At 37.5% G+C, this 72,089-nt stretch overlaps 1 protein-coding gene across 3 annotated transcripts; it reads left to right on the forward strand.

Annotated features, from left to right (window-relative positions):
• The first annotated feature begins 12,270 nt into the window (after positions 1-12,270).
• ppp2r5ca (protein phosphatase 2, regulatory subunit B', gamma a) lies at positions 12,271-40,632 on the forward strand. 3 transcript variants are annotated; one of them, XM_084743317.1, is made up of 14 exons: positions 12,271-12,459; positions 24,313-24,512; positions 27,620-27,730; positions 28,988-29,080; positions 29,188-29,318; positions 29,446-29,505; positions 29,626-29,734; positions 30,022-30,075; positions 30,393-30,563; positions 30,672-30,799; positions 32,663-32,764; positions 32,954-33,026; positions 35,421-35,537; positions 37,437-40,632. In XM_084743317.1, exons 1-14 carry the CDS (start codon positions 12,366-12,368, stop codon positions 37,569-37,571), a joined length of 1,578 nt encoding a protein of 525 aa, XP_084599443.1. In that variant the 5' UTR covers positions 12,271-12,365; the 3' UTR covers positions 37,572-40,632. The 3 variants fall into 3 exon arrangements, with proteins under 3 accessions (XP_084599443.1, XP_084599445.1, XP_084599444.1); XM_084743319.1 differs by having other exon boundaries at positions 12,272-12,459; positions 35,456-35,537; positions 37,437-37,573; XM_084743318.1 differs by lacking the exon at positions 35,421-35,537 and having other exon boundaries at positions 12,274-12,459.
• The last annotated feature ends 31,457 nt before the right edge of the window (positions 40,633-72,089 follow it).

Consider the following 72,089-nt stretch of genomic DNA (forward strand, 5'->3'; position numbering starts at 1 on the left):
GTGTTAACCAGGCATCGGCTGTCTGTTTGTCAGTGTGTGACCACAGTGAACCCACCGACCTGTGCTGACACTGGGGATTCCCATCTCAACATGCCTCACAAGAGCAAAAAGGAAAAGGTAAAGTGCACTTTTAACATTGTTATTTAGTGTTAGCATAATGTAACTTGTGTTGTGTTTATATTTTGTCTTATTAATTCCTCACATTTTAGGATTCCTCTAAATCTGGAAGATCTAAAAAATCTGGAGGTAAAAATGGGCCTGCAGACGACCAGGATGTGAGTATTTTTGAACTTTGCACTATGCAGACAGGATTGGCATGGGCTACTTATGAACTTAAAAACATATACAATGCATACAACAGATACTTTACTAGCATGTGGAAAAATATAAACTAAAGCTGCACAAAGTGAGACCAGCATGAGCACAGCTGGAGCTAGTATTAAGGACACTGAGGTCATGTCCTTTGCAATTCTTTCTGGGAAACTGGGTGTTTTAGGAACCTGGAGGGAGTTTGAATTCTACATTGATGGCTATTTTACATGTTAATTCCAGTAAGTCTTAGACACAGTACTCTAAATTTGATTAGTTTAAGCCTAATAAAAAGGATTGATCATTGCATATCATGTGCAGAGATGGTGTCAACTGTATTTATTTATGGGTTGAAAAAAATATCCTGTGTCTTTGTCTGAATAATCAGTTCAAAAAACCCACTGGATTATCTCACAATACATTGTCACAATGCAGAAAATAGTCTTCTCGGCTCATGAAAAGTTCATGTTTTGAAAAATACGTGTTTTTTTTTTCCCAGACGGAGATGTGTTGGGAAATAAAATGAACAGAAAATAAAACTGGACAGTTAAAGGAATAAGTAAAATATTTTTTACACTCAAATAATCAGAACATTTGGACTTAATGGTTTATCCCATTAATGAGATGAACCATTAACTAATTAATTAAACCAGATGAATTCAAATGATAATTGTTGTAATATTAAAAAAAAGAAAAGAAAAATTACTACGGTACTTAAAAAATTTAAGAACAAATCTGATGTGATGTGTAGCAGTGCTTTTATAAAATAAAATAAAATAATAACATAAGTAAGCATATAATATGGTGGTAGATATGGTCACAGTTTGGTCTAGTGTTGAAACATTTTTTATATCGTGAGATTTGATATATTGTTACAGCCCTACTGGAGACCTCCTGTGGCCTTTTGGTAGCCTTTTGTTTACATACTTCTCAAATGATTCCCTTTTTCTTTCACATACACACAGGATATTATGTAGACAACTTCACGTTTACTGTTTTTGATTGTGCTTCTCATGACTAGTGCTTCACAAGTTCACTTCAAGCTTGTTTCAAAGTTTAAATACCCTTTGTCCTCATGAAATGAAGGCAGAGTTGTTCATGTGATACCCCAGCATGATCTCATGACTTTATTTTCTCTGAAAATACTTGCATTCAACCCCTACTTCTCCCCATCATGACTTGTTTTGGCCTCGGAGTATAATACGAGGCATTGTGGTGGCTATTTCTGTCCCCATCATTCCTGACGTGCGTCAGTGTAGCACATCGAGATTGGAAGAGACCTGATTGATTGACTGTTGGACCTGCTGTTTGTTCCTATTGACAGCTTTATCAGTTCCATCTGTGTTCAATTATTCTGTCCGCTGAGGTCCTTCCCAAAACTCTGTCAACAGATGCAGTACAGTACATGGGCTGACTGTGATCAGGTTGCTTCACTGAGAATCACCTGATCTGATTCGGAAAGGAACTTGACCCTTAACCACAAACACCCTCATCCCCTTCTCCCTCTCCTCTCCTCTCCTCTCCTCTCCTCTCCTCTCCTTCTCCTCTCCTTTCCTCCCTTCTCCTGTCCTTTCCTGCCCTCTCCTCTCCTCCCTTCTCCTCTCCTCTCCTGTCCTCTTCTCTCCTCTCATGAACTCTCACACTGACACACGAGTAAAGTGATTCCTGTGCCATTTCCTTGGGGCAGGAACTACCTTGCCCTACCCTGCTCCAGTAACGGGAGCCCTTCCTCTGCGACTCTTGTTTCCGCAGGGCTCCAATAAGAAAGTGCCTCCTGCAACTCAGCTGATGAGGGTGAAGCAGCCAGGGTCACACTCGGCTGTGAAGAGAGAGAAGAGGTTCAGCACTTCCTCTTTCCCCCTCAGTGCGAACAGAGAGCTGCAGAAACTGCATGCACTGGCAGGTATGCCTCTCCCGATGTACAGTATCTTCATTAGAAGCAATCACTTTTCTTCAAGTCCTCCACGTTTTCTTCCGCTGTAATAACTCATATACATAATCTTTTACGCTTCTCCTGGAAAATGCTCAATGACCTTTCTCTCAGGCTGCATGTTGGCCTATATGGATGAAGGGAATCATATTAACAATTCATAGCCTCAGTGGATCCTCATAACCGCCTTTTTAACCTTGAGGTCTTTGCTCGCTACATAATTTATAGCTAAGCGGACTGCCCATCAGCTTTATCTCTAATGCAAATGATGTGCAATCAGCTGCATCTCCAACCGTACCTGGAAGAAACAGATATTACCCCCGGAGGGCCGACTCATGTAAGGTAACTCTGACTCAGCCTGAATGGACAGGAGACCAGAACACAATGATGGAACGTGGGCCGTCCAAGAACGTCTCATAGCAAACATGCACTGCACTGTAAACTTTGACATATGTTGGAACATCAGGCATCTCAGACTGGGTTGCAACAACAAAGTTTAGCAAAATTAGGTTTAAAATGAGTAAATCCAGATTGAAAATTAAGCAGAGCTCTGTTGCACAACTAACCTCTATTTAGTAAATCCAAGTCTATCGATGTAAGCCGAAATTAAATCGTTTAATCGGTACAGAGATGCTTGCTTACACAAAGTAAATTAATAAAAACTAGATCTGAGTCTTACCTAATGAGTATAAAAGAGGGGGAACTGTTTCAGCTCCTCTGTGCTCTGTAACCAAATGCTACATTTTTGCCAGCAAGCTAAATAGTTAAGAAAATGTTACATTAGCTGTTTACATGGACAGTATTTCTTCAATGGGATTGAAATCGTTCTAATTAGAAATCCCAACATGGACACTAAATAGAGTGATCTGTTGAAACGTGTGTTTACATGGCTGAAAGCATTAATCAGAATCCAACCCTTTTTGACATGTGTAAGCTGGTTCTGCCTACTGTGAAGCATCTAATCTGCCAGAATTATAACAGAAAAAGAGGTGGAAGAAGTGATTCCTCCCAGCAATCTTAAAGACGGACCCACGTGGTATCCTGGAATCAAAATTAGCGTCTTTTTATCTGTAGACACTGACACTGAACCTACCCCTACTTTTGACACATATGCACAGAAAGAATTCCAACCAAGGAAAAACAAAAAGTTGTTAAAAAAGTTAGTTAGCCTAGTTTGCCTACTCATGATGACTCGGCAGAGAAGCTCTAATTTCTACTGTTGGGAGAAAAACTTGTTGGTCAAATCAATGGAGCTATATGACCAAATAATATAAGATTAAAAAACAGACAACAGCATAATAATAAAAAGGGAGTGGCAGACTGTTTAAATGGGTCAACTAGAGTGACAGAAAGATGCATCATGAAACTCAGCTGAGATGAGTTCGCCCCTTCACTTCCTTCGGGGAACATTATCTCGCTTAATCCATCTCAAAAAAGACAGCCATTTTAAAAGTTAAACGTCCTCAAGTGTAAATTAAAAGCAATTGTGGATCAGGTTTTCATTTAGTTTTGGTGCAACAGAAATAAATTGAATCTAGGTTTAGAATAAAAACTAAACTGATGGTTTTAAATGATGGTTTAAGGTTTAAGTTTGACCTTCCTTAACTTTAAGCTATTTTAAAAGTTAAACCATAATTCAATCATGTTTAAAATTGAATCCCTGTTGGTGCGACCCAGCCTCAGAGTCCTATAAACAACTCAATCAATACTGCAATTTAGTGTAAGCCTGACTAAGCAGTATTAACAAATGTGATGGGAGATTTGGACTTGTTTCAAAGTTATTCCAGTACTCAACAATCAGCAAACTAACCATAATAACTATAGCAGGCTTGCTGTGCTCTGTTGATTTTCTTCATTTGTCAGAATCCCACTGATGCAGATTGTGAGACGAGACAGGGAGGTTGAGGTTTGAACATTTACATCAATCTTTCATGGCTTCTTTGTTTACACACAGCATTACAGGCAGGATCTGGACTAAGTGGTTTCCTGTAAACTATACCCAGCTATGCTTTGTTCTCATACCTGGATGAGCTGACTGACACTACGGACAGACAATAGAGGTGTACAGTCCACAGGCTTTGCAAATTTGAGGGTGACATGGCCACAGTAAAAAAAAAAATAGTAATTTGCTTGGAGTTTCATTTGGAGGAATGCTTTATTTCTGTGAGTTTTGAGCAGAAGAATTTGAGGGGAAGAGAGAGTAGAAAGAATAAGAAAATAATCTCCCTGACCCTTCAGATCTGCAGAAACATGCATGAACAGGCAGGACCTTGAATATGATCACAAATTACACTCCTGACAGCTGAAGGACTGCTCTGTGATTTTAGTCTCTACACTTCAGATGCTGTCAAGATAACAACTTGCAGTGACTGTTGTGCTGTATTTGTAATATGCATGCAGTATATCTTAGTATCTGTCCAGTCTATCTTTTTAATGACAAGAGTAGACACTGATTTTTCAGACATGTGAACATATCTGATCTAGAACTGTTATGATTCATTTAAGTCGCATTGTAAAGCAAAAATGCCGAACATAACCCAGTTCCAGCTTATCTGAAGTGATGATGTTCTGCTTGTCTCTTTGAAATCTAATCTAATATCTCTGGGTTCATTTGAGGACATCACCTCAGACCAAAGTGCTTTCCAGGGACATAGACATATATAAAGATAAGACATTAAGGAAACATTTCTTTGCATTTAAAAGACAAAAATAAAAAGCAGGTAAACAGTCAAAGATTACAAAATTGTATATGCAAGACAATGAAAACAAAAAGCAAAGGCAATCAAATGAATTACAGATTACTGTAAAAAGTAAGTTATGTATCTGTTTTATTGAAAAGCCTCGGTAACAACAATGTTTTCAGCCTGAAGTTCACACATTTTGCATGGGCCTCCTTGTACGAATGAAAACTTTATTTTGAAGAAAAAAAGATTAATTTCTCCTTATATGTTTCTATAATTACTTTTCCTGATATGATTGTACAGTACACACTTTTTATTTTAAAAAACATGGCTGGATTATTAAAAAAAAACAAAAAAAACTTGACTTGTATTTTTGGGAGCCTGTGAGGTAGATGTGATTTGTAGAGAAAATTCTTTAATTGCAATCTAATGTTATGTTTTATGTTTGTTTTCTAAGAGATGTTGTCTCATCCCCTTCTGTATGGTATATTTGGTGTTTTATAAGTCCATGTGGGCTTGACACTGGTGTATGTGTGACACGAATAAACAACTGCTGCTACTGATGTTCATAAAAATATAACTGCACTGAAAACTACTATAAAATATCATAAAATATCATGTTACTGACAAGTACATGGAGAACAGAATCAGGGCACAGACAGAATACAAGTGAGGTCGGGACAATATTTGTAAATGGATTTTTCTTTTTTCTAACTACAAGAGCAATCCATTTACACAGACATCTCCAAATGGCCAGTCAGTGCCACAGGCTCAGTTTTCCTCTCTCTCTCTCTCTCTCTCTCTCTCTCTCTCTCTCTCTGTGTGTGTGTGTGTGTGTGTGTGTGTGTGTGTGTGTGTGTGTGTGTGTGTGTGTGTGTGTGTGTGTGTGCGTGTGCGCGCGTGCGCGCAGGAGAGAGGAAACTTAAGTCAGTAAATATCTTTGTGATAGTATCAAATGAAATGGCACAGATATTTTGATTATGGATCAAATATGAGACACTTTGTTTCACTTTTTTTGTTTTTATATCAAGTGCCTACAGTTGATGGAGTCTTACTTGTTGGTGTGGACATAATTTTGTCAGTAGGGTAACAATGCATGTTTGATGAAGAAGGGTAAACAGTGTGTTGTTCCAAGTGTTGGTAAAACATTTAGTGATGGGCTCCTGTTACAGAATAGCTCCAGCACAAATGGTCCAGCCTGTGCTGCCACCTTCTGGCTGAAAATGAGAGAAAATGGTGTATTGTGTGTGTGGAATACTCTCAGACAGACAGGACAAGACAAACAGAACAAACAAAACAATGCTAGGAGTGTAGCTACAGATGTAAATATAATAGAAATATTTCAAATGTAATACAATCAAATTAAAGCCAGCAATGCAGCTTAGCTCCCAGGATACACCATATTTTGCATTCTGCAGTCTTTTCCCCCTTTTACAATTATTCATTATCATTATCTATTCTCTCCCCCTTTACCTGGGGCAAGTAAAATGCCATGTGACGCAAGTAAATCTGGCAACTCATGTACCTGACTGGGCAAGTGGTAAAAAAGAAGTAAACAGTTTTTATAACAGATTAATCATTAAAGTTATTTCTCATGCAAAATTACAGAATGCTGTTCTCAGCCTCTCTTATATGGAGATTTCCTGCTTCCTGAATTATCACACCGATCTGAATATCTTTGTGTTTTAGACTGACAACATCACTCTGGACTTTGAAAAACTGGAACGGACATCTGTCACTATTTTCTGACATTTTATAGATGTTGCAGCCCCAGATTACATATGACAAATAACTTAAATAAATTATACAGGTGCAAATGAATACTGACTTTGGGCAAGTAGATTTCTGACTCACTTGCCCGACTGAGTGGGAAAAAAAAAAAAACATTCATGTTGAAACTTGATTCAAACTTTCAGCTAGAAACTCCATTTCAGTCTTAAGGAGTCCCATGGGTTTTATTTAACTTTTAAATCATATTCATACTTTTTCAAAAAATTCATCTTTGAAGTTTTGTTATGATGGTGGTGAATGAGGAAAAAACTTCAAAACCACTCGTCTTCAACATCATTTAACTACTTCGGAGGTGATTGAGATGAGCTAATTAGATCCTTTCCAACTTTCCATGTCTTCATACACCTTTGTCCTCTTCTTCATGGATTCTTCAAATACTCGTTAGCTAGGCTCCATTCAAACCTTAAAATGTTCCGTATTGTTCATACATTGTAAGTTTATGTTTATTATTATTGTACATACCCACATGTAAACCCTTCAGAGAGAAGACAGCATTACAGTAGAACTGACATGTGACTGTATGTCACAAAGCAAGACATATTTCAATGTCAGACACTTTTTTCTCTCTCTTTTCTTTTTAAATTTCATTGCATTGATTTACTATTTATATTCTCTTGTGTATATAAGAGACTTTTTGCTTTGGCAACATGTTTGATCTAAATTGTCATGCCAATAAAGCTAATTAAATTGAAATGTAAATTGAAAAACAAACAGAAGTATGAATAGGTTTTGGAGTGGAGATGGCATGGGGTCACTCTCAACACAATTCTACCCCCAGTCACCAAGAATTCACTGTATGAAACACTTAATTAATAGCAGATGATCTCATCAACATTTAATTACAGGTTATCAGTAAAAATTCTGTCATAGAAGTCCAACTTTTCTTTCATTTTGTAACATTACTATTCAAGTGGGTGCATAGCATTCAGTTTTGATGGAGTATAAAATGTCATATGCAGAATCGTGAAGTTTGTGCCTCCAACTATATAAGCCAGAGTGTACATGAAATAAATCTATGGTGACTCCTCCACATTAATGTTTTCCTCAAGATCAACCTCCCAGTCTCTCTTGGTAGAAAGAGTATCATCTGAATACTACACGCTACACAGATAGTACTTGTTAGTGGGATTGGTCGATGTTGGTTTTGGTCTTTTTCTTGGGATCTGTTGACAAAATGAAAATGAAGAATATCAGAAACCAATCAGAATAATTTTTGTCTAATAAAAATCCAGAAGGAGTCCAGTCTGGACCCTTACACACACACTACTACGCAGGCCATCCAACCAGTAGGAAGTAAGTGGCAGCTTTCAGAAAATACCGCCACCCGCCCGTTGTCATGGCTGTGGAATGTAATGGCACCTCTTGGAGAGGCTTTGGCCCCTCAGTGAGAGAATGCCAAGAGAGAGAAGTGCTTAGTGATACACTTGGCCTTCCTCTCCTCTCCTCTCCTCTCCTCTCCTCTCCTCTCCTCTCCTCTCCTCTCCTCTCCTCTCCTCTCCTCCTTTCCCTTTCTCCTTGTTGCACCATCATATTCTGGTGTTGTGTAAAAAAACATGAACTGGTAATTGAAGTATAAAATGACCAAAAGGAAGACAAGGGTCCTACATATGTAGTATATGTAGGTAGCACCAGTTAGTTTGCGTGCACTTTGGGCATAGATGTTTGACAGAGGAACGTTGTCCAGCTCTCTAGGAGTGTAGACTGAACAGCCACAGTAAATAAATTTAAGTTTTATGAGGGCTGGCTTGACAATCATACATGACATACTATAAATCATGTTCATCCTCATGATTTTGGCTTATTAATTAGCTGTTAGATAATAGTCTGGCATTGATCATTGCTGGGAAACAGCGCCGTCCCGTTGTTATTAAATGACTGTGAAATGGTATTGAACCCTGCTGTTATGAAAACCCTGGTGCCTGGTGGTGTGAATGTGGTTTCACTTCATGTGTCTTCTGATAAATCACATGAACCCAAGGAAAACCACTTCATTATGCAAAGATGAAATGCAGTTTATGCATTTATCGCCTTGAAGTCTGACTTATTTTGGTGCACAGATTCTTGAAATAATTATTCACTAAAGGGTCAGTGTGAACATACATAACCTATATGATTGAAACTGTGATATGTGATGTTCAACTTGTATGATATTGATGATTAAGTTGCACTATAAACTTTCAGCAAAAAGCTGCTTGGAGCTGCAGCAGTTTCCTGCACTGTGTGCCTGTGCGTTTAGTTTTCTGTCCTCTCACTTTCATTTCCTGTTTACTGCTAATTTTGTTAAGCATGTGTACGCCACTCCGAGTAACATAATGCAGCAAATTCTGCCGCTGCCCCAGATAGTGTGTGACTTATAAAACCCTCTCAGACAACACAGTATATATATTTAGTAAAGCCGCTGAAGATGGTAGCTTCATCTCATTCTTACTGGAAAGTTAAAAGTGTGTAACCATTTATTTTGTCTTTTCAGACTTAAACTGTATATTATATTCAGGATAACACTGCAGCACGGGTTCCTAAACTTTTTTCATGTCAAGGATCCAAACAATAGATGCACATTCGACCATAGACACCCACTTTGAGAGGATTTTGTCTTAAACTTTTCCACTCCACCCCCTCACTACCCTACATGTATTTTTGTCATTTGTCATAAATCTGTGTTAAACAACAGGTGTTTCCATGGGTGCTTTCCACTATTCACATTTTAAAAGTTTCGAGTGGATAAAGTCTTAGAGCATTATGATTGTTATTTATCAGGTCCAATAATTTGTTTCAGCAGTTTTGCTTTGATTCCATTTATTAGAAAGATTTGGTGCACAATTTACACAATTTTTAAACACTCGAGAACTGATCAAAATGGTCAGAATCCCTCCGGAATACCACATAAAGACCCCAAGAACTTGAGGAACAACGTGTAAATGTTATTAATGTTATTTGGTATCAAAATCTTTTGAGATTGTTTTATTTATGTTTAGGTTTGAGGATAATAGTCTTCTTTCCACCGCAGGGACCAGGGTCTAAGAGGACTTTCACATGAGGGACCTGGGCCTGATTCCAAGTACACTTGTCCCCAAAGTCCAGTGTGTTTGATTAGTGTGAACACTGTGTACCGTACCAAGGCATGGATCGCTGATTGGTCCACTTGAAAAATGTGATCTCAAGTGTAGTTCATGTCTACATGAGAACAGGAGGATCCTTTGCGATTGGCCGGCTTTTCAGAAAGACAGGAACTTTGGGGGTGGGGCTTGCAGTGCTGAACATTTATGATCAGTCAAGTACACACAGCATTTTATTTCAGCTACTGTATTGTTGGAATCCCCAGTGAAAGACACCAAAAGGATTGACCAGTTGGTTGAAAGTAAGTTTGTTAAATGCGATAATACTAACGATGTAATGCTATTGTTACCTAAGCCAAAAGATAATGTTAGCTATATAAACACAAGTTACTAAAGAAAAAAAAAATACAGAATGACGTGTAAAAACAGCCGTCACTTTTTCACATGTCAGAAGAATAATTTGCCTAATACACAGACAACAATGGGTGGAAGGAACCTTTTTTTTTCCTTGAAAAGCAGTTCCTGGGCTAAAAGATTTGGGCACTAAAGATGGAAACGGAGCTATATTCAATTCATGATCAAAATAGGATCACTTTAAATGACAATCAATCAAAACGACCAACCCTTGTTGTTCCAACTTTCAAAAAATGTTACAATAGTAAAAAAATATTCTTTCTTTTGCTGCAGTCCCTCTACAACCCACTCAAGGACACCATACATTTACATGTTTTTTTTTTATCTTGTATAGTGAATAATCTCAGTGCAGCTTTCTGCTGAATTTTTTTTGTTTTTTTCTTGCTGGGGAGCAGTGGAGTTTGAGTCCCCAGTAGTCCTGTCCTTAGCCCCTCATGTGGTTTCTTCTTGTCTCCTTCTGTTCCTCATTGAATCCAAAGATTTGAGGGCCCCTGTGACCCCCTCTGCCACCTCCCTTTGATAAAGAACCAAGCAGAGATGACAGGAGGAAACAATGAAACACTTTGAAGATTCAGACAGGGCCTCTCGCTCACTCAGAGTAAGTTATTTCCAGCTGCTTATCCTAAGTCAGATTATGCAGAAAACCCTGCTAATGGTTAAACTGTGCAAAAGACTTAAGTCAATCTGATCTGTAGCAGGGCCTGAGTGAGGAGGAGGAGCTGGACGAAAAAAAAAATTCCAAAGCATGTCCCGCCCTCTGTGCGTCCTCTCAGCCAAGGTTGTGTCTAGAAAGGAACCCAAGATTTGCAACAGTCTCGCGATATTTCTGTGTGCGGTTTCTTCATTCTGCATGTTGTAAGAACAAATTATGCTTTATAATGTGACACACTATGGTCAAGATCTGCTTAGGTTTAGGTACAGAAAACACTTGGTTAGATTAGGGAAAGATCATGGTTTGTGTTTAGATCATCACTCTCTTGAAAGCCTTTGCAGGGCTGGGGTTCCCTTCAAGAAATTTCTTTCCCAGGATGGTAAAGTCATGAGCTGCCCTATTTTGCCTCTGATTTGCCGACCATGATATTCTTACCCTAACCCTAACCAATCACATTCCTCATCCCTAGACAGGTTAAAAAAAAGTAGTCAGTGTACTAAAAATAATTAAATAGTTCTACAATATTTAAAGTGGTATTTTACTGTACTTATAAGAAGTGCACTTATTCCAAGTGTATTGTGAATTGTATATTAGTGTACTTTTAAAAAGTGCTAAATTGCAAAAACTATAGTGGTAAAAGTTAGCAATACATTTTTGCTAGATAGCTTAAGGTTTTTATAAATGTTACATTGTTTGCTACCTAGTTAAAATGTAACAAGATGTTGCAGTTTTCTATCTGGCTTAAAACGTAACAAAGTGTAGTTAAACCTCAAGTTGCAAATTAACACTGGTTCACAGTTTAAATTGGAGTTTAAAGTTTTGGTCCAACAGCATTAAATTTTCTAGGTTTAGAGTAAAAACTAAACTCTTTTGCAATTTTAAGATCTCTTTGGTGCAACTTTTTGGTGCAAGATAATTTTAAGTTAAACCATTACTTAACCAGGTTTAAAGATGAAGCTTTGTTAGCACCACTTAGCCTAAGCGTAGTAAGTATTTGAAGTTGGTCCACTTTAGCACATAAAAGTATACTATACACTTGTGCTTTTCTAGTTGTTCTAAAATAGCAAACCTTAAGTTGACTAATCATTAGGACACTTTGAAGTGCCCTTTGAAGTGATTAGTCTGATTGCAAGTACACTCAGATATGCTAAAATGTAATATTCTTAGCATTATTTTTCACCTACCTATGACATACCCAACCCATACGACCTAAACCAACGCCAACGAGTATCAGCCAATCAGAGTCGGAATAGGGCGGCTGATGACTTCGCCATCCTTGAAAGAAAAAAAAAAAAAGCTCCTTTCTAGACCCCGACCCTCAGCCAATCACCCTCCTCCTCGCGCGGCAGCCGTTGCCCTGATTGCTCCAGAGCAGCCCGAGCTCAGCCAATCAGCGCGCTCCTCCGCTGCTTACATCACTAACTAGCCAGTTCCCTCCAGCAGCGGAGAGCTTCATTTTCTGATCTGCTTTTGTGCTAAAATGGAGGCTGGCCTCTCGCCCTGAGTGGATCGCCTTCCTGGTTGAGGTTTAGATGTTGACATGCAATAAATCTGGAGACAGGATGGTTGTGGATGCACCTAATTCCAATGGGCCTTTTCAGCCGGTGGCTCTTATGCACTTCAGAGGTACGTAAGGACAAATTATCCTTCCTGTATTGTCGTTGGGAATTCAGGAACGATTGAGGGAGAGCTGTCTTGTGTGTTGCTGTTCCCCTCCACTGGTTACTGCCTGGTTAGTCAGCATTCACACGACTCAGACAGCGTTATTGTGTGTGTGTGGTTTAGAAAACAGCTCGTTTGAAAGGCAGCTGAGGGATTGTTATTTGTGCGGCTTGTGTGCATTACTGTGAGACACGGCAGCTACATAAAAATCTGGTTTTACTAGCTAGCTGCTCTCTAGCTGCCCATCCCCCCGCCAAAGCTAGTGATGTCAAAGGAAGTGAGGTCATAGCCTAGGGAAGGGTCTTCTCCTTAGTTTTTCATGTGTTTCATTGTAAATGTGTGTTTCCCTGCTTGTATGTGCAGTCATTAATCCCAGTGTTTGAGGGGAAGCTGTAGAGAAGTCATATTGTCCTCCCTCTTCACCTCCTCCCTAGCTGCTCTCCTCAGCACAGCGTTTTTGTCACACTCCAGTTCATCTGGGCACAAATTGGTCATAGTGTGTAGGCTGTAGACAACCACAGCTCTGCAGCAGCCAGCGGCCCCCTTCTCCATCTCCATCTCCCCACCCTTCTCCCTTGTTAACCCTCCTGTCAGCGACTTGCTTAAGCAAGGAAACTGAATCTGAATGTGGGTCTTTTTTTTTTTTTTTTTGACTTTGTATTGGTAGCCAGAGGTTTTACAAAAAGCAGTTACAAATATTTTAATTTACGCCCTTTCTGACAATATCACAACAATATCGAATGCTTAAGAGAGGGTAAGAAACAAGCGAGAAAAAAGAGCAAGAAAAGTAAGTAAGAAGAAAAACAGAAAATCTAGATTCAAACAGGGCTGGGCAGTAAATCAAAATTGTATATATTGTGAAATAAGGCTAGAAATCAGATTATATTTTGTGTATTGTGTAATGTGTCAATCTTTACTGGTTTCATTATAGTACATTGAGCATTTTTTCCATTGAAAGGACATTATTTAAAAAAAAATGTAGTCATGGTGAAAAGATGTTCACAGTTGGTTGTAATAATACACTCACTGCCTATTTGAAGACATGGGCCACATTTTACTGGGGTTTGCAACTGTGACATTTTTCATCCTCTACAATGTGCAAATAATAGTTCATCATCACTTCCTCACAAAGAAACACATTTTGCAAAAAAAGAAAAAGAACGCCAGGAAAAAACATGGGCACACATAAAACTCAAACCCCAGTTGACTGGATGAAAGTCCTGTGTTTAACCCACTCACTCACCACATCTTCCTGTTTGTTTACATTTCTTTGTTGCACTTTATGCTACATCCTGATGCATGTACCCTAAAGTAGTTGAAGCTGTAACCATATGTGTGCATGCTTGTTGGGCAAGAAGCACAAATAATTTATTTTACTTTAATAACATCTCCTATTATAATGTCCTGGAAGCTTCTTGTTTCCAGCACACAGCCTATTGTTCATATTTATGACATTTTATATGAAACATTTAATTTCTAGAAATCACATCTTCATTTAGACCAGATTTAGCTAACCAGAGAAATATAACTTTGGGGAAATACCCTCACACTAATCAGTGTTGTCTTTGTCAGCCTGTAAGTAAATGAATTATCAAGATGATGAAGCAAATGTTTGTTTAGTGATATGCATTTTAGTCAGTTGAAAAGAGAGCAGAAAGAGACCAAATATCAACCAGTTTTCTACTAGAAATCTACATTGAAATCCCAGTTGGTTCTCAGTGGGTACGGTGTTGTAATTTTCTGAACTTACCACCAGACTTTTGTATGTGTTCTATGTGATGAAGGAAGAGATTAAACGTACCTCAACCAACTCACAAGGAATCGCAGGCATGTCTGGTACTCTAAAGGGTAAGGCAATCTTGCAAACTGCCTGTCACATTCTTTTGAAAAGTCCAAGTATACTGATGGACAAGACTAAAGGAGGACTAAAGGCGACAAGCTTTATTCAATGACTGACACCAATCTGTCTTTGCACCAATGTTGAAATGTTAGTCACTGAACAAACTTTGTTGCCTTTAGTCTGTGTACTCCAGTATACTTTGGAGCTGCAACAAACAGTTATTTTAGTTGTGTATTAATCGATTAGTGGTTTTGTCTATAAACTGTTAGAAAATGGTGTAAAGTTAGAATCAGTGTTTCCCAAAAGCCCAAGGTGATGTTCTCAAATGTTTTGTTTTGTTTCACAACCAAAAGATATTCAGTTCAGTGTCATAAAGGGGGAAAATGGAAAGTATTTTACATTTGAGAAGCTCAAATCAGAGAATTTGGACTTTTTTTTCTCTTAAAAATGGCTCAAAAAGATAAGAAAAAGATAAATTAATCAGCGGTTAATTTACTATTCAATTAATAATCGATTAATCGTTGCAGCCCTACTCTCGACTAATTTTCCAGTTCTCTCCTGTGACTAGTTGTAATATTACTTGCCTTTACCCTCTTAGTCATCATATCCACATTACTTTTAATTGTAATCTCATTGTATTAACATTTTCTGAAAGCACCAGTATTCATCCCTACAATTTTATTGCAATATCAATATCGAGATATCCGGTCAAAAATATTGTTATAGTTTATTTTGTCCATATCACCCAGCCTTAGGTTCAAATCAATTTCCATTAAACTCAAGATGGCCATCGTCATGATTCAAATGAATTTTTAACTTGTCTGTTACTCTATTAAAGTCTCACTTGGACCAACTGAATCTCAAATAAAGAGGAAAAATAGATAATAAATGAATCAGTAAACATATGAAAATTGCATTTCTACTTGTTACATGTTATAGTGTTAGGGGGATTAAGGGCAAAACAAATATAAGAAAACTATAACATTTCCAAATTTAACAGGTGTCAAACAAAACCATATACAGAAGTGAGAGGAATGGTAGTATTCAAATTATACAGATATGTCTCAGTGTCTTGTCTTAAAACTAGATGATGAGAAAGTCAATATACTTTGACCATATACTGGTAAATTTATGTTGTTTTATTTTATTTAGGGAATGTGTCCATTTTTCCATTGTGTACATTTGATTAACTACATGCATCCAGTCCTCAGTGAACGGAGCTTTGGTTTGTAGCCTGAAAGTGATTCCTAATTGTGTATCTTTGTCAACACAGCACCACTGTCAATATGACCCAGCCATGTCTGTCAGTTCACAGCAGTCATGTTTTAGGATTACAGCATCGGGCTCGGCCTCTTAATGTGTGTACAATGTACTCAGTCATGTTTGAAAGGCCCAGCCTGTTACCACTGTACTCGGGTGCAGTCCAGCGTTAGATGAAGCCTTGGGCAATTATTGATTACACTCTATTGAGCCACAGAGGCGACTGCCTTGAATGACAACTCAGTGTTGGGGAACAATCAGACTCTCTCTGCCTCTTTCTCTTTCCTCTCTGTTTGGCTCTATCATTATGACACTGTTCACACCAAATGAGCCTCATATCCATTCGACATTGTGTCCAAATTCAGTTTAAATAGATCGCAGTTTATACTGAGCGTCTGAATGTGTTTATGTTTAATGTTTGAGTGAGCACTGGAGCGATTTTCACTTCCCTTTTCATATTACATTTTACACATGGGAAACTGAAACTACTACGAACCAAAAAATGTGGATGTTCATCTGTACATGTAAATGGATTGTGGTGACTTATTTGAAACTAGAGCTGCAACAATTAATCGTTTAGTTGTCAACAACTAAATTCATTGCTATATATTTTGATAGTGGATTAATTCTTGTGACTCGTCAAGAAAAAATATCTAAATTCTCTGATTTCAGCTTGTCAAATGTGACATTTTTTTTTTTTGGTTTACTCTATAACAGTAAACTGAATAACTTTGGATTCTGGACAAAACAAGATATTTGAGAATGGCACGTTGGGATCTGGGGAAACACTGATCCAACATTCATCATTTGATGGACTGAACAACTCATCGATTTATCAAGAAAATGATTAGCTGAATTGATAATGAAAATAATGGATAGTTGCAGCCCTACTTGAAATCAGCACTCATGTTTGTTTATTTTGAAATCTTTTTATTAAACTTTTTATTACATATCCACTGAATCTTAATGACATGAATCACAACAGTCCATATCACAGCTTGACAAGATAGACTAAGCCTGAAGACATAAATGGCCATACAAACAAAGTACATTAAAAAAAGGTAAGAAGTTTAGGAAACTCATACTGTGTTTGCATACAAAGTCTTGTTCAAAGTAGAAGAGGAAAGGCTTCCACACTTAATAATATCTTTACTGATCACCTTGGGGAGTATTTGTAAATTTCTCAAGCTTGAGATATGCTGTAACACTTTCCAACCACCCATGATGGTGGTATCCATGTTTGTTTAGTTTAGACAGGTTCAACAAATTATTTTCATCATCAGTTAATCTGAGGATTATTTTCATAATAAATCAATTGTTTAGTTTGTAAAAAGTCAAAAAATTGTGAAGAATGCTCATCAGAATTTCCCAGAACCCATTTTGACATCTTCAGATAGCTTCCTTTGTCCAACCAGCAGTCCAAAATCCAACAATTCTTCTTTTACTGTCATTTGTGACAAAGAAAAGCAGCAAATCCTAACATTTAATCAGTAAATGGATTGCAAATTTTTGCCAACCATTTTATCAAAATGGTTGGCAACTTATTTTCTTTCGATCATATGATTGACTAATCATTGCAGCCCCAGACAAATTAACTATGTCTTTGGAATATTTTTCTGAGCTTCAGACACAAAAATAATTAGGCGGCCCTTCAGCGTTGTTTAGAATGTATTCGCCTTCACACTACACAGAATCAGGCCCTTCATCCCGACATGTCCTCAGTATATTTTGAATGCATTCATGCCTGTCTGTATTCAGAACCATGTTCATGTTATCAGAAATTTGGGACACTAAATGAGTCACCATAGATGCATTTTAGTGAGTGTGAACAGGCTCGCTGAATCTCTTATTTGGGATGCAGGACATCATCTTAATAACTGCATTATTAGTCACAAGGGAGCCTCCAAATTGCAGTGTAATTTGCAAGTGTGGCAGTGATGCATATCTTTAACTATTCCCCAACAACACCTGGGAAATAATCCACAAACTTTGCTCTGTTGTATAATATCTTGGGTCCATTCTCAGGTATTTCTTACCAGAACTACTTAAATGAATGAATGTGCCCAGCCTAGTTTCTCAAATGCCTTCAGAACTGCAACACTGTCCCTCTGCATAGCTATAAATAGTAATCGGTCAATGTTTACATTGATCATAACATACTGTCGATAAAGCAGCTTGCCAAACCAGTCCTAACTCCAGACTAGCAGCTGTTCATTTGACCCATTTACAGAGAAAAGTAGAGACCGTGGTTCCAATGTGACTCCAGTTATTTATTATCTTTGTTTTGAACGGGGGGGTGGGGTGGGGGGGGCATTAAGATAAATCTTTCTCTGTTCTCCACAAGGCACGACACTCGCGTGTGTGCACGCGCATGCTTGTTCCACTCCTAAGGCTTCTGTTAGTTACATTAATAGAGGTCACATTGTGGTTAACATCAATTTTAGGATCACAACACTAGGCCTTTATTTGTTACACAACAACCCACTGGGGTATTTTAGGAGTGTACAGAAACTTTATAACGCAGGCAGACAGACTTATGTAATGGGAGCAACACAAGTCTGACACCGTCAGGGGTGCGAGGCATGGCAACACATTCCTGTCCGGCTTCATGTCCCAGTACAACATGCTTCAGAACACAAACCTTACGCCAAGGAGAGAGCTGTTTCGCAAGCAGAATTTAGTGTTGAAAATAGAAGTAAATACTAAAAAATAAATAAATAAATGGTATCTAACAGCTCACTGTGGCTGCTCCTCTAATCCTCCTCCTCACTGTTGCTGCTCCAGTTGTCTCCACCAGTTGTCTGGTGCACCTCGGTTGACCTAACTGGCCTCATTCTCTAACCACGCTTTGGAAATGTTTTTTATTTGATCTTCACTACACAATATTAAAAATACATAAGAGAAAGACTCAGGTTCTTCCAAGAAATTTATCAGTATTATTAAAGAGTACTGGCCCTCCTTCGCAGTGTTTGCCTGTTTGTGACAGTGACCGTGCTTTTGGCCATCAAATCTTTATGGAAATGGCTGATAATGGCAGCTCACACACTTACCCTCTCTCCTCTGGAATTCCCAACCTCTCGCTGTCATCAAGATAAATTGGCCGACTTGAAACTGACACTGCAGAAGTGTGTGAGGGTGTGTGTGTGTGTGTGTTTGTGTGTGTCCAAGCCAAGTCTCCATTATGTCTGAATAGGATATCTCTCTTCTTACCTAGATTCTGCCTATTTGCAAGAATGTGACACACTTGTATGTGTGTGTGCCCTTCTCTATTCTGCACTATGGCCTTTGTCATTCTTTGTGTACATTCATTGGAATTAGGGCATGAGCGAGTAGGTTTAGCTGCCTATTATTTCCTTCTAAGTTTACTGTATCAAGATTTTCCTGCTAGTTTTGCATTGTATACCAAAATTTAGGCACTTTTTTGACTCTTTTTTTGTTCAAAATCAGTCCCTCCAGTAAGTTGCAATTGCAGCAGTTAACACAGATTCAACCAATCCCTGTGAATTCTGCACAACCTTGCAATTTTGTCCAATCATCGCAACTTTTTCGCAAATTTGACCCATCAGTCTAATCACAACAGTCCCCCATTCAAACATCATACATATATGTCAATGACCCAACTCAGTGTTTTTCATTTTTGTAATTTGTCACAGGTCTTGAAAAGAACACAAGATTTGACAGTGTTATTGACATTTATCATCGCTCTGTGTGCTTTTATATAATTTTGTGCCTGCTGTTTTGATTCCCAAAAGATTTTGCTTCTTTGTGGAATACCCATCAAGTGGACTTACATTATCTTACAAATAAAGCATACTTTGTAATCCTAAGCATTTTTGGTAACATTACTTGGAACAACTGAGGACAGAGCTTTTTTTACTGCCAAAAGTTGCCTGTGATTCTTAATGAATTGTACAAAAACACAACTTTTTTGTAATTCCCACTTGCTGTCCCAATTTCATTGCAAAAAAAAAAAACTACAACACTGCAACATGCGTCACAGTTTTTTTTTTTCTTTTTTAGAAAAGCTGCCTGAAATCAGGAATGTTAAGGTGCAGCAATCCCCCAGAAAAAAAGCCAGCAAAACCCTGGAGGGACTGAAAAATGATTTGATGTTTGAATTTGCTTACATGCGATACTTTGTGTGGGTCAATATTGGTATGTTTGCACAGAAAGTGAAGCCACCTCGCACAGAAACAGAGTGTGTTAGTTTTCAGGTCACATAATGCAATACTGTCTTTCTGTCCGTGCTTAATATGATGTGGCCTGCAACATCTTGTTAAGCTACAGTTATTTTGAGGTCTTGTGTTTGTGCTTTTTAAAAACAGTTAGGCCTAATAGCTAAATATCACTGGGCTTCTAGCACTGACTACATGTCACCTCTTAACTATTGTAGTCTTAGAGAATGGCCAGTAAAAAAAGCACATTCCTTCTATACCAAACAGTTCATAGAATAATGGATGGGTATTGTGCAGGGCAGGTATATAATACATTATATATCAACGTTTCACTCAATAATTATACATATAGGCTAGCAATATCCCCTAATATGTATGAAATGCTTAAAACATCTGTGTAAATGTATTTTGTACTCTCTATGGGTCTCATGGTTTTGCAACAGCAGGCTGTATGTTCGGGGTTAATGTCCCTTGTGAACGTTCTGTTTCTGATATGTTAGGCACTGAGTATCATTACAGTTTCATGTATTGTTTTGTTATCAAGCATTGTGATACTTACCTTGGTATTGGTATCAAAATCAAACTTTTGATATCATGACACTAGTCACTAGTGTCTTCTTATTACACACCTGTTCAACTCTTGGGGGATGAGGTAAAATTTTAATGTCTTGTTGTCTAATTGATCATTTATTTCAGTCTAATTAAAACAAGATGAAAGGCGGCAACACAACACAGATACCAAATTAATTTATCTCTGAATGATGTGATTTTAAACACATTTCTGCATTCATCTAGCATGTTTGCAGTGCTTTGTTTGCCTTCATCTGTTGGGTATAATTATTTATCCTTTTTCCTTATTTGAACCCTGCGCCAAATTCATAAATCATGATTTGTCTTGCTGCCTGATTTGCTTATCTCAGTAATTGTTCTGCCCACAGGTTACAGTACAGTCATGGAAGAGGAATGGAATTCATCTATTTTTTTTTTTTATCCCTGTGACGTATATGCCATCATGTATAGGCCTATATCTGACCTGATCTAACATCCTCATCATGTACAGACAGCCCCCGAGCCTCCGTGCCAGGCCGTTGTTAATGCCACACCCATTACTGATTAGTAATTATAGGGTATAGGAAACATAGCTTCTCCAGCACTGGTATGACAAATCGTAGAAATGGATGTTCTGTATATATTTTTATGATTATATTAATTTTCTCACTGCAATATAAGGTTATCAAAAGTACTGATACTCTTTTGATACCACAGGTTTAAAATCATATATCCATTAATTATAAAAACACAGAGGCCATAAAAAAGTGCTCATTCAAGACCTCAGTTCAGTTTAGTCTTCATTCTCCTGCCTGAAATTTGACTCTTTCTGTCCCAGCACTGGGTGCAGGGTGTTAATTTAAAAAAAAACAAAAACAGAAGAAACGAATGATTCTATTTTGTGTGCCCATGGCTTTCTTTTTCATGTGGCATTGAAAGAGGATTCAGGTATCTAAAATAACAGAAGCTGCAATTTCTTAATGAGGGGAAAATGTGTGACAAAACAGCCTTATACTTAAGTTCTGTAGTGCTGCAGAGATGCCCTTGCCTACACATCTTGTTCTCCAGACGTAAGAAAACATGTTTGTTTGGTACAGAGCCCGATAAATGTCACATCATCATGGTTTTAATAGTTTGTTTTTTTTTCAGTGAAAATGAAAATTGCAAAAATGATCATTCCCACTTATCGTGAATCAAATCACAATATATGTCAAGATAATTCCATATCGCACCCAAATAATACCACATCGTGCAGCCCTAGTATCATTTCAACTCTGCTGCACTACCTCACATATTTAAGTTGCATTGTAACTGTGGATTTTGTTGTACAACATAGAGCAGAATTGAGTTTCAGAGAATACCTGTTCATAAGAGGCCATTCTGGTTGCAGAGGTACAGGAAAGTCTTGATGTAAAGCTGCTGTAGGTGTCATGTTCTGTGTGCATGTGTGTAGGCAGTGATTGCTGTAACATCTTCCTAACCTCATCTCCTCTCAGACACAGACCACACTGTACTAGGTTACCAGCAGAGATGCTAATGAAATCATATGAGTCTTGCAGACTAACCACCTTTGTGGTCGTCTGTTTTGTTGGCACATTGTAAATCACTATCAACCAAATGAGAGCTTCTTGATCTGACAGACCTCTTATCTGTGTTGCATGCAGCTGCTTCTGTCAGTTAAATTAACCTGCATCTGAGTTTAGCGAAGGAGTACGTTGACATTTACAATTTGCCTATTTTATTACAGCTGCAGCTGGGGATCAAATTTACATCAGATCAATCAGGGAAGAAACCTGAGATGACAATCTTTTAAAAACATGTCTGTTATCTTATTGGTAACTATCTAATCTATAAAGGGAAGCAAAGGTTATTGTTAAATGTAATTTTAATGATAAACCATAATGCCTTATTTGCATTTATAAACTTGATTGTGTCTGCAGGAAAAACTATATTGACAAATGTGGCCCTGCCTTTAGAGTTTTCACTACAGCACTTTTCATAAGCAAGGTTTGCAAGTGTAAACCAGTTTTAGGTGATTATTTTTACTGGTCTTAATGCAGTAGTTTGATTTTTTTGCTAAACTCATTTACTTTCTTTCAGAGGGTTAGATGAAAAGATTGCTACCTTGCATCACCGCTACTGTGCATAGGGCAGCAAATGGGGGAGGGGGCACCACCCACACCTCTACCTATGGCATTAATAAACTACAAAGGGACGGCTTCGTCCTTGGCCAATATTACTGTCTTCAAGAGGCCATAGCAGGCTCAGCCAGAAGACTGAAAAACTGGCATGGCAATTTTCAAAGGGTCTCTTGATGTCTCACCTCAAGATATCTGATTAAAATGGGTTTTAGTAGTACCCAGGTGTCTCCAGTTTATAGAAATACCCACTTTATGCTAATCCCATGCATTTTTTTGCATGCAGTATAAATATATTATATTTATAGGTATGACTAAAAAGTTGAGACTGTGAATTCAATGAGCTCAATTGTATTAATTTGTGATGTTAGTCCATTTAGTAGCCAGTTTATTGTAGTAAGACAATTTTTTGAAACTTGACCTCATGGTATAAATGTCTCCTGGTGACCTGTAGGATAATCACAGCCTCATGAAACTTCACAACCACAACCTGAGCATTCAGGGGATGCATGGTTCTCTTAGGTATAAACACTCGGCAGGTTTCTGAGTAATTCAAGAACAGAAGTGCTTGCCACCCAAAAAATGCAGTTCATACAGAAATCTTTAGATTCAAAAACTTTTTTTTATACCAAATAATAGCATGCATTTTTCTATGGCATTCCTCAAGGTCTTGGTGTCTTAATGTGGTATTTTTGAGGGCAGTTATGCTTACAGGCATCCAAATTGCTAGCAGCGGCCTTAAGTATAAGGATATAGCCAGCATAGCTTAGCTTAGCTTAGAATAAATGCTGGAAACAGGAAATGGCTAGCTGCCTCTGTCCTTTGACAAGACGATGAACTGTAAGTTGTCATAAGCTTTAGCGGTGCTGGCAGGATGATTATTAACCTTTGGACAGAGCTCGGCTAGGTTTATGGTAAGCTAAGGTAACAAGCGGCTGTTAGTAGCTTCACAGTTAAAAGACAGATGAGTTTCAGTTGTCTCCTCTAACTCTGAAAGAAAGAATAAGTTATGTCCCAAAATGTAAACAAAAAAAAATTGTGCCATAGCATTTGGGTAGCTGAGGAACATGTACACATGTTCCTCAAATGGGACTTTAAAAGATAAAACAGAACATCATAAAAGAGAAACAAACTACATTTAAGTCACGTAACAACATAATTATGGTGTCACTATGTGTTATTACTGCACCACATGAGCAGGTAGGAATGTAGAAATACTGAAACGGACGCTTCCTCTTTGTGTTGTCGTGTGTGAAGTGTTGACTCTGGCAGAGATTGTTTGTTTACAAGCCGGTGCTCTCGAGCACTTGGCTGGAAATGAAGCGAATGAGGAAGTCCTCAAACCACTGTGGACAAGTATAATGACAAACTTAAATAGTTAGGTTTCCTTTTCTATAAAAATATCCATTTTTTTCCCCCAGCTTGTGTGTCAAATGGCTAGACAGTGACCGTTCACCTAGTTACCAAATCCTTCATCCTTCTCTCCTTCTCCATCCTGTCTTTTCTCCTCCACTCTGCTCTGTCGTTATCCTCCCCCTGGGCTCTAACCATCTCAGCCTTTCTCTCAGTGCACTTAAGTCTTCATGACTCATTTGCCCGTCTTCATCACCCTCTTGCTGCTTCTTTTTCTATCACATTGCTGTTTTAACTGTCATCCTTGACAGTTACACCGCCCCCGTCCTTTCTCTTGTGACCCCCTCACTCTTTGAACATGGCTCCATTCTCCTGTATTCTCAATCGCTTTATTTCGTCACCGCTGTGCAGCCTCGTTACGCATTCAGCTCTCTTCTGGTCGTCCCTGGACTCTTTTCTTCCTTTCACCCACCTCACTTCTCTTCTCTCTGTCTCTCCTCAGATGTGGCCCCCGCAGAGCAGGAGAAGCTCTTCATCCAGAAGCTACGACAGTGCTGCGTTCTCTTTGACTTCCTGTCTGACCCGCTGAGCGACCTGAAATGGAAGGAAGTGAAGCGGGCGGCGCTCAGCGAAATGGTGGAGTACATCACTCACAACAGGAATGTCATCACAGAGCCCATCTACCCGGAGGTGGTGCACATGGTCAGTAGAGCCGGAGGGGTTAAGTTTGTGGTTAAGAGCTGAAGATGAGGGCGAAACCCGGGCTGAGAATAGGGGCATGTTGTAGCTGTGAGACAGAGCTGGTAGGAGTTGAACACAGATTATATAACTGAACAGTAGGTTCATGTTTGTGATCAGCTTTTGATGTTGGGCTTTTTGCTGAGGGCAGAAGAGCTGGTTTTCTTGAGGTGTTCAGATAATCTATCTACTCACATTTTGTGAAGTATTTGTTCAGTAACTACGCTTGCTGTTTCCTTTTCAAATTACTTTTCAAAAGAGAAATTATAGTAAGTTTCTAAGTAAATAAAAGTATGTGCTTCATACTATAAGCATATAACCAAATAATATAACAATAGTAATATAACAAAAATTGAAATGTATGTGCATCATACAGCAATATATGATGGTGCAAATAATACTGCTAAGAAATTGGATCTATTAATGTCTTAAAATGCAAGAAGGGGAGAACAAAAAGTAAAACCTGACCTGCTGGTGACAAAAGTCATTGTAGCATTGACATTGTCTACCCTTCAATGATGTGTGTCTAATATGCAGTTGGACTACTTGGACAAGTCTTGCAGGGTTTAAATACTTACAGCCCATAGAATAATGACTGGATAGGAAATATGCAGCCTCCTTTCATAGATTATTGCTGGAGGACCTGATGACACCACAGTGGATACTGACACATCAGTGGGCTGAAAGTAGGTGATGTGCAGGTGGTGGTGACAGACTGGCAGTTGAATAGAGTCATGTGGCTGATAAACAGCTTCTGCATTTGAAAGAAGTCATCTCAAGTTGTATGTGGCATTATTTTCATGATTCCATAGCTAGTCAGTCATATTTAATTGAAGAGCTAAGAGACCACTTTATCTGATTTTTAAATATATGCGTACAATATGTAGGCTGTTAAATCTTTATGTTTTATAGGTCATGTAATGCTGTCACAGAATATGCAATAAGGTACAGTGGAAATAAAGCTTTGATTGAGGAGGAAAAATTCATCAATTGATTAATTCATCTGTAATTTGACCAATGATCAGTTAAAGAAAGTGCTTACAGTTTATAACCCTAATCAGTGCTACAGAAAAAGCTGAAATCAAAAATCATGACCTTAAAATCTGAAGTCCAGTTGAATTGTGGATTTGGAGTATCATGACACCCCTACCAAATATCCTGGTATATAGTAATACCAGCCTAATTCAGTCAACTGTACAATGTTAAGTGCCAATCGTATGCAAATGCTAGTACGCTAATATGATAAACTATGATGTGAACATGGTATTATTGCATGCTAAACAGCACATTAGCAGTATCATTGGGAGTATGTTATCATTTTGCTAAAAGCATCACTGTGCTTAAGTACAGCCCGACAGAGCTGTCATGACACTAAACAAGTAATTAACTCTCTCTCATTATCTCCCTGCCTTCTAACCTCAATGTAAAGGTAGATCTGGTTTGCCACATACACAGTTATTCACAGTCAAACATGGCGTGAAACACAATCTCTGGATTTGACCCATCTTAAGTTGTCTAAGCTGTAGCACCTGGGTTCTTAGCTGCAGCTCCAGTTCTAAGCCAGTACCTTGGTCAAAGTCACTGACAGGAGAAATGAACCTAACATACATGTATTTTGGGGGATGGGGACTGGAGCACCTGGAGAAAACACAGAAAGGAACCTTCTTGCAGTGAAGCGACAGTGTGAACCACTTTGCCTCCATATTGCCCATAAGTAAAATCAAACTTACTTTTAATCAAGGGAGGTTTACACTATTTGTTTATACTCTGCAACATAAGTAGTACTCTGTACATGAAAGCTTTTATATTAAAAGTTAGTGCTTTGCACTGGTGCAAAGGGGGTGTGATGGTTTGTTTTTCAGCAGAAGCAATAGTAATTTGTTTGGCATTAGAGGAACATTGCCTTATCTTTGATTTACAACTTAACTTCTTCACCAAGCAAACCTAAATGTTCATGATGATAGATGTTCTGCTTATCATCTGATCACAATCTTTAGTGTGCAGAGAAACAGAAGTAGAGCTATAAACATGATGAAAACACTGTAGATTATCTTCCTTCACCATTAATGCCAGACTATTCCCTCATCATCAAAGGCAACAGCAGTATCGCTATAATCACAGTTGTGACATTTCCATTTACAGTCTCCATTGTGGACTTAATGCACAGTCATCTTCACAGCCTGTTCTGGGTTGAAGTGCAGCACAGCACAGGACAGTCTATCTACCTTTGTAGTCTGTCTTCTTACACAAGGCTCCCAGTGTTTTAGTAGGCCACCTGCACTGTCCCATGATCTGCCTGGCAGGGACCAGCAGCCCACAGGGGAGTCAGTTGACACTGTGAGAGACCAGAAACACAACACACTTGGATTATTGTGGGCCCAAACCCTTGGAGGCCAGTTACAAGGACAAAGTTAACATTAACCTAAAAAAGAAAGCATTATTTTAGAACACCTAAGATAGGGCATTTCATAGACACCCACAAACACAGCTTAAATGTAGTTAAATGTACTATAGACTCTGGCATCAAGACAGCTATGCTTTGTTTTTCCCTTCTTTGTACTTCCTCGCTGATTTGATCAACGATTGGGGCTAAGAACTGAATAAATGAGCTGTAGTTCTCATATGATACCCATATTTATAATCAACCTTTAAGCAAATGTTCCTCCGACTGTGTGGAGACTTGTCTCTAAGGAGGCATAACTAACAGAAACGCTGCTGGTACTTAAAATGCAAGGTCTATGCTAAATCCAACAGAGTATATGAAAATAATTTATAAACCTGTTGTTTCAAAAATTTCAAGACGCAGTTTACTGATGTGGTTTCACTGTTGGTCTAACCACAGGTCATGCCGGTAAACAGTATGTAAGAATGAGAAACTTCTGACAGGAAGTCAAGGTTGAGTGGTGTGTTTGTTAAACTTAATCTTTTGAAACCTATTCTGGGTAGAGCTATTGGCATCGGTATGATGGCAACATGAACTACTACTTTGGGTTATTAAAACAACAAAAGGATGTTTACTGTCCAGTGAAATAAACAGTCACGGTATCATTTTCCTCTTTCTCTTCCTCCAGTTTGCAGTGAACATGTTCAGAACATTGCCTCCATCGTCCAACCCCACTGGAGCTGAGTTTGATCCAGAGGAAGATGAGCCAACACTTGAAGCTGCATGGCCGCACCTCCAGGTTGACATTTAAATCATTCAATTGTGCAGAACAGTGAGAGGTTTATAACTGGTTATTCTCAACCTAGAGGAACCTCCCAGCTTGGCCTGTCACAAAAATTGCATTTTCAATTTAGTGGACATAACTTCAATAATTTTTGCTGATGTTGATACTGCCCATTGTGTTTATTTACATAGGTTTTGACTAATTTTGTGGAAAATGTTTAATATTTATGTAAGTCAGCAGTCAAATTAAGGCTGTTTCTTCTGGGGAACAGAAGAGACTGTCTGGGACAGTAGAGAAACAAATCATTACAAATGAAATTATTACCTTTATGTATCATGTAATATATCATGTTTTTTTTTTATTGTCAGACCTTCAAAATCAAAATGTGAGGACATGAGCTCTACGCTACATCACATGCACTTACACACACACAATATAAATCATAGAGCGAGACCCACGTGACGGCACCTCAAGCACCTTGAGCCTCAGGTGTTTTGGCGGAGGTTTCTGCAGGGTGCTGTGGGAAGGCGCAAACTATTTCTCCATATGAGGTTATTCATGGGGATCGTGCTTGTGTTCCCACAGTGTCAGCTTCTTGCTGTGAGCGCAGCATCACCTGCATAAAAAGGATAAAGTCTAACTGGAGCAGGTTGTTGTCCAGGGCCCAGAAGTTAATAAAATTATAATTATTATGCAGAATGGGGGAAAAACATCAGTTTGGGACGATGGTTAATAAAACAGGGCTTGAAATAAACTTTTCTTTCCTGTCACTGACCACAGATCTGTTGACAGAGCCCAAGAGTCAATATTACTGTTTTTTGGCATGATTTTTTTTTTTTTTTTACATTCCAATTCCAATGCCTGAATATTCTCCAGAATTTAAAATTCATTGCTTTTTGAAAGGGTGTACTTGTGTAAAATAATTTTATAATGTGCAATACCATTTATAAAATCGCAATTAATTCTGAAACAATATATTGACCAACAAAAGTATTAATACATATACTTATGTCAGGCCAGTACCTAGCATGCATGTCTGTAGTGATTGCTTTTTAAGTAAATCTAAAAAGAAAAGAATGAGCAACCTACAATCTGTATATTAATGCCTATTAAAACAGGAATTTACAGAAAGCTGCATGTCTGTATCAGATTTAAAATGTTGTGTTTAGTCAAAGGGCTTTTCTGAACAACCTCAGCATTGAGCAGCTCTCAGTTTGTTATAATTCCTTCCCAGTATTCATCCCTTTTGTATTTTTCTTGTTTCTGTTTCAGCTCGTCTATGAGTTTTTCCTTAGGTTTTTAGAATCACCTGACTTTCAGCCTAACATAGCAAAGAAATACATCGACCAGAAATTTGTTATGCAGGTAAGAAAATAATATTTTTGGCAAACTCATGAGACTCTATAATAGGAAAGAAAATATAACACATTTTGTTGTCATTACAGTAACACTTCTCCTCTTTTGTATTGTAGCTCCTAGAACTATTTGACAGCGAGGATCCCCGAGAGAGAGACTTCCTCAAAACTACCCTCCACAGGATCTATGGAAAGTTCCTGGGGCTCAGAGCGTACATCAGAAAACAGATCAATAACATTTTCTATAGGTCAGTTCAGTTCTCCCACTGCTCTGCTCACTTTTAAACATGTGCACCAAGATAGATGGTCAACATGCAGTATGACTCATGCGTTTTGTTTATTGCCACTGAAAGAAGTCCCTGTTTGTTCCTACAGGTTTATCTATGAGACAGAGCACCATAACGGTATAGCTGAACTACTGGAAATACTTGGAAGGTAAGGCTTTGGTGAATGCAGCTGTAATGTTTGTCAGAAATGTAAAATCTTCCTGTTAAATATATCATGCCAGACTACTTTTCAGTTTTTCTGACTCTTGTACTTGTGTTTATTTCTTAGCATAATCAATGGATTTGCCTTACCACTAAAAGAAGAGCACAAGATTTTCCTGTTGAAGGTTTTATTGCCTCTGCACAAAGTCAAATCACTCAGTGTCTACCATCCACAGGTACGTTTCTTCTACACCATATGAAGCATGAGAAGATTGCATATAAATTATTTACAGGGAACATTTTTTTGCAAATGTATTTAAATATTCTTGTCCAAACCTGCTTTGAGTTCCCACCTCCTCAGCAGGTCATTCTGCAGGTTTAGTGAAAAACTGGTGTTACATGTTCCAGCCAGTCTGTCCCTCAGGCATCACATCCCCCCTCCAGTGTTACCTTTTAGTTTGCTTGCACGTAAATTCAAATGCTTTGACAGTTTAATGGTTGTATTTGTTTATGTGTTTTGCAGCTGGCCTACTGCGTGGTGCAGTTTTTAGAAAAGGACAGCACTCTAACTGAGCCGGTATGTCAAATAAAACTTCATGTTTAATCGTTTTCATCTGTGTGTGTATAATACTGATCACTGGGAGTCCTTATTTGATGGTATATTGATTTAAACATTTGAAGATGGTGTTTTTTTGGTTTGTTTTGCAAGATGATAAATTGACTTAAGTCACAGAACATTCCCCAGGGTCTAGGGAACTTAAGAGAACTCTGCATTTCCATTGCATGGACCAGGGTCTAAATTAAACTTCGATCACATTATTTAACACCCTGCAAAGCTGCTCTCCTTTTATCCTCACTGATTGGTTTGTTTATCTTTCTTTATCATCCCATCAGGTGGTAATGGCTCTACTAAAGTACTGGCCAAAGACTCACAGTCCCAAGGAAGTGATGTTCCTCAACGAGCTGGAGGAGATCCTGGATGTCATTGAGCCCTCTGAGTTTGTTAAAGTCCAGGAGCCTCTCTTCAGACAGCTGGCCAAGTGTGTGTCTAGCCCACACTTCCAGGTAAGTGATAGATGTGTGATCACATCCGTACCTTCATAACTCGGTTATTCAAGTGCAGTGGCCGTGGGTGTCTGTATGCTCCTGACTGAGGTGTTTTGTTTTCTGTAGGTGGCAGAGAGAGCTCTGTACTACTGGAACAACGAATACATCATGAGTCTGATCAGCGACAACGCTGCAAAAATCCTGCCGATCATGTTCCCTGCTCTGTACCGCAACTCTAAGACCCACTGGAACAAGTAAGACAGTCGACTGTGCGACACACGTGTTGTACTACTGTCCGTAAACGCTCTGTACTTCACACTGCATGTAACACCAGTCTGACACAATAGCTCACTATAGTGATATCTCTCAAGTGTGTGTAGATATTTGAGTGTGGTCACAGAATGTACTCTCTCCTGCACATTAGTCAAACACCTCACTAGATGTATAGGTCATAGAAAAAGGCTTTCTCTCATAACCTATAATACATTTCTATTGAATCTATTGCTGCATATTACCTTTTTAATACATTATATCAGTGTGCTGCTTTTAGTCATCCATTTGTCATTCAGTTACTTTAATATCTCAAAACCTAATATGCTGAAAATAAAGCTGAAACAATCGATACATTTAAAATTTTCAAGCAGAAATGCTCAAAAAAATCCTACTTACCTCATCACAAATGGAATACCTTTTAGGATTTAGATTGTTGGATAGACAAGACATTTGAAGGCTGTGATATGACCAAAATCTCATGTTCTAATACAGGTAATTTCTTATCAAGACAACAGACATATCATGATATACCACACTTGTAAATGTAAATTCAATGAATAAATAGTTAATATAAAGTCACCACATGCAAAGACCTTATTATTTTAATACTCGACTAATAAATGTTACGTAATCATTTTATTATTATGTATACACTAAAATGGTACATAGAGAATACTTTGTGCTATAAAGGCCTAAAATGTAAATATGTTCAAAGATACCTATATAATTACAGATTATCTCATCTGTAGACTCTCTTGGTACTGTAGTTATGTAGGTGGTCAAAGAGGTTAGTGCTGTTTCAGTCTGTTGTGGGGACTGGTCTGTGGCTTAATCTGCAAGTATGGTTTTCTTGCCCATGTGAGACTTTTTTGTTCCCCCCAAACCACAGACAGAAGCTGCTCCTCTTTTAGGTACGACCTTGTTTTATCTTGGCTGGTTAGAGTCCCTCTCCTGTTTGGAATTACCCTATTTTGTGTCCTCCTTGTTTGGTTTTGTTGCAACTTTCATGCAACTTTCCTGCCAGCATCCGTGCAGGAGTGTCGTCTAAATGAAGGAAAAGTTTGCCGTGAAGTGTGTGATTTGGGATACAACAAAATAAATGATAGAGCATAATATAAAATAATAGATTTAAAAAAAAATATATTTATTTATTTTATATGAAATAAATGCATCACAACCAACAGTTCATGGCTTTATTTGTTGTAATCATTTTGTCAGTAATTTGCAAATTAAACACATGTCAAGGATGTTTTTATGGCTCCACAGCAGCAGGGGCCGCAGGCATCATGCTTTCAGGTTGTCCATCCATCCCAGTCTCACGAACATGATACCTTAACAATGCCTCTACAGAATATCTTCAAACTTGGTCACTGTGACCTCACATTTTTGGCCATAACTCAAGATTTCATACACTAATTATGACAAAATGTGACACAAATATCTAATAGGATAAAATGATTATGTGACGACATTTGCTATCCAAAAGGTCAAAGGTCAGCTCCACTGTTACATCATAATGTGCAGAAATGCTTTTTGGTTGTCAACTATTGGATAGACCAGACATTGGAAGATATCAACTTCACCTCAAGCTGTTTTCCCTTGAAAATAAATTAAAGAGTATAGAGTAAGAGTTTATAGCCTTTTTTGTCATCTTTTTGTTTATTTATAATTTACAAGTGCTCTATTTGCCAGATATCGAATATCGTCAGTCTATCAGTGATTTTGGTTTGTCGCTTGGGTACACAAGTGCACTTTACAGTAATGTCGCTTGTGGTCATAAAAAAATGACTTTTGACCGACTTTTCCCTGTGTCTCTGTGTGTGTGTGTGTGTGTGTGTTCTCAGGACCATCCACGGCCTCATCTACAACGCTCTGAAGCTTTTCATGGAGATGAATCAGAAGCTCTTTGATGATTGCACACAGCAGTTCAGGGCCGAGAAAAACAAGTAGGCACCACAGACTCTGCTTCCACTCAATTAATCTCTTTTAAGTTAAAAAAAAAAAAAAAAAAAGATGTCTGAGTGGCACATTATTACAATCAGCCTCAACACTGCAGCTAATTAGTGTTGGGTTTCACATTTATCGGTTGAGTGGGACAGATTTAATGACATGACGTTTGGCGCTTTGCTCAACAGAGAGAAAGCAAAGTCAAAAGAACGTGAAGAGGCTTGGATCAAGATTGAGAACCTCGCCAAGTCGAATCCTCAGGTGAGCATGTGCAATTTTTGTAACCACACCTGTTTTTCCCCTACTACCAAAGTGTATGTGTTTGTAGAACTAATATAAAAACTAAGTGTCTTGTGTTTTCTGTAAGCCAGTTTTGTTGTTGACTTGTAGTTTCCATCTTATCCTGTTTGTTTGCATAGACTATTTATTTGTTCACACTCGGACTTGGTAGTTAATGTTTTCTAAATTATTACACTGCTGGTCAAGATCTAGTCCTGCTTTAACAGTGTGCTTAGCTGTGGTGAACAGTTCAATCAGATAAAAAGTCTCTCGAAGAAGCATTTGAGTCATTTCTCACACACACACACACACACACACACACACACACACATATATATATATATATAAAAACAGGTTGAAGAATCCTGCAATTGCAAAGCTGATTTTAGCATACCACTGTAGTACAATATTACTTGAGTGTGGAATATAAGGAATAGTTCAATACTTTGGGAAACACAGGGATTGGTGTTAGAAATATACTTAAATTTGTATATACTCCTTTCAAAAATGCTTGATTGTCAACATAATCTGTTTTTTCATCTGCACAATTGCTCATGTAAACCAAAAATCTTTTAATAATATTTTAAATGAAATGACCCCATTGTCATATTTGTCACTCATTGTTACACAAGTCCTCTGTTGATCCCTTACTCTGGATCATGATCAAAACATACAGTAAATAATAAGTTAATATGAACAACTGGGAAAAATAAACAAGTTTTATTTTTTCTGGAAATTTTAGCTTTAGGTAGCTTGAAAGTGCTTGAATTGTACTCTTATCTGTACAAACCCAGCAGGACAGTGACACCACTGATGTCTTTTTGGTAAATTTGAAGCTACATTCAGCAGCTATTTAGCTTAGCTTAGCAAAAAGACTTGAAATGGCGAGACGCAGCTAGCCTGATTCTGTCCAGAGGTCACAAAATCCTATTAAATCCCAATTCTTGGCCGGGTGCGGTAACCTCCAGCGGTTTTGTTGCCACCATGAGGTTGCCCAGCAACCAGTGGAGATTTCTGGAAGTAACTGCGCCCAGCCAAAACAATTGCCAATCACATAGCCCCCCCTGTAAAACAGCAACTGTTGTTTGTACACTTTGGTCTTTTACAGATTAAACTAATGAGATATAATGGTTTGATTAGTGAACTTTAGAAACTCTGGTGGATGGATTTTATCTTTTCTGGACAGAACCAGGCTAGCTGTCTCCCCCCCCCCCCACCCATTTCCAGTCTTTGTGCTGAGCTAAGCCAACAGCCTGCTTGCTCCATCCACTTACAGTAAAGATGTGAGAGTGGTATCTATCTCCTCCCCCAACTCTCAGTGTCGTGGCTAAACCTAAACTTAAAGCCACTGAGGGGCTGTGAAGACAAGCTAACAATTAGCATGCTCACTGTAGCACCCTTCTCACACCCTCTTCTTGCTTTTAGTGGAGTATTTCTTGCTCATTTATTCAGCACAAGACCCCAGTAATATATAAAAAAGTCAGTTTTGTCAGATAAGAAACATTAGCAGTGTCTGATAACCAAAAATAACACATTGAGAATGACTTCTGCATTCATTTTTTATATTGTATGAAAGAATGTGTCAGTACCACATTCTCAGCAATGATGACTAAACACACAGTTGAAGGTGTGTTCACTTGTCATTAGAGATTTGACAGCCTGGATATCCTTCAGCTAAATCCATTACAGTATCATGAAACTGTCTGAGAAAATAATGACTAAAATATTGACTACAATTATGACTACAGCAGTGACTAAAATCAAGTTCCACTGACTAAATCTTCTCTAACAAGACAGAAGACCATAATATGACTTTAACTACAATTTTCAGGAGGTAACTAAGACTAAAACAAAATGAAAAAAAAAAAAGTCAAAATTGACATTGGATAGTTCCTACCTACAGTATATAAGCACAAAAGTGACACCTACTGGTGCCCTACACACACTGAACTCTAGAAATGGCTCTTTCACTCAATAAGACAGAAAATAAGTGTATTCCCAAAACGTGGAACTATTCCTTTAAATGTGCAAGAAAATTAGACTCTTGAAACATCAGTGCAACGGTGTTAATGTGCCATCAAAGATTTAGTGTGGAGTTGATGACTGACTGATGATCTCGTTATCATCCTTTGACACAGTTGCTTTTTCAAAATCAGCACAGACTGTAAATCGCAATAAATCACTGATTTGATCATTTTCAATCATTGTGATTCACCTCAGCTAAGGTACATTTAACAGATAGCTGCAGTAGATCAGAGTTGCTTCTTTTGATCAGTTCAGAGCCTCTTGATTCATTCTTCTTCTTTGCATGCGACTGAAAGTCTTTCTCCATCCTTTTGTGTTTTTGTTTTTTGTTTCCCTTTGTTTTCAACATAGTTCTCTATGTATGTTGATTCCTCTGACCTCAATAGTCCTGTAGCAATGGAGATGGATATCCCTTTGATAGAAGATGTTCAGAGGTTAAAAAAGACAGTTGAGGAGGGCGCGACTCAGGTAAACCTGACTTTCTCTCTGCCTCTATTTATCTTTCCTCTTAGAATCTTTCTATATATTCATAGATCTGTGTGTTTCCCCAAAGCTTGCAAACTCTTAATTTAAGCTACTATTACAGTAATTACCATTGTATACTTTTTTGTGTAACTTGTACTCTTTATTTTTGTCTTGTTTTTTAAAAAAACTCAAACTGCTGATAAAAAACTAAACACAGGAACAAATCTGGCCATGGACTAAACACTGGAATCAAGAGCTTTCTCTTTTTGTGTGTCTGCCTTCCCATGCATGTTGTCATAGTATGGAGCCCCAAAGTGTTCAATGTGTGAATATGAATAAAGAAATACATGTTTAAAATAATAATAATATGATAAATTATGAAAACTCATTTTTATAACTGATGACATTATGAAGTAAAAATTGACAGTTCGTAAAGTTCCTTTTTATTTCATGTCACATATTATTTGAAAGTGTCATTATCAAAAGTGGCAAGAAATAAAATGAAATGAAATAAAAGTGTCTGGGGAAAATGCTATTATGAAATTTATTTTAAAATCATTGCACTTTGAAATAAGTTACTATGAGTTAAATAAAACTCTTTTAATACAAGAACAAGAGTTATAATAGTATTTATTAATAATCAGTTGAGTTTGAATAATTTAAGTATTTAAGAATTTATTGGTTCAATATATACTTGACAAAATGTAATCTGATTATCTATCAGTTGTTTCATAATGTCTCATTTATTTAATATTGAACCCTTTGGGACTTCAGGAATTTTGTGCAGGACATCTGATGTTTTGTATTTAATTGGAAGCTGATGTTATGTAGTCTAGGAGTGTATTCCATCAAGGATGACAATGAAATCTACACTTAAGTGAAAAAGCCCAACTTTGAGCTTCACTCACGACTCAAGCTAGACCACGAACTCAGCTCAACCTTTATTTATATAGCACATTTCATACACAAGGCAACACATTGTGCTTTACATTAAGTTACAATACAGTAGCAGCAATCATAAAATGCAAGTACATTAGTGTGATAAATATAATTCAGTCATGTCTAAAAAATGCTCATTCAAATCAGGCTTGAACATTGAACAGTGAAATTGCATTGTATAAATTCTGTATAACTATACACCTTAAAAATTGAGAGGACCTTAAAAACACACAGAGGGTCATGATTTGGCGGGCTGCAGGCGGGAGTAGAACCCACAGCCACAGCAGAGGACTCGCAGCCTCAGTACATGGAGCAACTGTTCTACCAACAGAACCGACAGGCCACCAAACCCACTGACCACAGTAAAAGTGGAGGTGCACACATCCAGGCAAAAATATTAAGCTGCAAGACAAAAGATATCCCTGGAGGATACACAAGAGGAAAGTCTGCACACTGTTAGGCGCCAAATAAATATTTTAATTCGCTTTTTGATGGCGTTCTCTTAAAAGGCATGTTCTGATCTACAAGAACTTCCTCAGGCCTGACGAAGGAGAACGTTTCTATCTGATCAAAATATTGCCTTTGAAGAGAATGCCCTAAAAAAGAAATTTAAAATATTTATATTATAATCTTGACAGTAGTTAGTAGTTCAGTGCTATCAGTTACCATGGTTACTGAGGAGGGATTCCTATAAGCCACAGTAATGGAGCAGATTTCTCACTTAAATTAGCGAGACTTATCAAAATAACTCATGATGGAATACCCCTGTGGTATGAGTGGCTCTGTACATCATGTTTTAACTTTGTTTTCCTCTTTCTTTTCCTCTGTAAATTAGATTCATGTAACTGAATTGTGCTCGAGCTGCCGTGCTTCATCTCAGTGATATGATCAAAACAGTCTGATGTGTTGACAGGAGATGACGACGCGAGATGATATGATTAAACTTGCTTCATCTCCTCTCAGTTGCAGCATGACCAGCGGAAAGAGCGGCCTATGGTGCGACGCAAATCTGAGTTGCCTCAGGATATCTACACCACAAAAGCCTTGGAGTCCCACCGCAGAGCTGAAGACATGTTGACCACCCACGACGGACTCTAGGTCCCGCCACCTGCCGGCTCTTGTTCAACTGCCCCTTCTACCCTCGACAGCCATGGACATCCTCTTTGCCCAGGTGCCAGAGTTACACTGGTGACCTATGTCAGGCTCTCCATCCCTCCTCCTCCTCCTCCTCCTCCTCCTCTTCCTACCATGAGTTTACCCAGAATCCTCAGTTCTCCTTCACTCCTGCAGAAGCCCTGTATCTGCCTCCCTCAGATTTCTGCTTTCTCAGGTTTTTTCTTTATTTGGAGAGGAGTGGGAGTGTGTTTGTGTGTCCTTTTAGCCCTCGCTACATTCGATGTGTCCCTCCCCATCAGTTCCTCTTACCTTCCTCTCTCCTTCCACCCCCGCTGTGCGCTCACTGTAAATGTGGAACCTGGGAGTATGGACGCCACAACGCTGGTTCCTTCATTCCTTCTCGCAGATGTGTTCACAATGGATGGGACACGGAAACATAGGAACTGACTGACTCACTGTCTAAGGATCGTCTCTTGGTCTCTGCTTGGTTTTCTTTTCTGTCAAAGGGAACAAAAACAGAACCTGTTGGTTGGATGAAAAGACAAGACTTTCCCGTCATCTGTTGTACGTTTTCTTTATCCGTTTGCTCAATCTGATGGACATCTTGTCAGTGCCAAGACCGTTGTGTTCTTTATGTTTGTTTGTTTCATGTTTATATCTGTGACTTTAAACAGGGACACCTGCCTTTGTTTTTCACTGGTGTTTGAAAGATTTTTTTTTTGTTTGTTTGTTTTAGTTTAGCACGCCAGACCAAACTGAGGCCTGTCCTTAGCCTTGCAATGTCCAGGAAAGATGGCGAGGAAAGCAAAAGTTGTCCTGTGGACATCTTGACACTTTCCACTTTATTGTTTTGTGCCATATGTCGCTCTTTTATATGCTTGCTTACTTATGTTCATTGGCAATATTTGAAAATCAGACCTTAGTGATGCCTAGACAGTTCAAACAATGGTACTCACTGCCTTTTAATTGTAGGATGAACCTGAATGAAAACTGTCGGCTACCTTAGTTGCTGTTGCAAGAAGAGTCCTCAGTATCACATAACGGCAGCATACTGAATAAAAAGAGGAGAAAGCAGCTGTGGAGTGTTTAAAGGGATAGTTTGGATTTTTTATAGTGGGACTGTATTAGGTAGTTAATCATAGTCAGTTTATTACCTACAGTGGATGGCAGTCAGCACGTCCCCAGGTTGAAGAAGTAGCAGAAGCACTGGTGTACGAAGGTAAACAATGTACTTCAGTTATGGAATTTCTTGCCCGAGGAGCAGTAACTTTTTTTTTTTTATATCACTACGCACCTCTTAATACTAGCACACAATTTTATTGTCAACATGTTATTTTATTGCTTTATTATTATCTTTATTGCAGCTTTTATTACTGTTAACGGCAGTTTCCTGCTGGAAAAGGCTGTCTGACGGCAAGGTAAGGCGGAAAAAATAGTTTTTAAAAATATAGCATACACTTATACTCTTCTTTTTGTACTTAAATCCGTTTTCCTGCTGACCTTGTCTATTGCTTAACTTCCCACACCCATACTCGTGCTGGTGCTTCACACTGAGGCTGTGCGCCATCTACTGAAGTTAATATACTGATAAGTGCCTCATACAACTCCACTTCAAACAATTCATACTATTCCTTTAGGGTTGAGTGGTGGGTTTTGTGTATCCTGTAAAAATGAATAGGGATTATTATCTTTGTAAAGGAAATATAATCAGAGATAAGTTTTTGTTTGAAGGGGAGAGGAGGCACAGATGACGATTTTTAGCAGCCGTTACTAAGTTAGGACCTTTGCTCATGTTTCTTTTTAAAGAGCATGAAGGTGTGTTGGTACTGTATGCTTTAAAGATTTTTAAAGTCCTCTATAATTAAAAATAGAAGTTAATTTATTATCAAACATAAGAGAAAGTAATCTCAGTAGCTATTAACATACTGATTAACAGACAAAGAGCCACCAAAACAAGGACCTCCTTTAAAACTTAAAGGTGTGGCTGCATGTTCGTGTTGCTACCATTCCTAATTTCAGGTGTTTGGTTTGCAGGTTTATGTCTTATTGTATCCTTCTCAGTGAGGAAGTTGTTTTTAGGGTTGGAAAATCTCTTCCAGTCAGTACCATTGTTTAAACTTAAGGAGATCTGCTAGAGTTCTTCATATTTGATGTGTTGTATTTCTTTGTCTTGTCTCTGGAGGTTAGTAGCGTGGATGTCAGGTTTGGGATTTTTCTTTCTTTTTCTGGCCATTCAGGATGCCCGACGCTGAAACACACTGGTATCAGATGGCCACAAAAATGCCAGATGCTGAAAATAAACTGACATTGTGACTTGGCTTGTTAACTGTATTAATACTGTATTTGCTTGAATGCAAAAAGATGTAAATTAAAACTACCATGTTAAACATGTACCTTTTACCCTGGAGGAATGCCATTCACCAAACTGATCGATTTCTGTTGTCGAGGTCATTGCATTTATGAAACAGTCCTGCTTGCTGGGAGAGATGTTTTATGGATTTTATGAGTTTGACTCGAGAGATGTTTGAGGTTTTATTTTAGTGCTGAAAAAAGACAAGTCACCTGTGATAACAAGAGATGATTTAAAAATGATTTGGTGGCTTGTTCTGTTTCTGCAGGATCTTTGCAGATCTTTTAATTTTAACATATTATTTCCAAAACATGATAACTTAAAGTGTCCTTTTGTATGTGACCTGTACTATATGATTCATTTAATATTGTATATATGATTTACCTTGTTTCATGTAGTGTTATATATCTAGATTAATTTTGTACAAATTGTCCCTCTGTACAGAATAAAACATCAATAGCAAGTGAAAGAAGTCAATCTGGCACATACCGTCTTATTTCTTCTGTTCTGGATGTACTTTCAGCGACACAAGGATTCAGAAAATGTTCTTATTTTTAATGAACTCTGCAAAGTTTCCTCCCTCCTCTATATAACTGACAAATGTTCATGCCCGTTGTGTGCTCCTGTCACTGTCTTTAGTGGTGTACAACCATATAGAATGAATAAAGAGATTATTTGAATATATATTTTCAACCATGCATCCATTTTGGCTTTACTTTACTACTCAGCAACTTCAGTGTAACACTTTTATTCTACAGTTAAATTTTAAGACCTATTTGGCAATAAAATTAAACATGAAATGTGAAGATATGGGTTTACTCTTCTAGAGAAACATATATATATATATATATATATATATATATATATATATATATATATATATATATATATATATATATATATATATATATGCCAGTTCAGAATTAGGAGATAAAGAGCATTTTCCAAATATGTTCATTTGCAAAATCCTCAGACTGTAACAGGATAAATTCACCTCTTTGGTTTGGGAAAGAGTTTTAGAATATCAATACAAATTTTAAGATCTTCTCAACAGACTAAGACTATTTAATACTTTGTAAGACCTTTTATTAGTAAATGTGAATTTAAGGATTTGTAGCCACGCTGTATAACATTTGGATTAAATGTTGATCAGCCACATTAAAACCACTGCCAGGTGAAGTGAATCTCATTGATCATCTCGTTACAATGGCACCTTGTCAGTGGGCGGGATATAAAACACAGCAAGTGAACAGTCAGTTCTTAAAGTCAAAACTTAAATTCAAGGGCGTAAGGACCTAAGGAACTTAAACAAGGGACAAAGTGTGGGCTCCCAAACGTCATCATGTCAAGAATCCCCGCTTTGAGAGGGTTTTGTCTTAAGAAGTCCCCTGTGAGTATTTATTTTTTTTAAGTTTAAGTTTGAAAGTAATCAAGTCTTATTTTGGGGGCGTTTCCTTTTTTTTAATTTGATAGTGAAAGCTGAAGAGCAAACAGAAATCAAAACAGCCAATGCATTTTCTTTTCTTGTTGTTCCAACAGTATCTGCTGCTGATGTCTCTGTGCCAGATACCACAGGAGGGTGGTGGAGGGGACAAGTCTCTGTCAATATTTAGAACACAGGCATTTGTCCCCCTCAATAAAAAACAAAAGTAGCAGACAACTTAATTTATCATTTTGACAAACCACTTGCCTGATAGCCTTACTATATTATATTCTATTATAACTGTTACCTGGTGCCAACATTTTGTATATTCATTTACATAAATACATTTTCCTTATAAATTGGTGCAAAAAAGGCACAAATCGGTGCATAAAAAAATCATGAGGATGTAGGAAATGAAGTGTTTTATGTGCAAAATTTCCTAGGGAAGAACCTCTGCTTAATATGTGCCAAAGCTGAAACAAAAAATATGCCACGGCGTGTCTCAATGGGTGGCACAAGGGGGCCTAAATATTAGGCAGGTTTTGGCTCATTAATTTGGTTTAATGCTTCACTAGTGTCATCACAAAGTGGACACTTTTGCAGTGGGCTCCTTTGAACACAAGGGGGAGCCAGATACCTGAAAAAGGACATTTACTAACAGCAGCCATTTATCAAAATGTAGAGAATAACATCTGCAACACTTCTTGTTGATGTAGCATTCACCTTGCAGGTCTCAATTATCTATGACTGCATGCAAAACTATTCTGGAGTTAACTAATCAGCAACACAAATATCATCCATATCTCAAACAAAGCTACGAATTCAGCTACAAGTCCATCACATACACTGCCATCAAAATGTCAGTCTCTCTGACTTCCAGCAGCGGTGACGCCAAACCAACGCTTCCTGTGAAACCATTTTAAGAAGTCTAATACACAATGCCTTCTCTGTGGTTTAGGGCAGATGTTTGCCATCAGTGTTTTCCAGTATTAATTCTGAAACTACCGAAAACAAAATTACAAAATGTCATCAAGCTTTGTCTGGAACTGCTCCTTTGACAAAGTTTCATACCAACAGGGCACCTTTGTAACAGCCATAAAGTTCAGAGCAAACATCTGTTCCTCAAACCAACTTTTTCCACCTTATTCAGGTGATTCATCTTGCGTTTATGTAGAATTATTGTATCAAATACTGGAAACTCCATCACATTCTGGAACATTTGGTTGAGTGTCTGTAAATTTATATACTTGAAGTGTATAAATATAATTTTGCACGTTGACATTCAGAGGTGTTGTTTATTCCAGTGTCAGCTGGGATAGGCTCCAGCCCCCAACAACCCTTCAAGGATAAGCGGTTACAGTAAATGAATAAATGAATGAATGTTTTTAGGGCTGAAATGATCTTTAAATTTTAGCTATCATGCAAATAATTGCAATTAACAATTTGTCTTATTTTGCTTATTGCAGCATTAGTCTAACACATTTCTGTTCACTTTTTCGGCTTTGTAAACACAAACTGTACAGGGCAGAGATGCCATGAAGAATTACTTAAAAATACAAAGCTATTAATGAAATATATAAAGAAATTACTGACAATGACATGTACCAATTATCAAAAAACACTATGTATGGCTAAAATAGGCTATATCCTTGTCATCCACAGACATGTTGTGCCAATTTTACACAAAATTTCATAAAAAAAAGAAAAAAGAAAATTACATCTATGATCATTATATGAATATTAGAGGGTAGGAACTTCAGGTGGTTCTCCACTCAGGCAACATTAAAACAGAGTAGAAGAGTTCATAAACTCAAAAGTTGGAAGATATTAGAGGTTAAATATTTGGAGTTAGTCTTACATGTAGTCTTTGATTACAGTAAAATCAAAATTATTGATTAAACCTACTCAAATATTTTCAGTAAACTTTCTTTCACTCCTCTCATTGCAATATGTAAACAGAACTGAATAACTGTAAGCATAAAAACCTACTGCTTCATGTTAAGTAAAGTTCATATTAATCCAAAAGTTATGAGTTTAGGAAACAATAAAAAGAAAATTCTACTGGAAGTCAATATTTTTAAGTTTAGGTTGTTGAACTTTAACTAAATTTTAAGCTTCATATATGTGATAATTTGCTTCTTGTCTTCTTTCTATCATTAAGCTTTGGGCTGTTGGTCAAACAACAGAATCTGCTACCTTGGTTGCTTTTCTCATACAAAACAATTAATCAGTTAAACAAGAAAACAATCCGTACATGAAAAAATAATGAAAATAACCATTAGTCGCAGCCCTATGTTGAATTCAAGCATATTCCAGGTAGTGGCCTTAAATCCATCAAGTACTTTAATGACCAATGAAAGTAAACTGCTGCATACATACACTAAATATTTGCAGACATCAATTTCATTAATTTAATTTAATAATAAACACAGACACGTTATTATTGTTTTTCATTGAGCAGATCACGTGTGGAGATGATGTGAGCGTGCAAACAGATGAAGAGTCAGGTTTTTCTCAGAAGGGGAGAATAAAAGGGTCAACCTTTTTTTTTATTATTACAACACGTGCTTTATGGATTACTTCCTGTTTCAGTAATGAGAGTGTTTTTGTTGTGATGTTGTTATTCTTTGTATTTCTACAACAGTTGGCTGTAGTAGCTTATCTCCCGGTACCACAGAGAGTATTAAATCTGGATGTTATACAAGGTGAAGGTGAAGCCGTGAGTCACAAAAGATTGCTGAGCAGAAGGCCAATTGTAAACAAGGGGATGATTTCAGGGAAACCAGAAATTTGTTGTTTCCGTGAGGCATTTCCGCAAGATCTGCTGCCTTGTCCCGAGCTGACACTGCTGATGGGAATAAACCTGGGATTCACAGCGGGCCCGAAGTACCAATGTTGTAAACTCACTTTCCTTTACTCCATTAAAGGAAAGTAAGTGAGGAGGAGGGAAGGGAAGACTGGACTTTGATGGTATTTGACTATTTATAGTTAGTTGTTCAGAAGTGTAGTGCAGCGAATGTCAGCATCAACTTTTCACTGCCTACTTGATACATACGTATGAAGAAAACACAACTTTTAAAACCACCATTTACAACAGTGGATTAAAATGGGGAACACTTTATAATAACCATCATGAATTGGTAAACTGATTTAAATCTAATCTGATTAAAGTTGTTAACTAAACTTTAGTTATAGTTACTTATAGTTATTTCACTGTTAACAATGAAATTATTTTTACTAATGCAATTACTGACATTGTTCAAGATGTTTCTGTTACGTGAGCAACAACAAAATAGTTTAATAACATAATTCGTCTCCTACACTGTAAAAAATCATGCTGGGATTTAGTGGAATCAATCTGTCTTTTAGAGATTGAAGAGTTGTTGGTCCAACTTAATATCCCATGATTATTGAACATATTTTCACGCACAACTGAATTGATAAAGTTCATTTGTTTGAATTTCCCTAACTTGTCCCGTGTTCAGTCAACTTAGAAGTATAAGGCAGCCTGGTAACTCTTGATAAAACTAAAGATAACAAATAATTGGATTACTTAAACAATATTTATAAGAATTCTGTTGTTTGTTAACTGTGATAACTATTAACTAAGTTCAATCAACTATCAATTTACCATTTATTATTAAGTATTATCCAGTTTTTTGTCAGCCAAATCCACTCCAAAACTAGGCTACGAAAGTTATTATAGAAACTCCTTCTCCTCCGTCTGACCCATTATTTTGGAAAAGAATCTGTGTGGTAGTCAAAAGTGAGAGACAAGTAACTTTTTGATCCTATTTTAATTGTGCCATAAATGACATGATGTTCTGCAAGTCAAGAAAGTCGCAGTTTGTGTTTAGTCAGCCTCTAATTTGGCAATAATTGGTTGCTCTGGCAGGACAATGTGCCCTCATTCGCATCAAAAGCAGACTCACAAGACACGCATGAGTGCAGCTAAAAATAATAATATGACTAAACTGGAAGTCTCCATCATCCCCATGTTTCAGGAGGTGGCTCAATGAAATGCTTTCAGTAATAAGACACATTTTGCGGCTGATATTTTAGTGTACCTTCCCACTCCCAGATGTGTCCTCTGGACCGTCATTGCTGGCTGTGTGTACATCCAGATTAGTACTAAAATGGGACAGAGTCTTTGCAGTTTGGGCCCAGACGCTGTGGAACACCCTGCCTGAGGAGATCAGGGTGGCAAACTCTGTCTCGTCTTTTAAAGCACTTTTAAAAACAAACTTTTTTTAAATGGTCTTTTAGTGATTTTACGGTTTTACTCTCACTGTGTTTTATAACGTGTTAAGTTTTCCTAGCTTTTAGGCTTTTGTTTTGAATGTCTTCTGTTTTACTGCACAGCACTTTGTAACTGTGTTTTGAAGGGTGCTATATAAGTTTAATGTTATCATTATTAAGAATGTCATCATCATCATTTTAGCAAATGAAGCAATTTTCCAGAGTTTTTTTTATGTTTATTCTGTGTGACCCCTGCCTTATCCTGTATACTGAGTGATATTCTGGCAGTCCCAGTTGTCCAAAAGGTCAACATGTATGCTGTAAATGAAGAACTTAATTGTTTTAGTCATCCCTTTAGCACTTAATTTTAGAGTTCAAAGTTTACCCATGAAAACCACATAATTACTGACTTTTCTCCTGACTCTGATTAAGGCAATTTCATGGTTATTTACTGCAGTGAACACTGTTAAATATATGCAGGGGCTACTTTCATCTCATCACACAGTCACGTTTGTTATCGTTATGTAATGAGCCCTGATGTCTGAAGAGTTAATACAATCACATCACATGAATCTCCACACTATACAGTTTCTTTTTTGGGTGCCGCTATTCATCCCAGCACAGCTGCAGGCCTGAAGGAGAACTTCGTGTTCTCTTTAAATTGCTGACAGAGCATTGCCAGTCTGTAATCACATGATTATTCCAAATAAATGAATATGTTCAAAATGATGAATGAATAAAAGCCATTTCACAAAAACTGTTTCAAATGTCCCACAACCAAAGGACTGAAAATTCAGTTCTTAAATTTGATGTATGTAAATATTAATACACATTATTTTTACATTACATTACAATATGGACTGATTTTAAGATTTTAACTGCAACATGTAATTTTAATAATTGCTTAGACTATCAGTGCACAAGTGCGGTTTTATTTATTGTGTTAACCATATGACTGTATTTATTTTATGTTATTTATTTAACAATATAAGTCCTATTGAGGTCTGAAACCTCTTTGCAAGTGAGAGGAAATAAAAAAAAAAGTTGCAGACAAAACAATACAAAACTAGAAGTCAGAGAAGAAAACTAAAACCAGATAATAATACTAAAGTGAAGCTGAAAATAGGCAAAGAGCAGACACAATATGTAAGCACTCATATACAGAGTGTGTATGTATGGAAATAAATGTTAAAACATAAAAACATTTGTGTAAATCCGCTTTGAGTCCTGGGGACACTGCAGTGAACAGTAGCTGAAGCATTAAGCAAAAATTAATGTTATAAAATCCATATAATATGGAGTGACGAGCCTAAATGTGCGTATTCAACTTGTTGTGAAATATGTCAACAAAGTTATAACAGCTAACGTGACACCGGATGTGTCTTCTGCAGCCTGGTGGGGAATGAGACGCGGCGGTGCAGCTGCCAATCTGCTCTGAGCAAAACGCTTTAATGTGCTGTGACCTCAGTGATAATGAAAGATCATCAAAGCAATTTCTCCTCTCTATCTTTCCACATATTAACCATGACCCAACGTGAACCTGCAGACAGGGTGTCACTCTGTTATCTCAATCTATCCAAGTGTCTCTGTCTGGGACTAAGAGATTGTTTAAATAGAGAGACAGTCTCACCGCAGGTCTTCAGAGTGTCTCTGTGGCTCTTTTGACAGTTATATTGCCAACATCGTCCACCATAACCATACTGGTGGGCCTTTTATCAGATATTTGCTGTACATGGATGTCTGCCAGTGTGACTGTTGTGATTCTGGTGTTCACTTATCCAATTAATAGAGTTATGCAATGATGGAGGACCAGTGCAGATAAGAACCAAAGACAACAAAGTGTTTTAAACAGTGGTGGATGAAGAATTCTGATCCTTTAAGTTAAGTGGAAATACAAGTACAAGTATGAGGCCTGTATTCAACACCTCATTTAAGTAAACATATTTAGGTATGTGCAGCAGAATGTACTCAAAGTATCAAAAGTAAAATGGTCCCTTTAAGTATTTTACTAACATATTTTTGAATCAATATTACTGCGGCATTTTTCATGATATTTTGATAATGGCAATATTACGTTGGAAGAGTTCGTTCCAAACAGTGGAGTGACTTCAGCTGTGTTCAAATGGTTTGGTTACAAAAGATCAGATGTAGAATAAACCATGGTAGTGTGTAAAAAGTGCTTTTTGTAATATCACAGAATATAATAGAATACTATTATAACGTAATATATATTCATGGCTAGTCAGTAACAGTTTTAGATTAGATTTGTTGTCAATGATGGAAGGAATGCGTCAACATTTAGAAAAGACGATGGTGACTGAGGAAATTTAAGCAAACACATGAGAGTTATAGTAGAGGACTCAAAACAAACTTTTTCACCATCCTCCAAAACCTCACGAGGGGGAACACCAACATCGTTCCACAGATGTTGCAGATATTTTTTGTTTATTGGCCTTGTGAGCGAACACATCAGTCAACGCCAATTATTTCAAATCAATCAGCCGAATTAAAAATGGTCTATCACCATTTAATGCGTACATTGTATATGTTAAAGTTTGAGCTAATTTTAATTACTTTATGCACTATTGGGTAGTTTAGTCCACAGAAATAAATCACAATCTAAAAGGTCATCATTATATTTATAGCGTAGCTGTCTTTTAAGAATCATATATCTCTAAAACTTTTCATGGCCTCAGAACAAATTGACCTTCTTTCACCTTTGTGACAATCCTTTGACAGTCCAGCTAATTTAACTACATTTTTTAATAGTTTATATATCTTAGAAAGTGGGAGAATATTTTCAACCCATAAACTCACAATCTTTCAGTTTATCAGAACATTTCACATTACAACTCCTCAAATCTGAAGATATGTGGTTTTCACTGGACAGGCAGGGTATTAAACATATAACCTGAAAAGTAACTAGTAGCTAAAGGTGTCAGAAAAATGTAGTGCAGTAAAAAGCACAATACCTGCCTCTGAGATGTAGTAGAGTAGAAGCATAAAGCTGCATAAAATCAAAATAATCAAGTTATGAACCTACCTACTAAAGGTAATGAGAGTTGAAAAGAAGCAGCATTGCTATTTTGGACATAGACAGAAATAACAAAAATATACAGCCAAAAAGTCTCTAAGGAAATAATACATTACTGTGAAAAGACAAAAAAAAAACTCAGCTGGAATACTACCTTACATCCTCAGAGAATTTAAAATTACATTAGCTGAATTTGTTGTACGTGTAATGTGCGATACCGAAATTAATTCGTACTGATCCAGGTCAGAGACCAACCTGCTCTTTCAAATCCCACAGCATCTCCTGGGCTTGTGTATCGCATTGTATTGTTGCCAAGCTGTCCTTACTTGCCCTACCTGACTCACAGGTGGCTCCGAGCCAAGACTGACAGACTGCTGGAAGGGAAACCTGCCACCATCTGGAACATCACAGGCTGCCAGTAACAGCCACAGCCAGCTCGCAGACGAAACGAAATGTTACATCGCCCCATTGCTATCTGTCTATCTATCTATCCATATATCCTTCTGTCTATCAATCAATCAAATATGTTTGCTGAGACATTTTAGCCTCATTTCTTACACAATCCGCACCTGTGTACCTGTGCTGTGTGTGTTATTTTTACTTGTTTACTTCCTTCATTGCTGCATACGCATTTGAGAGGACAGAAAGGATTGTGTACATAACAGGAGGAGATACGGTTAAATTCCACCGCATTTACTATAGCGTTAATCCAATTTGTAAACCGAGTTTTGATATATGTCTGCAGAGCACAGGTGTGTAACACAAAACTGAGGGTTGAGGATGATGAAAAAAGGTCTATGTGAATGTATAACAGGAAACACACACACATTTTGTGTGTCTTTTATGTGCATTGTCTCATTTCGCTCACAGTTTTATGGTAGAGTTGCATCCAAGTATTTTTAAGGTTTTAATTTTTCTGGACTCCAATTAGGACGGTAACCATCTTCACTAAAACCTTACTGACAGACCAAACTGATGCATGAACTGCAGAAGTGGGAAGTAATTAAGTACAAATATTTTGTTCTTCTATTTAAGTAGAGTTTTCAGGTATCTGCACTTTAGCTGACTATTTATTTTTCTGACAACTTTTTACTTTTACTCCCAACATTTTAAACAACATATCTGTACTTTCTACTGCTAATATTTTCAAAGCAGGGTTGTTACTTTGGCTTTAATACATTTAGGAGGAATTATTGATTGTTTCTATGCATCATTGAGCGTCGTCTTTCCAATATCAAGACTGATTTTAACCTAAATGGAAGGGACAATACCGGAATGCATATCAAGCCTGACAAACGTAACAAGACACAAATTACGTAACAATACAAAAAAAAGATAAAGAATGTAAAAGACAAGACAGCAACAAGACAAAAAAGATGTAACAAGACTAAAAACAACATAACAATACGAAAAAGACATAACATGATGCAAAATGACGTAACAGCTGGTAACTTTTTACTTTTATACTTTGAGTACATTTCAGAGTTTGCACTTTTTCACTTTTACTTGAATAAAGAAGTTGAATCAGTACTTCTATTTGAGCAAAGAATGTGTGTGAATGATTTAAAAAAAAAAGTACATGAAAAAATGAAACAGTTTGTGAGTTGGTTCACTTGTTACTTATGAAGTGTTGGGATACATACAGCTCCAGTGCATCATCGAACACTGAACGGTCCAACTCCTCTGGTCCTACATAGTTCAGCTTTTTCACATGTTTTCAGCAAGCATTTTCTCACAAGTATAATGTCTTTAGAGGAAAATCTCTGAACCTTCTTTACAGACTTTAATTTAAACGTCCTGCAGACCATCAACTAAATGCATGACAGGGCCAGCAAAGCTGTACAACAAGCTTCAGAACAATTACATGTCATGATGGAGTATGGTTTTCAGTTGACAGGGATCTTTAACACTGAATTGCAAACATATTGCAGCTTTTCATTTCACAATCCAGTCTGCCTGAGCTATTGCCTAACTCCATAACTCTATATGTATGGGAATGCCAGCAGTTCTTACACGCTTGATATTCCTTCAGATACATGGCAGAGAAACACGTGAAGCAGGGGACTGAGAGAAAAACCGATGCTGTCATAAAGACTTTTTTATGAGACAAATGTCTTTATTGTTGAGTTAAATAAACTAGTGTCAGATTCATCCCTGGACTTTGCTCTACTATCATTTCTTTAATGTGAATGATATATTTATGTAGGATATGAGTCAGTCTTTTTGAGTTCTTGACACTACTTGGCAGCGTAAACCTGATGACTGTTTGTGCATGATGTGTTACGACACGCCCCAGTGTAGACTATTAAGATGGGCCCCAGTGCATGGTAGTGATTTGACATTGGACAGCATCAACATTCATATTACCCAGTAATCATCAATGTATATATATTCTGTACAGGGCTCCAACAAATGATTATTTTCATTATCAAGTAATCTGTCGCGTATTTTCTCGATTAGTTGCTTGGCCAATAAAATGTCAGAAAATGGTGAAAAATGTTGATCAGTGTTTCCCAAAGCCCAAGACGACGACCTCACATCCTCTTGACCTTATATTTTGTCCACAACCCAAAATGTTCAGTTCAGTGTCATACAGGAATAAAGAAAGCATAAAATAATCACATTTGAGAAGCCGAAATCAGAGAATTTGGACTTTCTTTTTAAATTAAAAACACTCATGATTGTTCAATTATTGAAATAGTGATTCATTTATTAGTCGATTAATCGTTCTTTATATTCTGTATAGGACAAAGATGCCAGTAAAAATAAATGATTTGTTAAATTAAATATTCTTAATACTTAATTTATAGTTTTCATAGTTTATGTACAATAAGCATATAATATTTTTATTATTGTTGATGAGAATAAAACAGAAAAACATGAGATGGGTTTGCTTTTCTGTAAGGCACCATTTTAAATATAATGTAAATTCTTGTCTGTATAGAATAAATTGAACTGATCAATGGGCCCATTGTCTGCCTATCACATTGTTGGAGAGGCCCCCCGCCCCCAGTACAACTGCACTGTTCTGTATTTACACCCCTGTTTTTTGAGCAGCTACTAAAATGGAGTGTATGAGCTGCCCAAAACATGCAAATTTGCATGAAAGAAACTGTCAAATTAGAAAAATATGCATTTTAACACTGACCACAATAATCAGGCACCAATGACAAACAAGCTTGTATGGGTTAAAACTGCAAGATAGGTAGAACACGTGCAGCATCTGTCTCCTGAGTAGTGTTGAACCCACTGCTGAAATCATGATGATTCTATCCCCATGAAATGAAAGAAAATTAAAAAATAATCCACTCAGAACATGTGCCGTGGCGGCTTGCTCACCTCAGGAGCCTCCGTGAGGCGCAGCCAGGCGTTTGAGGTTTCTGGGTTGAAGTCCTGCCTTGATCCTACAGGGGGAGGTGTTACTCTGCAGGGACTGCCCCACGAGCCTGGGATGAAAGAAAGATGTGAGATGGAGGAGAGGGCAGCTGAGGTGACTGGCGGGGTGGCAGCCGCAGCCTAAAGCCTCACCACATCCCCAGCAGGGTAATCTAATCAGCTGTTTCAGAGACTCTCTGCATCTCTCTCCCTCCTAGGAGCGAGAAGAGCTCATTCCTCGTTTTGAAGTGATGTGCCTCATATCATTATCTTCAATCGGGTATGTAGAGGTTTAAAATCAACTGATAAACATGGTTGTTTTCTCCCCGGCAGGAAGATATGGTTTACTGTACTTTGTTTGTGGGTGAAATTGACCTTTAAATGAGGGATTGTACCTACTTCAGATAACGTTATTATACTGTTGTTGTGTAATGAAAAGTTTCCCCTTTGCTTACAAACCACTAGTAAACAGTAAATGCTATTACCATACTGTATTCATTTTAAAGCTGCATTTCTTTTTGGTGCAGTTTAATATGAACCTGCATTAACCACTGCATCCACACCTATACAAAGCTTTAATCATGAGTGGAAATGCTGTTAAAAAGAAGAGCATCTTCATGATTTTCAGGCAGTACAGTTGATAACTGGCAGGGCTTCACTCACAATGCTCAGCAGAAACAAGTGAAGGTTAAAGGTCCAGTGTGTAAGATTTACAGGATTTATTGGAAGAAATGGAATATAATATTCATAAGAATATAACTGTCGTGCTTTCAGTATTTTAAACAGTTTTACATGAAAGTTAGCACGTATATGGAGGTTTGTCAAACACAGCTAAACCCACTGACATAGGCGATTAACCCTTTCCTCAATGCCAGCAGACCCCTTTTGCTCTGGGTTTTTAGTTTAATTTTTCTCCTGGGTCACTGCTTGTACTTTCAGGCTTTATTTTACAGTTTCATGTTTCGAACAGGAGTTGTGTCAAGTTGCTGATGAAAACAAAAAACATTTCCTGATTCTGTTACTTCACAATACAAGCGTTTAGATAACAACAACAGGAGACTTTTATTGTTAAGATCCACCATTTAGACGCTCCACTAAAGACAAGCATTTCTTCAGTAACTACACACCTTGAAGGTGGTGCAAACTCTGCTGTGATGGGTTGCCACGCAAAGTCAAACCAAATCAGCATATGTGTTAACCTGACACGCCAGATGGTTTGTTACACAGAACCATCTGGGAAGTCGTCCTTATAAAGGAAAGCCTTCAGTACCATTCTTTGCTCTTCTTTCAATGAAGACATATGCTCTGATATAACTGATGCTATCATAGTATCTACGCTAATCTCTTAAGGAGCCACCATTGCTTGTTTGAGACGAACTGCTCCCACAGATGCTTCTCATCACACCGACCACCACGCCTGTAGCTGCCAGCAGTCCCTCCTAGGATGCTGACTGGCTGCACCACTTTTGGTATGGAAACAAAAGGATAACTTGAAGCATGGCAAGATGGATTCTCTTGGGATTTCACGAATACAGCTGCCTTGCAAGGTCAAATATGAGTATGAAAAAGGGGCAAAAGAGGTGACAAGTCAGCCTCAACTGAAAAGAAGTGAAAATAGCGTGTCCAGCTGGGTGTCATGTTTCCATTACTGCTGACAGATAAACACCCGTGACTAGTCATTTGACCTGGGAATGAATGCTGATTGCACGCTGACCAACTGAACACAAAAGCCAGACATTATTAAGTTTTTTGTCCAGTGTAAAAGGACCGTCATTTTTACAGTAGCCCACAACAGACAAACCAAAAACTGTGTCTAGGTAAAGCCAAGTTTCTCCTGCATGTTTGGAAGTGTAGGGTTTGGGCGAAGTGTTTGGAATCTGCAAGCTCACCACTAGATGCCAGTAAATCCTACACACTGGTCCTTTAAAGTATATGTCAGTTGCACAGCTAGCCAGCATATGTTACTGACATAACATTTTACAAAAAGAGGAAGGCAAGAGGTTCAAACCCAATCAAAAACATAACACACCCACAAGAAATCCACTTTAGAAATTCAGTAATGTAATCAACAGCAATGCAGTCAAGAAATTAAACTGAAGAGGTGATAGAAATATTTTTTTTGCCCCGTTGCCTTACCAACAACAAAAGACAATTCATTAACTCATTCTGAAACATTTAACACATATATCTACTAATAACTGAGGTTTTCAAAATTATCAATACAACATTAAATCCGTTAATTAAGGTAGAGAAGCTATTAAAGAAAAGACCAAAGTGTTCATCAAGACCTCAGATTATTTCAGTCTATATTATTCTGCCTGACTTTCTCTGTACTAGCACTGTGTGCAGTTTGTTAATTAAAAAAAATAAAAAATATGATTGTATTTGCATAGGATGTTTTTTTATTATTTTTGCTGTGATAGCAAAAGAGATACTGAGTATTGTTTTTTTTTCATACTAGCATTGTACTGAAGTTGATATTGTGAAAACCCAAGTTATAATCCAGTTATTTTTTGAGGCTGAGCTGCACTGCGTCATAATTGGGAAAATTATTGTATTTTCCAACAGTCTCAACTGATAACAACCACATCCCATGATGAGAGTAGAAATCCCATGATCAGACTGGATCAAATAAGGTTTGTTTTGGAAAACAACATGCAATCTGTTTAATTATCTACACTCTGATGGTTTTACATGACAGGATATGGGTCAAACTTTTCAAGAATGGATCATATTCATGCTACATCCAACCTAAAGATCATCTATTAGACTTAAAGTCACAATGAGACAGCACTTACCACAAACAGAGCTCAAACAATTAGATGATAATGTAGTTGATGGGAAGATAATTAATTGTCGACTATTTTGATAATCAATTCATGGCTTCAGTCGTTTTTCAAGCATTGAATTTGCTGGTTGTAGTTTCTTAAATGTAAGGATTTTCTGCTTTCCTTGGTCCTTTCTGGTAGTAAATGAAGAGTCTTTGGGGTTTAGATGGAAAGAAACTGTGATAATAGTTTTTCACAATACAACTGCCTGTCATCAAGTTAACGAAGTTCCATACTAGTTTACATGATGACAACTGATCTGTCTCCATCAGCTGAGGAAGACAACAGATATATCAGTATTTGCATATATGTAGGACATAAATTTCAAAACATATTTGAGGTATTTAATTAACAGTGACCCAATGACACTGTTTGACCACCAGAGAGCAGTGACAAGTTTATATTTCAGCTGTAAAGTCCTACTCAGCAGCACATATTTTGGGCACATTTTTTGACAAATTTATGAGATGCTCTAAAAAATTCTTTGCTTATGTTATGCTTTTATGTTGAAAAATGTTCATGTTTATATTCGTATCAGCCTCAAAAATTCACTATTGGTTTAGCTAGAGGTGAAAGCTCCGGAAATGGATTTTGATTTTAGATTTTAGATTTTTTTTTGTCAAACCACTACCAAGGTAATGTTAGTACTTCCGTCTCTTAAATGCACATTGCACATGCATACACAGCACACATTTTTTCACAAATGCTCAGGTGTTAACCCTTGTTTCACTCTCAAGGTTATTTTATATTTCTAATAAAATAAAATAATGCAGGTGGCTTGGAGATTTGCTTCACCCCCCAGTACAGTTGTCACAATACCAGAATTGTAAACTTTGATACAATACTAGTATAAAGAGCAATATTTGATCCATCTTTTGATAGCATGACAAATAAACAAAAACAAAAAGAACCCTAGCACAAAAACATACTTTTTCTTTTTTAAATTAACAACCTGGACACAATGCTGGTACAGAAAAAGTGACTGAACGCTGTGGTTTTGCTGCTAGCCAAATTTCAGGAAGGACAATAAAGACTGAGCTAAACTGAAAATATTAATATAACCTCTTCTACCTTCAGAAACTTTTGGATTACCTCAATACCAAATATGGTGAAATTGTTTAGATTAGTGTTTTATGTTAGTTGTAAAGTTTACTAATTATTTGTCCAGCTATTCCTTCCTGTGTTACATTATTTTGATAATCAATTAATATGTTTAGGTCATTTTATAAGAAAAAAGCATCTGATTTTGGCCACTTAAATATTATTTTTTCCTGGTTTCTTCCTCTCTGACTATAAACTTAATATCTCTGGGCAAAACAAGATATACAAGATATCTGAGGACCTCCGGATTGGGACACATTGATCAACATTTTTTTTTCACCAGTTTCTGACATTTTTAGGCAAACAACTATTAATCAGTTAATTGAGAAAATAATTGACCAAGTAATCGACTATGACAATAATTGTTAGTTGCAGCCCTACTTCTTTTGGATCCTAATTACATATCCTCAAGTGTGATTGTTTTAACAATGTGGTACTGAAAACTATTTTGGTATACTTTTGACAGCTTTGGAAAAAAAAAAATAATTTTAGGAAGATTTACCTAGAGGCATTTCTGTGGACAAAACAGTCGGATTTTGCGCTCCCCCGCCGTCGTTATTCTGTGGGTCAGTATGCCGGTAGTTGGTTCCTCATTTCAACCGTCGACCTCACTTCCAGGTGGGAGTTTCCTGACATGCTGAGCGGCGGGCAGCTTGAAACTACGGAGCTTTACTTCGTCGTCCACCGGGCCGCAGAGACACCGACTCACTTCAACAAGCTAAGTGCTAGCTAGCTCTAACTGCTCATGCTAACAAGTGTGTCGCGTGTTGATGTCCTGGGTCAGCGTTTGTGTGCTTCGCTGGCTATAGCTTTTGGCTGTTGGCTTTTGTTTGTCACGTGTTATGATGCGTTCATGCTGCCGATCAGAAGTGACATATTAATAGTGTTGTGACTACAGTGGCCATGTTTCGTATTGGGCGCTTTTCACCCTGGAGATTTCCTGTTTGCTGTAAAGCACTGCTTTTGCTGAAGAGGGTGTAGCATGTAAATACTACTGTAATCTTTCTGATTTCTTGTATCATTGTCTTCATTGGGAACTTAGCGTGTCTGTTTGTTTGTTTGTTTTTTTGTATAAGACATATAGTCACACATTTACATTTTTTACATACCTTTAACATATAGTTAGTCTACATTCAAGTTGATAATGTCAAAAGTTGTGAGCTCGTCTTCTGTGGTTCATGACAGTGGCACTCACACATTTTTAAATAATGTACCTCTTTAAGTATTTTTTTCAACCAAGGCCCCTGCAAAACATTTTTGGTAAAGAAAACAAAGCTTATAATAAAAAGGTACAATACAGCACCATAAGTTTCAGCTCACTGTTCACATTGTAAAAACAAAACTCACATTATTTTGTTCAGTCTTTTCCCTGTTTTCAAATGTATTACTGCTACATTTCAATCACAAATGCTTTTTCTTGATTTTCATCTGCCATTCAGTACCAAAACTGTCTGCATGTTTGTGATTGCATTTCTTGCTTCCTTCTTCTTCTTAACAGTTTCATTGCAGTTGGTAGTGTTCGGTAGTTAATGATTGCTGTGAAAATAGAAATACTGAATATAAAATGTGGTTTAATCAAACTTACATTTGCATTGTTTATTGAACTTATTATAGTATTATTATTTTAGGAACTATGCATGATTTTCTTTGGTATTTTAGCCTTTATTTGAAAGGACAGCTTTAGATAGACAGGAAATGGGGAAGAGGGGAGGGAGAAATGTAGCAAAGGACCACAGGCTGAAACCGAACCCATGGCCATTGCTGAGGTCTCCAGCCTGTGCACCCGACTGATACTTTTTAAATTGATGTTTACCAGGCTCCTAAATTTGGTGGGCCAAATTTAAACAATTAAAGGCAATAACAGGAGAACTTATGGCACACACTGCAGTATGTTACGTCCTTAGACGTGTCAGATTTTACCCACTTAGACTCCTGCTTTCATCCACTTCTAAATTTTCGTTGCTGTTTCGTTTTTTTCATAGCCTGCCTTTTGTGTTCCTGGTTCTGTAAGGATCACGTTTGCAGTTTGAGTAGGCTTAGTAAACCCATACTTATGTAATCCACAACCTATAACAAGTGACGAGTACTGTTTGCTGTTTTCACTGAATGTTGAACTGAAAGGCACAAAGGAATTGAGAAGATGATTGTGGAATTGTAACGTTGTGTTGGTAAAACTTGGTGGCCACCTACAAGACAAAAGCTAGCAGTGTTGTGCACTCCACAAGCATACATCAAACGGGATGCATGCTCGTGGAGTGATGTGGTCAGAGCCTAGATACCAAATATCAACTCTGTAAATACTTAATATTCACACGATCATTATGTTAACAGTAAAAAATGTATTAAAATCTTGATATTCAGGTTAAAAGAGCAGATGGACTATCTCACACAGCAAATTGCCATGTTGAATGAGTGTTACTGTTGCTTAAGCTGTCATCTGCTAACTAAATTTATCACAAGGCGAGATGCGTCTTCGTGGATCTGGCAAACCCTGTAATATATCAACAGCTTTTTCTGGAAATAGAGTGTCAAGATGTTTGTCATATTCTTGGTGTGCCCCTAAATATGAATTGTCATAGATGTCTCCAGTGTTTCTTCTGTCGGTTTGTAGAGGCTTACTAATCTATGTTTCTGGATGCCACCACAGTTTTAAACTGTGAAAGTAATGAGTGCTAAGAAATACACACTGTATTAACTCTAATCTAGAGGGTTGGATCTTGCTTCAAAATGGTGTGATGAATACATATGAGCCCTGAGATAATTAAATTGACATAAGCAGAGGAGACATGGTTAAGTTAGAGATACTGAGATGCATTTTTAATTATTTTGTTTAGGTTTATTATAATAACTTAATGACCTAATCCTAAGCAGAGCTGCATGAAATGTACCTCTTCACACATGGTATAAACAAAGGTTAGCATTGCCAAATCCTCAATGAGCTTTTGTTTTGCATTTTCCTCAGTGGATTCATGCACTAGCATCAACTAGGACTTTGGGCGTTCAAATCAGAGTAAAATAAATTAGAACAAATTAGAAAAACATTACCAGATGTCTTTGTGTGGTATTTACAAACATCTTGGGTGTAATTTTTAATTTCTGTCATTTGGTGCACAAAGGCACTGTGTAGAGTGTCACACTCAATGGAAACAGAAAATTGTGGGTCAGCTGTTTGGGGTGGTTTTGGGTGTAGCTCAGACCACATCGTGAGTAATCCTACTAACCAACTGTAGGGTAGTGAGTTCACCCTATGTCAAAAAGAAACCACAGTGCAACTTTATTGCACATTTTGATAGTATCAATTAAAGATGAACTCCACAGACTAAATAATGTCTTCTGCGCTGAACACACAAGCACATATTGTAGCAGAATTTGGTGGAGCAGTTACCCTTTAAAGAGTATGCCTCAAAAACTGACCTTTTCAGACCTCTCCAAGGCTTTTCTCCAGGGCAGTGCTGCAGCTTTTGACCACTTTTCAAAGCCGCTCTGTTGTGCTCAGATCTGGACTGAACTACTGTCACTATTATCTTCTCCATCTTAATGCTGTTGGAAAGCTGAAGAGTGGAAGTGGCCGCTGGTTCCATAAGTGTTTTTCCTAATTCTGTATTCCCATTTCACATTTTTCTTTAAATGATATCCCTAGAAACCTAGGACTCTCCCAGATAATTTATCAACCCTATAGGTTTATGTTATGACTGACTTTTTTAATTCATCTGCAACAAATTTGATTATGGATTATGAATTTGCCATTTTTCAAAGAGATGCAAAAAATTCTGAATGTCTTCCTGACGTTTTATAGACCAAACAATTAATCAGTAATTCAGAGTTTCTTGCTGAAATGCACACTGGGAGTTGTAATTTAATAATATGCCCTGAAATGTTTAGGTACTTTCTGCTTTATATCATAAAACCTCCTCATGAAAACTGAAAAGTTAAGATATCATCGTATTTCTTAATGCAATAATGTTTGTCTTGTTAACGTACCATATGGTTGAATGGTTTGAGTCACCATGGTTTATATATAAATATATATACAGTGTGTGTATATATGTGTGTGTGTGTGTGTGTGTGTGTGTATATATATATATATACATATATACATATATAGTGTGTGTGTGGGATGGTGAAATGGTGACATTTACTGTAGCCTACATGTCCTTGCACAGAAACATTCTTGTGATCATATACCTTAAGATCATTGCAGAATACTCTTGACTTCCTCTAAATCTAAAGTAAATTATTTTATGAGATTTTGAATTCATTCCAGCTTCTCAAATGTGAGAACTGTTTGCTTTTCATTGTCTTACTTTATGAGCTGTATATATTTTTGGGTTTTGGACTAAACAAGCAATTTAAAAACATCATCTTGGGCTCTGAGAAATTGTGATGGATATTTCTTACATTTTTGTGAGGTTTTTCAGTAATCAGATAATCAAGAAAAAATAGTGGCAGATTAATTGTTAATAGAAACTAGTTGTGAACAATCTTAAATGAACAGACAGAATTTGTAGGCTATGTGACTACAAAATTGGTTGGCAGGTTTTCAATTTATTAGTGAAATCCCTCATATAACTTTTCTTTTAATGCCTGTTGTTGAATGCTCTCAACATTTGTTTAACTGACTTATTTAAGATGAAACGGTTTTGATTCATGCTGTTTTATCATCAAATTTGACTTTAAAAAAACATGCAGACCACGCTCCATTCAACCATGTCAGGAAAAGTATTATATCAGCATATTAAATTACCATTGAAGCTCTGCAGTCATATAATTGACTGAATATTTTTTTTTTTAATCAAATAGAAATTATAAACCTATCAAGGATATCTTTATTCTCTCTCTCTGTGTGTGTGTTAAAATTTTCTACAGATGAATTTAGCAGTGCTGAGGAAAATGTTCACCATACTGACTGATGATGATCTGGCATGCACTCCTCCCACATGCAAGCTGTTTTTCTGACATTTCCTCTTTTATAGCATTCATGTCTCCTGCTGATCTCCCCATATGGTTTATATGTTTCAGTAACTGCACATGTTCTGTACTCGGCCTTCACATATCTCACCCATCTCCTCCATCACTTTCCAATCTCAGATGAAAGAGAATGTTATAGAAGGAGAGCATATTTGAAAGTTACGGACAGCCACTGATAGAAAATGTTGAGATGTGTAATCATGGAAGCCTGCAAACTTTACAAGGCATCCATATGACAAACATCTGAAGATGTGCAATGTTCATGCATACCACTTTATGAATATTGCATGATTGTGGGAGTTTAATGGCATGGCTTGAGCTTTAATTATCAAATTAATGATAAGGCAAGATGCTCATACTCACACCTCAGTGATGACCATGTTTGCCGAATTATACACATCCACAACGTACATGTCTTGACGTCCTGACAATTTTAAGTTTGGGTGTGAAAGTTTAACTGAAAGCCAAAGATGGTGAACTATTCAGATGACCTTCCATAACCTGCAGTTTCTCCCAAAATAGGAGGAAGTGGGTTAATTTGTGTCTTTTTATTAGGTGCAAAAGGGTCCCATTTGCTTTTATGAGCCAGATATCCTGGAGATTTGAATCAGATTTGAGGCAGCTAATGATGGGAAGGAAGGAAAATTCATTTATCACTGACTGTCTTTTTTAGTGTTGCGTATAGTTATTAAATGTTTATATACCTCTTTGAAGAAAAGTTTTCAGACAACGCAGAGGCACATATTCTCTGTAGACTAATTGCTTTATCCATTATAACAGAGAACATAATAACTCTCCAGTGTATAGGCTACATGTTGAAGCCTTGCCCCAATCCTAACAAGAACATACAGAAAGCTATTATGGCTAATAGTGCCAAATGTGATGGCTGTCTGCATTTGGAACAAAAAAGATATAGCCAACTTCTTAGGTGGTACAGAAACTGGAGGAACTCATTACAGTATTCCTCCTACAGCACAACGTGTAGTCACTGTTGTTTTGTATGTTAATTTCAAAGTAATGAGAACAACTGGCAGTAAACTCCTCATAAAATTCAGCATATTCTTAGACAGCTGTTGAATATGACGCTGCAAGCAAATACCGGATACTCACTGTGTCTCCAGGTGTGCTCATTTATTGTCCACACCAGATTATGGTCTGGACTCTGAATGTGGTAAGGTTGAAAACAGCATTGGTAATTGTACCAGAAGCTGGATGTCATACTGTTCTTCAAAGGTTGCGTTCAAACTAACCTGCAGTTTTATGGGCTGATGTGAAAGCTGTCAATCGAGCCCTGGTGTGGGCCAAACAACCAGACCAAGATTGCTTGAAAAGGCATTCCATATTTGAAGTTTGACACTACTTACTGTTGGAGCAGCAGAACTGCCCAGGTTCTTTCCCACTAAGACCTCGTTGTCAAAAGTCATGTTGTGTTAGAAGTAAAGATGAAAGTAGAAAATTGTATACTTCTTACGAAAGCTCACGTTTACTGGCAGACATACTGTGGGGAGACACCACCATAGCAATAGTGGCTTGTTTACTTTGGATACTTCCCTGGATTTGTCTATAGGCTCTATATTGTCTGTGCATTTCAAAGGATACAGCAGTATATGGGTAGCCAAACTTTCTGTGCACTCTGCAGTTTTCCTTCAGAGTGTGTGAATATTCCTGATCTATCTTGCATCAACAAGATCCATAAGCACTGCTGCATGTTTATGTGCACACAGTGGATGTGGATAAGAAAAAGAGATGAGGGGGACAAAAAAAGAGTGCCGGTGGCTGCACTCAGAGCAGACAGTTTACCAGTCATTCTGTTAATAATAAAAAAAAAAGTTATGGGTTGCCAAATCTACTTGGGTGGCCATTAATTTACCCAGGCAGCCCGTACAAGTAAAGTCTGTGTGGGAAACACTGACATTCTCAAGTAGTCCAAACATATGATGTTCTTATCTTGTGACGTTGTGAATTGAATTGAATTGTTTTGAGCCCCAGCCCTAAGCAAATGCACAGTTTGCCCGTGAAAACACTGCAGAAAAAGTTCAAGTTCCTGTGTCTTGCCACTCTGATGCTGGGCAAAGTGAAGGGACAGCATGTTGGATTGAACTGAACTGGTTTAGGAAATGACAAATGGATGCACACCAGGCTGCAATGATGGTGTGGACTTGCATAGAAAACATTTGGTGCGGGGGTTTTGATGGACACGCCATACGCCACCGGAGTGTGTCGCCCTGTAGGTATTTGATGTCTTCTGTTTGATATTTATGACGGTGTGCGTAATGGCTATTTTTGATGTTTAGAACATGTCATATTATTAGTTAGAGGTGGCAAGGTGGCTCAATGGTTAGCCCTGTCACAGCAAGAAGATTCTGTGTTTGATTCCACTGGCTGACTGGTCCCTTTCAGTGTTCATCTCACAGGGTGTGTGTGTTTCCTCTGAGTGGCTTCTGGGCACTGTAAATGAAAGCTATGCAAGTCAGCTGAAAAGTCTAAAATGCCCCTGTACATGCGAATATATCTAGCCTTTGTTCTCAATATACTTGAATGTATCTTGATTCAAAATTAGGCATGGAATATTTATTAGCTGTTCACTGTTGGATTAAGTATTCCTAATGAACTCTTCATAGACAAGATAGTTTAAGTTTTTTTTTATTATAAACACCACTGAATGATGACACAATTGGCTCTCCAAATTGTGTTTTAACACTATTTAAATCTCACTTTGAATACTGCCAAACAATATTCTCATCTTGGCAGCAATCACCGCAACTTAAATGTCAATGCATGCTTGTGTAATTTGGATCTAAATTATTAAGACTTTACTGTATCAGGACATCAATTTAATAGGCCACAAGTTACCAAACAGACATTCTTATAGTGTGTATTCAATTAATTTCACATGGTTGCCATTGTTTCATTTGTGTCTGTTTAGTTACTTACGTGACACAAGGATTGAAGCAGATATATTTTTTAAATGCTTTAAAGTCTGTATGTCTTGGAAGAAGGGATATGCTAGTGGAATAGGATTAACAGAGGCAGAGTGGCCTTGCCCTTAAAATTAGGAAATTTCCAGGTCTGGTGTTAAGTGTTGTGGTGCTAATCCTTTTTATGTTGTTTTTATTATTGGTATACAGTAAAAATATATTCCACCAACCATGTAACATAAAGGTAAATATATTAATACAATGGCAGTGTAAACAACTGTGCCCTAACTAACATCTTTGAGTAGCAAACAGGGTTAGAAATGAAAAAAGGTTAGAAAATTAAAAATGGTCAAATGGCTGGTAGATTTCAGACACAAAATAATGTTTTACTGCTGGGTGGCTGGTGAATTTGAACATTTTCCTGTCAGTGGACGGAGGATCTTCACATTTTAAAAAATCAATTTTCAAACGTGATAGCAGAGCCCGTCTTTGCATTATTTTTCACAACACTCCAACATCCAGATGGATATTATAACAACATACTGTGCGCACTTAAATGCAAACCTATGTAGGTGGGAGTTATGTTCTGCAGTTGCATCATCAACATTTAACACAACAACAGAAACAGTGGAGTCGATGAAAAAGTTGTTAATAAAGAAAGATCAGGTCAGTTCGCCAATATGGCACTTTTTTTTAAAGGAGCAATATGTAGCAACTGCACATGCAAAAGTGAGAATAGCAGTCCAAATGGCAAGTTGCACCCATAGAAAGTATATAAAATAGGTTGAAAACGTATGTAGTATAAAATCTATGGGTGAAGCAAGTTGTTTCTTTCTGCCCCCTCCTTGCCAGACTCGCAAAGGCTCTGGAGGCTGCAGGAGCTCCACAGGAGTGGAGCATGTGCTTGCTTACAGCATTTCAATATATTGTGATATATTCAATCGTAATTCCTGTATTTATGATAAATGTTGTATTGCCAAATTATTGCCAATACCTTGAGTTAAGTGGCAGCCTGTCTCACTACCAGAATACCAACATATTGCTCAGTTTAACTGTTATAAACATCTAGACCTTCTAAAAGATTATTAATGATTTCTTACAGTTCAAAAACAGACACTCAGTGATTCGGCAAACATTCAGCACTAATTTGAACTGTAATTAATGTGAAACAGAGATACAAAAGCAATTGTTCCAGCAATGCTTGGCACAGAGATGTCAAAGGGGGACACCGCAGCTGCAGCATTATTGTCAGAGAAGTATTTCAAGTTAACATTTTTGCTTGATCTCTAATGACACATCATGGTCATTTTATGATAAATTACAGTAAATACATAACAGAAGTCTATCATCTTTGTGCCTTGATGAATACAGTGGTTAAATTCAAAGTTTTACTCCTGGTTTTTATTAAAACCAGGTCATTAAAATAATTAGCGATATCAAGTGAAATTAAACATTTTATCATCTAAAATCTGTCTGATGACCAATTTAGGCATTAGTGATATCTGATAAGGCTTCGATTGCCTGTCACAACCAGAATATGGTATAATACTTTGAAAAATAAAAAATCTTGTTCAAAGTCTTAAGACACGCAAGGCAGTTCGCAAGTGCTGAAAGATGTGTGGTGCTTCAGAATTCAAATTAAGTTCACAGCAGCAAAGCCGCCTCTCTATGCAATGGAGCCATCACCAGAACAGCAGGGGTATTGAACAGACATTCACTCTAATTATAAATCAACCTCTTGCTGCTCAGCCTGCTCAGATTGCTCACACTGGTCTCTCTCTCTCTCTCTCTCTCTCTCTCTCTCTCTGTCTGTCGGTCTGCCTGCCTGTCTGTCTGTGTGCCTGCCTGTCTCTCTCTCTCTCTCTCTCTCTCTTTCTTTCTGTCTCTCTCTCTGTCTCTTTATCCATCTCTCTTTCCTCTCTCGCCCACGTCTACCCGCAGCCAAATACTTTGGTTCATCTAAGGTAAATCTGCACTGGGTAAACAGTCACCACCATAGGGGATACAATTTAGAACACCATTCTGAAAAGTTCTCTGGAACGAACGAAGTGTTTTCCTGTCTGTCAATGGACACACTGTCCAACATGCAATAAACATAACCTTTAAGGTGAAATTACAGCTGACTACATGTACATTAGAATTACTTGATCTCAGTCCATGCAGACTAAAAAGTCACAGGATCAAACATCTTGGAAGCAGAGAATAATCCCTGCTTTAGTCTATATAATCAAGATTTCCATTTTTTTCCGGTATGTACATATAGAACTTCACTCCATGACTCGTTTTCATTTCATCTCCCACAAGTGTGATAGTATTAATAGGGCACTATGTCACGTTCTAAAGTGATTCCTGCTAAGTCCTTTGACCTGAAGGTTCAGATCTGTAACCAGGTCACCAGCCCAGTAACCTCAGTGATCGTGCCTGCTATGGCTGATGCCAATGTCTGATGTAATCTGCATGTCCAGTAAATCTGTCCTAAATTACGACAAACATCAGCTGTGCAATGTGGCACCAGATTCTTACATTGAATAACATAGTGAATACCGGCCCTAAAACAATTGATTTCTATGTGCTACTATGTTGCAACGATAAATCAATGATGAATTGATTACTTAATTAATTGCCAACTCTTTTGGATTTTTTTTTTTTAAGAAAGAAAGTCAAAATTTTCTGATTCCAATGTGAATACTTTCTGCTTTTTATACTCCTTTATGATGATAAACTGATGATCTTTGGGTTGTGGCAAAGGCAAGGCATTTGCAGACATTATCTTAGGCTTTGGTAAAAAAACTGATGATCATTTTATGGCTCAAACAACTTACTGACTTATTAAGAAAATAACGTAACTCTAAGAAATGACAGCTTGCTGAGAACTGACAATGTTAACAAGAAGGCACTCATACAGTGCCTGTATCACGTGATACTGGATTTTATCTGCTCATGCTGTTTAATTGTATTGCTGCTTTTTATCATAATGTAGTACGTCTTAAATTATTGTAACTATTGTACATATTGTAATTTTTTATTATTCTAGGATGTCTAACAACAAAGAATAGGGACTGCTGATGAAAACCAGTCTTAAGCTAACCCAGGTGCGTTTACATCTGTTTGAATGTTGATTAATGTACATTGGCCGTTTTCAAAGAAATAAATAAATTTACAGATTAATCAAAATTAAAATAATCACTAGTTATTTTTTATTCATATTGTAAATGATTTGCAATATTAGATGATTTTTTTATTGAAAAACATACTAAAATTATTATGGTGTGAGGAATTGTACCAAGCAAAAACATTTTCTGATATAATGTGTAGGCCAGGACATCTTTGCAGCATGACAATATTTAATATTAAACATTTCACATTTAACAAATATTGCACCTCCTGTGGTTTGAAAATTGTGGTAGACCATATTTTGATAAACTTTTGATTAATTGTTAATCCTTACTGCTGTGTATGTCTGCCACTTATTGTGATTCTTAGATGAGAAGTTGTTTATGTGTTTATTTTAATGTTTTTAATGTGTACCCATGCTTCAGTAAACTTAAGACAAGTGTTCCACAAAACTAAAAAAATTCATGACCGAAAAAATTTTTACATGATCAGGAAGAATGGCGACACAAGGAATGACACTATGGGTAGAAAAGTCACATTAGCCAATGATAGAGCAGTTAAGCCCTCGGAGTCTGCGTAACTCAAGATGATCCTTGTAGTAAACAAGCTGGCTAAACAATTAAGTCAAAACCAAAGCATCAACACCAAAACAACTACACTTGTTCAGTTGTGGAATGGGTGCGATTCAGCATATCAGGAAATCCTACAGGAAATGCTGGCTTGCACGTGCATTTGCTGTCAACTTACCCTTTGCCTTTCCAGTTGTCCAAACCACACCCCGAGGTGAAATGAGTCCAGAGGAGTGTGGGGGGCCCTGCATTGTGATGGCTGAGCTTAGGAAGGATTTAAACACTACTACTTAACGGCTCTTAACCTCACTGACCCTTTTGGGACTAATACAAATCCTGTTGTGCTAGAGAATTACATTAAGCCCTTGCTTTGAACCCAGTCCTCAGTGAGCACATGGACTGGAGCATTTACGATAGATCTTTCAGCTCTCAGCTCCCTAACTTTGTAAGCGATGAACCTTGTGTGAACCACACCCCAGTTCTGCATGGGCTATTGAGATTGGAGCACTTTTAACTGGTGGAGATGGGCCACACACACACACACACACACACACACACACACACATATATATGAGTGTATATATCTCTGATATATCTGATTTGCATTCTGTACATCTGTGCATGTGTGAAGATGGCTGCACCTGGACAAAGCATGGTTTCCCCCAAAGAACCAACCACAGCTACGACAAGACGCAGTGTAGTGCTCTGCAAGCTCTGCTAATTGGAAATGGCTTATCACAGAAGTACAACTGATATGCACGAGTACTTGAAGTAAAAGCATCCCAGGGAGCTTTGTCAAGACGGCAACAACAGCGAAACAGATTCAGTTTAGTTTTTATCCTCACCCATGCGTGATATGTATTAGGACTGTCAACATGTGGAACGTGTTTCTGACACTTTGTCACTTAAAATTGATTTTCTAAATGTTCCATAATTGCCCTCATGTTAAAAGTATTTCTGCATCATTGCTTTTATGCTTACATAATTTTACACAATGTGTCATCTAATGTTGTTATTTGTCCGGTTGGTACTTTATGTGTACTTAAATGGCCAGATATGAGTGAGAAAATGGCTTAAACTAACACTACAGACTGTTGTTACAGACTGTGACAGCTGTTATGGTATGTAATTTGTTTCAGTTATTTTCCTTGCCCCACACTATTGCATTTAATATCTAAATATTTTTAATTAGTTGTTATATTATTCAAGTAATTAAAATATATTCTTTAGAATCAACTAATCAAAAAAGATACAGCACTAAATCTTAACTAGAATTGCCTATCTCAGTTGTCTAAAAATAAATTAATGTCCCCATCTGCCAGTGGGCCATCATAAGAGTAGGCAGAGTAATGCTGATTCACTACTAGAGACTTCATGTGCTTTTAGGTGGAAAAAAAAATATGTGCATATGTCAGTATCAGCAAAAATCCAATATGGTCTGTCCCTCATTTCTTATAGTTCAATTGCATGTGTAATCCGCATTGGGGTGAATGGTAAAACTCTGTAACTCAAGCAACAAGCAGATTTATTTATATACTGGCATGATATTAGCACAGATAGAGCTGGATACTGCAAGTTTTGTGTGTGTTTATTTTTTTCTAACATTAGGGCACTGACCAGCCCCGAACAGTAACTTTTTACCTTTTACCCAGCAACACAGCGAGATGCTGCTGATAACAGGAAACACATGCACTCAAAAGCCACCTTGCATAACTAAACGCCCTCCTCTAGCACCCAGGTGACATTATCTGTGACCACAAACAGGTCGGACGCAGACCGCAGGCACAGGGATCAGTTTGTGATCACTTAAAACAAATAACCAAAGCAGGCAGCGCTCATTTTTAGGCTGTGGTAGAAGACTGGTTTGGCCTGCTTTGTGTGTTTGATAAATTGATGAATGATGCACCCCTTCACCAGAGTACATTGAGAACTGATCAAACTCTCTGTATCCAGGAGCCCTTAAATCAGACTAAATTATGTAATATCAGACTGACTGTTCTTGTAGATTAGTCATGGACATTATAGTCTTGCAAGTTTTCATTTTGTTTCATGCAGCAAAAAAGTTTAAGCTTGACCTTTCTAAGTTAATTTGCCTTGCTTGACATTGTGTCTTCTGCCATGTGACTTTTGCACATGTGCACATTGAGATGTCAGTGCTGAAACGATATATCATGCGGCATCTAATCAAATCTCAATTTCATGAAGTCATCCTATAAACATCCTGGTCTCACCTCATTCACTTGACTGAAACACAGTGAAGCCTGTGCTGCAGGTGCTGGGAGTTTTTTGGGTTTTTTTTGGACTTGTGTTTTGTTTATTTTCCTTTTCCTTCTTTCTGCTTGCCTCTTAAATGATCTGGAACTCATTTGGTGAATAGGTTTCAATTTTTTCCCACCACCTAATAATTGGTGAGATGGTAGGGTAGAGCTATAACTAGCACCATGACAGCAAATAAATTTCAAACTGTCAAACGGAGTCTTTCTTTTTCTCTAATTCCTGAATTCAACTTTAGGACACATACAGGTTTTCATTTCATTTTACAGAACTACCACTAAATGTCCAAACCATCATTTAATTCTGCAGATATACAAAATATCTCTTTGTAATTTATCCCATGAATTTTAGATTTCAGCAGGTAGTATCAGGTAGTATCAGCAGGAGACACATATAGCATTGTTTAATGGTGTAGCTGACTGTACACCTTCTCCACAGGTCAGCATTGGGCTTGAGTTTGACTGTTGGCAAATGGAGAAAAGTATGGTGCCATTTGACTGCTCTGATCTAAAGGTTCTTTTTATCCCCCAGTTATACATTGACTTTGCCTTCACCAAATTTTACACGTGATTGTCACCTACAATATACATTTCATTTTTTTACTATCAGGTAAGACAAAACACATCTGATGTGTAAAATTGGTGAAGGTGGGACACCAACAGGCCAGTGTTGGAACAACATTCACTTTTTCCAGGTTTAAAGCATCTTGTGTATCCTGGGATGAACTCAAACAAACAAACTTTAAGTTTTTATACATACATGCACACACACACACACACACACACACATATATATAATGATAGATAGATCTTTTTGTGGAAGAGAAAACATAGCAGACACACATTACTATTCTATTCAGAGTATTTTATATGTATGACAGCATGTCATTCGTTTCTGTTACCTAGTGGCTATAAGAGGAATGGTACCAGATACCAGTGACCCAGAATCAGTCACTTGCACTTCTATGATCAGTGGTGAATTGTACAGGTAAAAATCATCACAATAATCATCTTTATCTATCATCCACTATTCAAAACCCAGGTTACAAAGAAAAAACAACAAAATAAAAAAACAAAAAATCATTAACAGAAAATCAAAAAATGGAATAACAAATTCTAGTTATATGAGACTAAATAAATAAATAGGGAATTAATGTAAAATAAAGTAAAAGAACTCGAATAAAATGAGGATAAACTCTAGCCTTGTTTCCTCAGATAGGTTGTTCCCTGCAGAGGATCTCAAGTTGCATATAGGCTCATATGGGTGTACCCATTTGTAAATATAGCAGTGTGTCCACAAAGATCCTTAAATATAATCAGTAAGATAACTCAGTCCTAAAACATACTAGGAGCCAGTGTAAGGAGGCTAAAACAGGGGTCACATCTCTTAGCTGACTATCAGATGTTCAGACCAGAATATCAGTTTTGTATTTGGTGCATCTTTGTAGATTATGTAATCTTAACCCTGACCCAAGCCCCAACATGAGTCTTCTGACATTATCCCAGCCCAAAGATAGACATTCAATATCTTCCGAATGCTTTTCACACATCCACAAGTAGGCAAACACTACCAGAGAAGTATGGTAGATTGTAACACATTAGAGCTGTGTTTTTTTTTTTACCTTTCCTACCTGTTTTCTGGTACAACAAGCAACACTAGAGTTGAGAAACAGTGTATCATTGATAGAAAACCCTGGAATACTCAAATAAAAGCAAGATGAAACAGCTAAACCAAACATATAAACCCTCCTGTTCCTTTATTCGTCACAGTCTTCTTTCTGTACCCAAGAAACAAATGAATGACATCCTTAAGAAACAGACCTCAACCATCAGTCACATAACTAATGCACTGTAAAGGACAGACTCGGGCTAGCTAAAATTAATTTTGATCATTTTTATGATAAATCAATTAGTTGTTTGGACCATAAAATGTCAGAAATTGTTGATCAGTGTTTCCCAAAGTCCAAGATGATGTCCTCAAATATCTTGTTTTGTCCACAACTCAAAGATATTACGTTTGTTGTCAAAAGAGGAGTAAAAAAAACAGAAAATATAGAAAATTATATTATTTTACAGCCATATTGCACATCCCTAGCATTGGCATTGCCACTGTTAGACTATAGAGTCTTGATTTGTGAAGATCAACAAACTACTGCTAGCCCTGGCAGCTGTCATTTATATCTTCAGATTCTACTTTTAAAGGATGTTCAGCTGCAGGTTACCAGCAAGCTACACTGTGTCGTCTTTGAAGCGTTGTTTGGTTTTTGTCTTTTCTTCAAACATGCACCAGATGCACAAAAGTAGAGGC

This window comes from Lutjanus erythropterus, chromosome 18 (genome assembly GCF_056507025.1).
Source record: "Lutjanus erythropterus isolate fLutEry1 chromosome 18, fLutEry1.hap2, whole genome shotgun sequence".
Lineage (NCBI taxonomy): Eukaryota > Metazoa > Chordata > Actinopteri > Lutjaniformes > Lutjanidae > Lutjanus > Lutjanus erythropterus.

What these genes read in the sequence shown, in the direction of transcription:
- ppp2r5ca (XM_084743317.1), top strand. Translation starts at nt 12,366, where the DNA reads ATGTTGACATGCAATAAATCTGGAGACAGGATGGTTGTGGATGCACCT. An exon ending in ACCAGAAATTTGTTATGCAG is followed by an intron (nt 29,081 to 29,187) that starts GTAAGAAAATAA and finishes TTTGTATTGTAG; the next exon opens with CTCCTAGAACTATTTGACAG. An exon ending in TTGAGGAGGGCGCGACTCAG is followed by an intron (nt 35,538 to 37,436) that starts GTAAACCTGACT and finishes ATCTCCTCTCAG; the next exon opens with TTGCAGCATGACCAGCGGAA.